This window comes from Pristiophorus japonicus, chromosome 4, assembly GCF_044704955.1.
Source record: "Pristiophorus japonicus isolate sPriJap1 chromosome 4, sPriJap1.hap1, whole genome shotgun sequence".
NCBI lineage: Eukaryota > Metazoa > Chordata > Chondrichthyes > Pristiophoridae > Pristiophorus > Pristiophorus japonicus.
Window position 1 is genome coordinate 84,202,944 of NC_091980.1, and position 72,089 is coordinate 84,275,032.

The 72,089-nt window shown below is 43.7% G+C and overlaps 1 protein-coding gene across 1 annotated transcript; it reads left to right on the plus strand.

Moving 5' to 3' along the window:
* Positions 1–1,629: 1,629 nt before the first annotated feature.
* LOC139262978 (alpha-1A adrenergic receptor-like) lies at positions 1,630–59,198 on the plus strand. Its single transcript, XM_070878386.1, has 2 exons — positions 1,630–2,875; positions 57,812–59,198. Exons 1-2 carry the CDS (start codon positions 1,909–1,911, stop codon positions 58,249–58,251), a joined length of 1,407 nt encoding a protein of 468 aa, XP_070734487.1. The 5' UTR covers positions 1,630–1,908; the 3' UTR covers positions 58,252–59,198.
* The last annotated feature ends 12,891 nt before the right edge of the window (positions 59,199–72,089 follow it).

A 72,089-nucleotide genomic window follows, 5' to 3' on the forward strand; every position in this document is an offset into this window, starting at 1 on the left:
CAATTTCCCCGGAGGTGCTATTGACCCCTTCCTTGGGCGATAACCTTGTTGCGCCCCATTAGCGCCCCCGGAGGCACTAATGGGGCTTTTAAAAAGGGCAGTTTGGCCCCCTTAACGTTTTAGGAGCCAGAACCATAGCTCTGTGCGTCTGTATAAGTACATGTGATGGATTCTCCAATTCCAGTTGGAGCCATGCACTGCAAAGTTATGCTCGACTGGAACTATCGTTCTCAAGACACTGCAAATGACCCCTCGTAGTTTTAACGTGTTAGTTTTAAAGGCTTGTGTGAAAAATTACCCATTGACAGTATCAGTTTTAATTCTGAATGACAATTACTGCTCGCTGTTCCGAGTGCGGAATTAACTATATATACATCGTTGCTGAGGGTGGGGTGCCGCCACAGGTTATTCAGTTCAGGAAGTGACGTGCTGGAGAGGTTTCTCTGAGCTGAACAGTGCTGTCGAACACCCAAAATATAACCACCGCAACAATATGACCCTGTCAATATAAGAGCGTTTGAGCATATTTAAAATTACAGTCCTGCTAATTGATTTTAAGAACCAACTACCACAGCATTAGCGGGTGTGAAGCAACAGGCAGCAAGCAAAGTTTACAGGGATTCGGAAAGATGTTTCGATTTAATTGATTTAATCTCGGGTATAGATACTCTAATTCAACGCTGTTAGAACTGTGTTCGGTATCGTTAACCCTGTTTTTAACAAACATAAATCTCTTTAAATGTAAAGTTTATATTTATTGCAACAAGTTGAAGTGCAGTCAGCACAGGCGAACAGAGGATTCCTCGCCGCGGTGTATCCTGACCAGAATTAAAGCAGTGACAGCCAGCGTCAGAAATCCAATAGAAAGAGATTTCCCTGGAAGTTGTTGTTTGTGCTGTTACTTCCGTTTGTTTTTCTGTCGGGTTCTTGGACCTGTGGTTTTTAAATCCCCCCGTTATCCCACAAAGACAAATTATTAGGACATTAAGACCTTCGCCCTTGCCTTTTAATGAGTGGCTGTAACTTACCTTCACTTGGCTGCTATGTAAAAGTTGCTGAAGTATCTGCAGACCCCTGCTTCCCTCTCCCTCCCCTCACTGACCCCCTGTGGGTGCTGTACATCCCCCTGTCTCTCTCCCCTCCCCTCACCCTGTCGGTGCTGTACATCCCCCTGTCTCTCCCCCCTCACTGACCCCCTGTGGGTGCTGTACATCCCCCCGTCCCCCCCCTCCCCTCACCCTGTTGGTGCTGTACATCCCCCCGTCCCCCCCCCCCCTCCCCTCACCCTGTGGGTGCTGTATATCCCCCTGTCTCTCTCCCCTCCCCTCCCCTCACCCTGTGGGTGCTGTATATCCCCCTGTCTCTCTCCCCTCCCTTCCCCTCCCCTCACTGACACCCTGTGTGTGCTGTACATCCCCTCCGTCTCTCTCCTCCCTCCCCTCACTGAGGCCCTGTGGGTGCTATATATCCCCCTGTCTCTCTCCCCTCCCCCGGGTGCTGACTGGCTCTGATCTTCCACAAAACGTGCAGTGCCACTTCAGACCGGATCCTGACGTCACTGTGATCCAGCACCTTTGACATATATGAGTTTTTTGCTTGAAGCAGATTGTATAAAAAGGGGAGAGCGGACGGGAGGCACCGGCACAGCGGCGCGGAGTTCTCTGCCTCAGATAAGCGCGCCGAGCGAAGCAAGCCCCGCTTTCAGAGGTAAGCTCCACGCTCAGCGTTCATTTAACCCCCCTCCCCTCCCCGTCCCTGCCGGGCTCGGTTGCACGAAGCTCCACCGATGAGAGTGGGGATCGCGGTGAAGAACTCTCCGCCGAACAACTTTGCTGCACTCTCCTGACTTGAGATGTGCACTTGCGATGGGACCTCGCTGCCTGGCCGCCACATGAGCTGATATGGAGAATGTTCCTCAACATGAATTTCGTGCACCCTGATGGAGGTTTAGGTGACAACCGATCATCTCCAGACCTCCTTTCTGACTATGAGAACTTGAAGACCAACAGCTCAAACGGGACCTTCCAAAATAGCACCTCGACGCCGCTAAACCCGACCAGGGGAGCCGTCCTTGGGCTGGTCCTCGCTCTCTTTATTTTATTCGCGCTGGTCGGTAACATTTTAGTCATCCTCTCTGTAGCTTTCAACCGACACTTGCAGACAACCACAAACTACTTTATCATAAACCTGGCGATCGCAGACTTGCTCTTAAGTACAACGGTGCTGCCCTTTTCAGCCACATTTGAGATCGTGGGACACTGGATTTTTGGGAGGGTTTTTTGCGATATTTGGGCGGCAGTTGATGTGCTCTGTTGTACTGCTTCCATCATGAGCCTGTGTGCTATTTCAATAGACCGATATATAGGAGTTCGCTACTCCCTGCGCTACCCCTCCATTGTAACAGAGAAAAAGGCAGTGTTGGTTGTAGTCGGGGTGTGGCTCTTGTCCATAGTCATCTCCATCGGTCCTCTCCTGGGCTGGAAACAGCCAGCTCCACCAGATGAAAAGGAATGCCTGATCACAGAAGACCCTGGTTACGCTCTCTTCTCCTCGCTGGGGTCCTTTTACATCCCCCTAACTGTCATCCTGGTGATGTACTTCAGGGTCTACATTGTGGCCAAAAGGACTACCAAGAACCTGGAGGCTGGGGTGATGAAGGAGACATCGAACTCTAGGGAGCTGACTTTGCGCATCCATTGTAGGAACATTCAGGACGAGTCTCTTGTCTCCAAGTCCAAAGGGCACCATTTAAGAAGTTCACTGTCTGTGCGTCTTCTCAAGTTCTCCCGAGAAAAGAAAGCAGCGAAGACCCTTGGCATCGTCATGGGTATGTTCATCTTTTGCTGGCTGCCATTCTTCATTGCCCTTCCCCTTGGTAAGTAGAAGCTAACGTAAATATTAACATTGTCTGGATTCACCATTTCAAGAAACATCATTGTTTTTCATTGAGTTGTGGGGAAAATGTAATGACCACCGCGTGGACATACTTTGTCACAATGATCACCCTAGGGACAAAAGTGGCATCAAATTTCTTAACATTTAACATTTAAAATAGCACCTTAAAGGTCTTTCAAAGGGACCGTGGTGATGAATTTATATACAGTGCATACATTAATATCGCCCCGAGACGTATGAATTACAATGTATTTGACGTATTAACTTTTGAAGTTTAGTGTAGTCCATGAACCTACCAGACTGGATGCTGCCAATTCAGAGGGGGTTTGCTGAATATGTCAAATTAAACAGCGAAAGTATAAGCCTGTGAATAAGTCTAGTGGTTTCTCTCTATATTGATCCAACTTATGTCCCCAATCTTCCTATTTGCACTTTAAAAAAAAACGTTCAAATTCTGCTATGTGCCCATATCTGGTTCGCTAGTCGGACCAAAATTTTTGAGCACACAGCGATGGCTTATTTCATAGGACAGAGGCAATGTATTCAGAATCTTCACAAAATGGCTACTAGACAGTGAGTAGTGGGATGCCGCAGGGTCCTCAACTATTTACGATCTATATTAATGACTTAGATGAAGGGACCGAGTGTAATGTAGCCAAGTTTGCTGATGATACAAAGATGAGTGGAAAAGCAAATTGTGAGGAGGACACAAAAAAATCTGCAAAGGGACATAGACAGGTTAAGTGAATGGGCAAAAATTTGGCAGATGGAGTATAATGTGGGAAAATGTGAGATTATCCACTTTGGCAGAAATAATAGGAAAGCAAATTATTATTTAAATGGAGAAAAATTGCAAAGTGCTGCAGTACAGAGGGACCTGGGAGTCCTTGTGCATGAAACACAAGAAGTTAGTATACAGGTACAGCAAGTAATCAGGAAGGTAAATGGAATGTTGGCCTTTATTGCAAGGGGGCTAGAGTATAAAAGCAGAGAAGTCATGCTCCAACTGTATAGGGTATTGGTAAGACCACACCTGGAGTACTGCGTACAGTTTTGGTCTCCGTATTTAAGGAAGGATATATTTGCATGGAGGCTATTCAGAAAAGGTTCACTAGGTTGATTCCGGAGATAAGGGGGTTGACTTATAAAGATAGGTTGGGCCTATACACATTGGAGTTCAGAAGAATGAGATGTGATCTTATTGAAACATATAAGATAATGAGGGGGCTTAACAAGATGGATGCAGAGAGGATATTTCCACTCATAGGGGAAAATAAAACTATGGAACATAGTCTCAGAATAAGGGGCCGCCCATTTAAAACTGAGATGAGGAATTTCTTCTTTACAGGTTGTAAATCTGTGGAATTTTCTGCCCCAGAAAGCTGTGGTGGCTGGGCCATTAAATATATTTAAGGCAGAGATAGACAGATTTTTGAACGATAAGGGAGTATAGGGTTATGGGGAGCGGGCAGGGAAGTGGAGCTGAGTCCACGATCAGATCAGCCATGATCTTATTAAATGGTGGAGCAGGCTCAAGGAGCCAGGTGGCCTACTGCTGCTCCTATTTCTTATGTTCTTATCAGTCATTGCGAAAATCTAAAATTTTGCAATGATACCTTTTTTTTCAAATTGGTTGAACTTGGGGGGGGGGGGGGGAGGGGTAGAGTTTTGTGTATTGCTGCACCTCTCCCCTCACAATCCCTTGGTTAGCTCCAGGTTTAAAATAAAGGATGCGTGCATTCTGATGCGAATCAAATATTTCATTTCTTTTTAACGTTTCAAGATAAAAACATGCATTTATATTTCAAAAACAAACGTGTGTACTGTAGGAGCGTAAGAAAGGGACCTGGGTTTTAAGGGTAACATTTTCTGTTTTGCTCGAAACTTGCACCCATACCGAAATCAATGAATGAACCCCCCCTCCCCCCTTTGTGTGTGTAAGGGGCTCCTGGACCTCCCCTTTGTGTATGCAGGGAACATGCTATCTATTGAAGCAGCACTTTCCTTAAGATGTAGTAAGACTGAGTGAGTTGCAGTAACAATTTCTGGAGGAAGGCAAAGTCATTGCAGACTGGTAACGCACTGAAAATAGTTTTCATTGAAAATGTCGATTTCAACAGAACCCATTTCAAACCTGATTAGGAAAATCTTGATTAGCACTAAAAGTACTTCCATTTCATACTCCCCGTCTAAATAATGTTTTAAATATATTAATACGGCGAGAATATATATATTCTTTATACAGTGATAACTAATGCCACTGTGGAGGGAGTTCTAACTTGAAATACTGGCTGAATCAACACAGTGAGGTGGGGCTGAATTAATATTCGCGGTTAATACGGAATTGTAACGGATTTTTATAACTGTTTCGCTGCTATTTATTCATTTAACCATGGCTGAGCACATCCTTGATGATATTGTTTAACCAGAATATATTACAGAAAATGAATAAATAAAACACGACAGAAGTGCGTTAAAGTAATGTATCATTTTATTGATTGCGAAGGGTCGCCAAGAGGGCGCTCCCTCACTTAGATATCTACATAGATGTTTCCAAGCTGTTAAATTACTCACATCAAGAACAAACAGTAAGCACATTTCCAACCGACATTCAGGTAGCTACGTGACTGTGTATTTAGCCAAATGCTGCCATGTTTAGTTTTTGCCCTGTTGCAGGACTGATTCCGATGCCCTTTGAGAAATAAACTCCATCTGCTACAAGGGATGTTTTATTTCCTTCCCTGCTCTTGTTCCTGTTCACTATTAACGCTGGAGCATCACTGCGCTGTGCAGTGTGAGCTGAAATATTTCGCAATCTGATAAAGTTAAGCTGCCTGATTATAACATAACCTATTACGCTGGCAGTTTTGATACAACAATAATTGTCTTGAAATTGGTGACACGCGGTTTGTACCCTATGCTATAAATGACGGGGTACTTTTCCTTTTAGAAAAAATTGGAATTGATAGAGACTTGCAAGGTACATATCGAATATATCTAAACAAAATGTAAAAGAAAACTGCACATGCTGGAAATCTGAAACATATACAGGGAAAAACTCTGCAAGTCAGACAGCATGTGGGGAGAGAACAGAGGAGTTAATATTTTGGGAAGAACTTTGGTAAAAACTGGAGGATATTGGGGATGAACAGCATTTAAAAAGAGAGCAGAGCAAAGGTAAAGGAGGAAGGAAAATACACCCTCGCTGAAAAAAAGCAGAATAACTTGTAAAGGAATTAATTGGAAAAACAGCAGATTGTGAAATGGCAGAACTGATATAAACACAAGACAATCGGAGGCATAATGAGAGAAATCAAAGATATTTACAAGATGGGTAAAGTGTGAATAGCTGAAGGAGGTGGCAGATGAGGTAGGCAACGAAATACTATAAAGCTGAATCTAGGCACTTAGCATCTCAGGATTACAGTATTTAACTGATCCATTACAACTATTTTAAGTTGTACCTGTAAATCAAATATTCAAGTGAATCAAGTGCCCCCTGCACGGAGGCTTTGACCGGCTCCGTTTCTGACCTGGGCCGGTTCACCCCTCTTTATCCGACCTGGTGGTCCCAGGTTCCCCCTGGAGCACCATATAGATACTGAAGTTAATGTGGATGCCTGATCGACATAGTCCGTTGCAGCCCAGAACTCCTGACAAGCAATCCTACAGCCTCAGCCTCCGAGCAGCCGGATCACAAGCGCCCGCCACCGTTCCCGGCAAACGGTGGTATCACTGAGGGACAGTCAAAACTTCCCTACCCGGTAATCGAACTCGGGTGGCTGTAATGATATGAATGGCTTTGTGAATCATTTAAAGGTGCCCCTGATCCATTACATGCTGTATGTTTAATTCCTGATGTAACTAATTAGGATGTGCTACAAGTGTTACTTTCTTGAAACTGACTAATATATAACCATTTTAGAATGTGCTAAAATATTAGTTATCTTCTTAGGCAATCTCTCGGAGTTGAGGATGGCTTGCTTCCACACTAATATGAGTTCTAAGGTGACTGATGAGACCAATGCAAGATCTACAGTCTCTGTCACAGGTGGGGCAGGTGGTGGTTGAAGGGACGGTTGGGTGGGGTGCTTGGTTTGTCGTACGCTCCTTCCGTTGTTTGTGCTTGGCTTCTGCATACTCCCGACGAAGGGACTCGAAGTGCTTGGCACATTCTCGGATGATTCTCCTCCACTTTGAGTGGTCTTGGGCCAGGGATTCTCAAGAGTCAGTGGGGATGTTACATTTTTTCAAGGAGGCTTTGAAGGTGTCCTTGAAGCATTTTCTCTGCCCTCCTGGGACTCGCTTGCTGTGACGTAGCTCAGAGTAGAGTGCTTGGTTCGGGAGTCTAGCATCAGGCATGCGGACAGTGTGGCCCTCCATCAGAGCTGATCAAGCGTGGTCAATGCTTCGATGCTGGGGATGTTGGCCTGAGAGAGAGCACTGGTGTACCTATCCTGCCAGTGGATTTGCAGGATTTTGTGGAGGCAGCATTGATGGTACTCCTCCAGTGCTTTGAGGTGCCTACTGTACATAGTCCATGTCTCTGAAGCATATAGGGGGGCAGGTATCACTACTGCTCTGTAGACCATGAGTTTGGTCCTGGGTTTGAGATCCTAGTCTTTGAACACTCTTTTCCTCAGCTAAAATGTTAATTATATTACAGTAATGTGTACCTGTAAATTGTAACTTCAATCATATTTTTAACTGCTAATAGAGAATAGAATATTGTGCTAAAGTCCAAAGAAAATATTGTTGTCTATGTAGTCTTGCATCGATTAGTAATCTGCTTGAACAATATTAGTAGTGCATGTGAATATTCTAGTGAGGATGTCAACGTCATAGTTAAATAATAAACATGTTTGATAAAAGTGTGTACATTGCTGCGAGCATCATCGGAGCAGGCCGGGGAGTGGAAGGAGCAGCATGGTGGCGTAACACTCCAGGGAGCAGCACGTGCTGGAGCAGGAGAGCAACGGCAGCGAAGAGGGACGTCATCAAGGTCCAGGTCGGTGATTGGAGCATGAGCAGGAGCGGCGAGGATGGGGGGAAGGAGCGGCGAGAGATTGCAGAGCAATGTGATCGGGGCCCAGGAGAGGCGAGAGTTCGGGGCCCAGAAGAGGCGAGGGCCCTGGGGCAGCAGGGGCCAGCCCACACTGCGATTGTGTGTGCGCTAGGTCCGTGCAGCAGAGAAGGTCTCCAGTCATCTTGGTAAATCCTTGCCACTGGACCAAGACCTAGCTCTGTCAAGCCCGTGTGGTGGCTGGTGTGCAACGGCCACCACACGTGAACAAAATCCACACACAGGTAACTTCCACAATTTAAGATTTAGTTCGGGACCTGGAATATTTGGTCCTTCATTAAAACACCTGTGAACTTTTTGGTGTGGAAGGAAGTCATCGTCGACTCGAGGGACTGCCTATGATGATGATGACATTGCTGTGTATTAGCATTTGAAACCAATGGTCCATACCTTTATCTTTAGACTCAATGACTCCAATGCTTTTTGGCTGACGCCCATTCCCCATCCTCCATACATTTGAGCATGTCCAAAACTTTTGTCTTGTATCCAAACCAGCCCAACACTGCTGTTCTTGTTGACCTACATTGGCTGCCCACTCCCCAAAACCTCAGGCTCAAAATTCTACTCTTTGTGTTAACATTCTTCCATGGCCTCACTCCTCCCTATATCTGTAACCTCCTACACTGCTACAAGCTTCCCAAACTCTCTGTTCCTTTCGCTCCTCCTCTTGTGCACTCTTATATATGCAGACTATAGATATACTCTCTGTGTAGTCACTGTATAGTTGCATAAGATGGTGACTTGTTACCTGATGTACTATCAATAAGGTTTACACTGTGTATATACTATGCTGGCACCACTAGTGGGTGCAACTGGTGGAGACCAGGTTTTCCTGCGCCTGTGGCAGGGGCTGTCCACCACAGGGCACTGCAGTGGGAGACCTGAGGGTCACCTGCATAGGTGTGCAGGGCCCAGTATAAAAGGCTGCCCACCATGCTTGTGCCTCACTCTGGAGTTACGAATAAAGGACCAAGGTCACTACAGTTTGAGTACAATACATTGCGTCATGGAGTCATTCATGAAGTTGCATGTTCAGCCATGAGCTCATTAAATGGCAGTGCATGCTCGAAGGGCCGAATGGCCTACTCCTGCACCTATTTTCTATGTTTGTATAAGTGCATTATAGACATAACAACCGGCGACGAGAATACGGACATTCACGCAATTATGGCTTCCTTTGGCACACTAAAAGACTTCACAGAGGGTGATGATTGGGGTGCTTTCACAGAAAGGCTCGAGCAATATTTCGTGGCAAACGACCTGGCAGGGGAGACGGACACATTGGCAGAGAAGCGCAAGGCCATACTGCTGACCAGTTGTGGGCCGAGGTCTACCGCCTCGTCAGGGACTTGCTGGCACCCACAAAGGCCAAGGATAAGACATATGATGAGCTGGCTGAACTAATTTGCGACCAACTAAAACCAAAACAGAGCATCCTCACAGCCAGGCACAGATTCTACACTCACTGCAGACCTGAGGGCTAGGAGATTGCAAAATATGCTGCCGACCTCAGGAGACTTGCAGCACTGTGTGATTTTGGCACGCACCTCAACGAAGCATTGTGAGACATCTTCATTATGGAAATTGGCCACAAGGGCCTCCTTCACAAGCTATTATCTGCTGACACAACAGTCAACCTGCAGAAGGCCATCAGCACCAGTCAGGCGTTCATGACCTTAACCTGCAGTACCAAGCAAATTATTCATCCTGTGGACCCAAACCCAGCAAGTACTGTACACAGAATGGTGCCTTTCACAGGCAAGACTGTAGAACGTGGCTCTGCCCAGGGCAGAGAGCACAGAACTCAGAGTCCGCCGTGGGGTGCTAATCGAGTAACACCATGCTGGCGTTGCGGAGGAAACCATAGGGCTCACCAGTGTCGGTTTGCTGAGTACGTATGCAAAGCTTGTAACACGAAGAGCCACCTCCAGCGCATGTGTAAAAGAAATATGACTCACCGTCTAGCAGAGGAGTTGGTAGATGACTTGGAATCCAGCGGGAATATGATGATTTGGCCAGAGAGGCAGCTCAGCCCCAAGAAGTGTATGGAGTGTATACCTGCACCACTGATTGTCCTCCAGTGAAGATGGAAGTCGAGATAAACAGCGTTCCAGTCTTCATGGAAGTGGACACGGGACCGAGCCAGTCAGTGATGAGCCTGGATGCCTTTGAGAGGCTATGGAATGAAAAACGACCCGAGCTGGTTCCAGTACAGGAAAAGTTGTGCACCTACACCAAGGAACTGATCCCAGTCCTTGGTAGTGAGGATGTAAGTGTAATCCATAATGGCTTGGTGCACAAGTTACCTCTGTGGATTGTTGCAGGTGATGGTCCAACGCTACTCGGAAGAAGGTGGATGGGGAAGATCCAGTGGAAATGGGAAGACTCCTCCAGTCCAGCAATCGATGTCCCCATGCTCAGAGGCAGAACAAAACCTCACCTTCGCTTGGGCCAGGCACCAGAGAACAGACCAGCGCAGCACCTGAGGCACAGACCGTCCATCACAACTGCGTGGCAATGATCTGACCGGAACGACCTAAAAATACCTTCCCGGCTCCAGTGGCAGAACTCCTAGGGAGGAAGATTGAATTCACAGGCACTCTTCCAGCTTTTGTGGCAGAATCGCGGGAGAGAAGGATCAAGGCAGTCGACCTCGAGGACAGAGGCAAGATGGCGTCTCTGCTGCAACGAGCTGAAGCGTGGCTGAAAAAAACGATGGCCACGGCCATATCATGAGGTGCAACGCTGAGGGACCAACACGTGGTGTCTAACAAAGAATTTGATTGGGATAAAGCCAGCAGGGTTCTCTTAAAGGAGACCTGCAACCAACTGAACTTAAAGAGACATTGTATGCATGGCAATGTAATGAACTGATTAAGATTGTGAACAAAATGTTGTTGCAGGATGTCGGTACCAGTCCTAATGTAAAGAACAAAATGTTGTTGCGAGATGTCGGTACCAGTCCTAATGTAAAGAACAAAATGTTGTTGCGAGATGTCGGGAATAGAGTGTCCCCAAAAGTAGAAAGTGAGCGTATTCGGGAGGGTAAAGGCGCTGATCCTGATGCCCTGCCGCAGGTGTCCCCACACGTTTATAGGCCAGTGACCTCAGGAGGGTGAAGGCACTGATCCTGATACCCTGCCCCAGGTCTATCCCACGCTGCAGGCACCCGATGGCACTATTCGGCATGCACCTGGAAACAAAAATGGTGCCAATACGCACAGTTGGCCGCCGTTGCCCACCACCCAGGTGGACACCGCACAGCCCCTAGACCCAGTCACTACCTCGGCCATGTCCGGGATCAATGAATTCCCCAAACGGGACCTGGAACAGCCAGGGTCCCAACGCCGTTAGAGAGCAGGCTAGAGTTTCTGCAATCCCCAAAGGAGGACAGGGAGACCACACACATCTGGGGCAACGGCAAAGGCCCTGAGTCCTGGCAAGGTGAGCGAACCAAGCCCACCCCGCTAGCAGGGGGCGCAGCGCCGCCATCAGACGACTAGGACCCCTTCTGGTTGCTCTGGAACCTGTGTCCTTGCATACCTGTACTGCTACCTCAGTACTTACCATGACTGAACCATGAATGCAATCTACCCAATCCTGGCACACGACCGTAAAACGTAACAAATGTAAGTCACTGAACCAAGGTGTCACGATACAAACTGTAACTTCCTTTCTTTGTACTTGCACTGTGTCTGATCCTGTATGTTAATGTAATGGGCCTGCTGCATGATCTCGCTGAGGGGGGGGGGGGGGTGGTGAATGGATGTATGCAGCCATGGACACACACATGGATCACACCCAGAACCCACTGGAACCTCCACTGCATCATCGAACTATCCAAACTGTTAACCACTACCCAACGTTGTGGCAAAAGGACTTGGAGGTTAACAGGGAGAGAGCCAAGCCAAAGCACAGCCAAGGTGCAAGGACTATTGGCACTTAAGTCTGGGGAGAGCTAAGCCAGAGCACATTGTGCAAAGGTAATCGGCACAAAGGACTTGGGGGAGAGTGATGTTATATATGCAGACTATAGATATACTCTCTGTGTCGTCACTGTATGATTACTTAAGATGGAGGCTTGTTACCTGATGTACTATCAATAAGGTTTACACTGTGTATATACTATGCTGGCACCACTAGAGGATGCAACTGGTGGAGACTGGATTTTCCTGCCCCTGTGGCAGGGGCTGTGCCACCAGAGGGAATTGCGGTGGGAGACCTGAGGGTCACCTGCATAGGTGTGCAGGGCCCAGTATAAAAGGCTTCCCACCGTGCTTGTGCTTCACTCTGGAGTTACGAATAAAGGACCATGGTCACTACAATGTGAGTACAGCACATTGCCTCGTGGAGTCATTCATAAGTGCATTACAGACATAACATGCACCTCTAACACGCTTTCAGCACCATGCTCTAGAATTCCCCTCCTAAACCCTCTGCTTGTCCACCTCCTTTAACATCCTCCTTAAAATACACATCTTTGTGGTGTTTTTCTATATTAAAGTAGCTATATAAATGCAAGTTGTTTTGATCACAGCTACAAGATTTTCCTTTGCATACATGGTGCAGGGCAAGTTATACAAAGGATGTTCTGCTCAATACATACATATTCAATTAAGCATCTTTCTTACCTGCCCACCTCCATGCTTCATAATCTACAAGGATCCCCTGGTATACATTTACATCTACTCTAAGGCCTGTAGCACATCACCCCATCCTTGCCAAGCTCCACTTCAACCCATGCACTAGAGGATTGACTTTAAGATTCATCCTCACTTTTATATCCCTCCCTAGGTCTCACTCCTCCATACCCCTGAAATATCCTCCATCTATCTGGCCCTGTTATCCTCCATTCATGCTGGACTAACCTAAATCTTGTCTCCTGCTCCCTACTCCATTATGAGCAGCCTTTTCTTCACCCAGTATATCCCTGCCCTCCAGAACTTCTTCCCTCAGAATCTTCAATTTGTATCCTTCAAAAACCACCAAAAGAACCTTGTCTTCGACTGCACCGTTGACTCTTCATCAACTCTCCCTTTCTTTCATCTAATGAGTATTAACCTGTTTTCCACCACCCTGTAAGACAAGGTAAATTGTTCAAAATGACAGAGCCTTATTCCATAAACTGTCGGAATTTTGACTGTTTATTTCAAAGCAGTCGTTAGATGGAACACTGAAAGAAATTCTGTAGATCGAGCAGAGTCATAGATTTAGTGAGAAAGCTCCACTAGGATTTCTATGAACACTGCACCGGAGACTAGTCCAGTGCATCAGTCTATGCTATGCTGCATCCATCTGTAAGTTTTTTTTTACAGTCATAGAAATGACATATGTTTTAGCTTTCACGACAGATGATACGTTATTTGATTCACTTCCCAGCAGCGATCTGTTTATTTAGATGTGATTTCAACTATATACAATCTATATTAAAGACTTGGATGAAGAGACTGAGTGCATTGTAGCCAAATTTGCTGACAATATAAAGATAGGTGGGAAAGCAAGTTGTGAGGAGGATACAGAGGCTGCAAAAGGACATAGATAGGTTAAGTGAGTGGGAAAACATTTGGCAGATGGAGTATAATGTGGGAAAATGTGAGATTATCCACTTTGGTAGGAAGAATAGAAAAGCAAAATATTATTTAAATGGAGAGAGACTACAGAATGCTGCAGTACAGAGGGATCTGGGGGTCCTCGAACATGAAACACAAAAAAGTTAGTATGCAGGTACAGCAAATAATCAGGAAGGCAAATGGAATGTTGACCTTTGTTGCAAGGGGGATGGAGTATAAAAGTAGAGAAGTCCTGCTACAACTGTACAGGGTATTGATGAGACCACACCTCGAGTATTTACAGTTTTGGTCTCCATTTTAAGGAGGGATATACTTGCATTGGAGGCAGTTCAGAGAAGATTTACTAGGTTGATTCCTGGGATGAAGGGGTTGTCTTATGAGGAAAGGTTGAGCAGGTTGGACCTGTACTCATTGGGGTTTCGAAGAATGAGAGGAGGTGATCTTATTGAAACATATAAAATTCTGAGAGGGCTTGACAGGATAGATGCTGAGAGGATGTTTTCCCTCTTGGGGGGAACCTAGAACTAGGGGGCATAATTTCGGAATAAGGGCTCACCCATTTAAGATAGAGATGAGGAGAAATTTCTTCTCTCAGAGGGTCATGAATCTTTGGAATTCTCTACCCCAGAGAACTGTGGAGGCTGAGTCATTGAATATGTTCAACGCTGAGATAGACACATTCTTGAACTATAGGGGAGTCAAGGGATATGGGGAACAGGCAGGAAAGTGGAGTTGAGGCCAAGATCAGATCAGCCATGATCTTATTGAATAGGGGAGCAGGCTCAAGGGACCGTATGGCCTACTCCGGCTCCTATTTCTTAAGTTCTCATGTTCTTATCTGGCAATGGTTTATATTACAAACAGGATGGGAATGTTTCCAAGCCTCTTTTTAACTCGTGTGGATAACGGCCAGATATTGAGCAGGGATTTTCGGGGTAAAAATCACAGCGAGGGTTTGGACAGCTCTGTAATATACTAACACAGGACACATTGGTATTTGAGAATATTTTGGCAAAACATTGGACTTGCAAAACTCTTCACGGCTACAGAGCCCTGGTCATTGTGTGAAAACAAGGGAGTAAAATAATAATAAATTAAATGCTAACAATTTCTTTACTAGTGTGCGAGATAGTTGTTGCTGGGATGAACTTCCATCCTGTCATTTTCTTCCCGCTGTAATGTTGTTAAGTGACAGTTTCCATTAGCTGTGCATTTACTAATGTTGTGAAAATGGTTTTCCAAGTTAAAAGTTGGTTCCGGATTTTAAAGAAAACGTCAAAATGATTTGCAGTTGCCTCCGACCTCGAATATTTCTACGAAAGTACCTGGTGGTCCGGGAAGAGCCTACGATTCCGTTGGGGAGGCCTTCTCTTCCCGGGCTGCGAAGCGTGCTCCTGTCCTCAAGGTTCGGATGCAGAAGGTGCAGTCACATGTGACTGCTCAGTCAATGAGGTACTGTATTCCACAGCTTTCTCATTAATAGCAATGAGAACTCCGTATCTACGAGTGGGAACAAAAAACAAAGACACTAAACACATGTAATAAAAAACAAAAAAACGCACCTCACATAATTAAAATTAATTGAAATTAAAGTTAATAAATATCTGAGAAAAAATTTTTCCGAGTTTTTAAAACGATTTTTTTTAACTATGTTTAAAAATATATGTAACGGGTGGGCAGGGTTTTAAAAAATAATCGGTGTTTTTTAAATGTAATTTAATTATATTTTTGTATGTTTTTAAACTCTTACTCCTGTAAAAGTAGGTTATGTGCCTGCTTTTATCAGGCACAAGAATTTTGAGGACATTTGCTGGGCAAGATATGGATAAATCCCACAATTTTGCCCATGCAAATGTCCTCGCTCCCGATATGCGTGAGATCTGTCAAGCTCCAGCTTCGTATGTAGAAACTCCGTACGGAGGTTGACAACTTTCCGTGAAGAATCAACAGAAGATGAAGTTCTGCTTCGTGAGTGTCACTTTAAAAACTGAAAAAGTGAAATAAAATATCGGCACTAAAATAATAAAATGTTACTTTTTAATTCAATCGAAGGATTATACGAGTGAAGAACTATTTCGTTAGTTCTGTACCTTTCAGTTGCGGAAATTTAGAGGCAATGATTTTTGCAGATGTTTCATGTCAGGAAACAGCCCTTCTCCCAATTCCCATACACTGAAGTGTTCAGTCAGTGGATGAGGCTGCAGGCAGTGACCGAGGCAACTTTTATTATGCAATTTGCTGCATCTCTGCAGAGCATGTTTTCACTGACCTCCCACCCATTAAACTAAGAACAAATATTTCAGGCTCGGCCTGCTTATTCTATACTGTTACATATTGTCACGTTGTTCCAAAGCGTGTCGAACGTTTCCATAGCTATTTTAATTGAGCAACATTCGCTCAGTGGTTATTTCCCATTGAATGCGGAAACCCTTTATATCTAATTGTGATGAGCCAAGCTACAAAGCCCATTTGTGTATTAACAGTTCATTTATGGCGTAAGAATATATAAATTGAACATATGGGGATATATCTTTAATCGGAATAAGGAATTCAGGAGAAACTCCTTCATCCAGAGAGAGGTTCATTGGAGCAGTTGAGGTGAATAGCACAGATGCATTTAAGTACAGGAGGGAGAAAGGAATAGAAGGATATGCTGAAATGGTTAGATAAACACCGGCACAGACCATTGAGGCCGAATGGCTTGTTTCTGTACTGCAGGCTCTATGTAATTCTATATAAAACAAGAAACAAGGCTTATGAGCAAGATACTAGCAGACAAACATCCACTAAAAAGCATGATATACTTTAAACAGCTAGGTTTGCGGCAGCTAGATAAACCCCAATAGTTCTTTTTCCTATTCTTGCACGTTCCTGCCTTCCTGTGTATTTCATTTGTAAACTATTAATACACATTGTAAATATTGTATTCACTGTAAAACCACACTCCATACCGTCATTGAATGGCTGCTCTTTTCACGTGCGTTCAACACTTATTTCACAAAACGGTTCAAAAGAAAGCAGTAAACAAACTAGCCTTATAACAGTTATTCTGCAGGTTGGTGTTGCACTGACAAGGTATTTATTTATCCATTCATTCACTAGCTTCATTTATTATTTTTAAGTTTTGTTTTAGTGCATGCAATCCATTTAAGAGCAAGGTCTGTTTGGAATGAGGCTTAAGCGATGACAGTAAATGTTTGAAATGTGTATGGTTACGGTACTGAAATAGCATACAGCTGTTAGAGAGCAATAGGGTGCTGTTCTGTATGAACCATAATTAACTAGGCACTACTTCTAAGCCAATCTGTGTTAATGAGGGGGTGTTATCCTAGATAAAATGTGATCATTTTTGCAAACCTAGGAAGCAACATAAAGATACAGTGTTTACTTTATACAAAATTAAGTCAACTTTGTAATAGTGGACATGTAATTTGCACTGTATACAACCATTGTCTTTTCTTTCCTTCTTTTTGTAGCACTCTATTGAAACCATTTTATGCAGTGTTGTCATTTCGGAAACTATTTAATAGTAACTATCTATGGGATCGCTTTAAAATGAAATCTTGTCCAATAAGCTTAACTTATGATTGTCAGCATTTATATAATCACATTCTAGGCTGCTATTTCATTATTTCCCTAGACTTATGTAGACATCTTTAGCTTCTTTGTATCCCTGTAGTTGGTGGATAATTTAATATAAATAATTTAAATTAAATCATCTTAAGTAACAAACTTGATTGCATTGATATGTTTGGTGCCATACCGGCTGACTGAAAGTTTTTCTTGGAAGAACCCCAAACGAGATCCACTAAAATGGAGGAAGATGAGCATTCACAGAACTAGGTCCAGTAATCAGACTGACATTTACCTACCTAAATATACATCACTGGAAAGGTAATTGTATCTTGGAGTTAGGATGCTGCAACAGTTGTAATACAAGCTGAACATTAGTAAAGCATTTCATGCATCCATTGGAAAAGAGACAATGCAGTATTAGTAATCCCTGATGACAGGTTAACGGGTTGTTTGCCAAATGCCCTCATTTACCCATTGTGTCATAAAAAGAGATGTGTGAGAGCACACATCACCACATTAAATCGCAATAGGGTAAGCATTCCTCTGGCTAGAGTGCATAGCAATATTGTAAATAAGCCAAATATTTCCTTACTTTGGTATTCCTAGCAAAATCATGTGCATGTTTTGAAATAACATATTTACTATTTGCCTACGAATACTCAAGGAAGGAAATCTTTACAAACACATTTACTATTTCACTATGTGTGCAAATATATAACTGTAGAGCAATTTGTGTCATTGTAGAGTTATGTCTGCAGATATGTATTAATATAAGTATAGAGCAATAAATATATTGCTGTCACTATAGAACAGTGTCTGTCAATATATATTACTGTCACTATAGAACATTGTCTGTCAATATACATTACTGTCACTACAGAACATTGTCTGTCAACATACAGTACTGTCATTATAGAACATTGTCAATATACATTACTCTCACTATAGAACACTGTCTGTCAATATACAGTACTGTCACTATAGAACATTGTCAATATACATTTCTCTCACTATAGAACATTGTCTGTCAATATACATTATTATCACTATAGAACACTGTCAATATACATTACTCTCACTAAAGAACATTGTCTGTCAATATACATTACTCTCACTAAAGAACATTGTCTGTCAATATACATTACTCTCACTATAGAACATTGTCTGTCAATATACATGATTATCACTATAGAACACTGTCAATATACATTACTGTCACTATAGAACAATGTCTGTCAATATACATTACTGTCACTATAGAACATTGTCAATATACATTACTCTCACTATAGAACAGTGTCTGTCAATATACATTACTCTCACTATAGAACATTGTCTGTTAATATACAGTACTGTCACTATAGAACAGTGTCTGTCAATATACAGTACTGTCACTATAGAACATTGTCAAAATACATTACTCTCACTATAGAACATTGTCAATATACATTACTGTCACTATAGAACATTGTCTGTCAACATACAGTACTGTCACTATAGAACATTGTCAATATACATTTCTCTCACTATAGAACATTGTCTGTCAATATACATTATTATCACTATAGAACACTGTCTGTCAATATACATTACTCTCACTATAGAACATTGTCAATATACATTACTCTCACTAAAGAACACTGTCTGTCAATATACAGTACTGTCACTATAGAACATTGTCTGTCAATATACATTACTCTCACTATAGAATGTTGTCTGTCAATATACAGTACTCTCACTATAGAACAGTCTCTGTCAACATACAGTACTGTCACTATAGAACAGTGTCTGACAATATACATTACTCTCACTATAGAACATTGTCTGTCAATATACATTATTATCACTATAGAATACTGTCAATATACATTACTCTCACTATAGAACATTGTCTGTCAATATACATTATTATCACTATAGAACACTGTCAATATACATTACTCTCACTATAGAACATTGTCAATATACATTACTGTCACTATGGAACAGTATCTGTCAATATACAGTACTGTCACTATAGAACACTGTCTGTCAATATACATTACTCTCACTATAGAACATTGTCTGTCAATATACATTACTCTCACTATAGAATGTTGTCTGTCAATATACAGTACTGTCACTATAGAACATTGTCAATATACATTACTCTCACTATGGAACAGTATCTGTCAATATACAGTACTCTCACTATAGAACACTGTCTGTCAATATACATTACTCTCACTATAGAATGTTGTCTGTCAATATACAGTACTGTCACTATAGAACATTGTCAATATGCATTACTCTCACTATAGAATATTGTCTGTCAATATACATTACTCTCACTATAGAACATTGTCAATGTACATTACTGTCACTGTGGAACAGTATCTGTCAATATACAGTTCTGTGACTATAGAACACTGTTTGTCAATATACATTACTCTCACTATAGAACATTGTCAATATGCATTACTCTCACTATAGAACACTGTCTGTCAATATACATTACTCTCACTATAGAGCATTGTCTGTCAATATACATTACTCTCACTATAGAACATTGTCTGTCAATATACATTACTCTCACTATAGAACATTGTCTGTCAATATACATTATTATCACTATAGAACACTGTCAATATACATTACTGTCACTATAGAACAATGTCTGTCAATATACATTACTGTCACTATAGAACATTGTCAATATATATTACTCTCACTATAGAACAGTGTCTGTCAATATACATTACTCTCACTATAGAACATTGTCTGTTAATATACAGTACTGTCACTATAGAACAGTGTCTGTCAATATACAGTACTGTCACTATAGAACATTGTCAAAATACATTACTCTCACTATAGAACACTGTCTGTCAATATACAGTACTCTCACTATAGAACATTGTCTGTCAATATACATTACTGTCACTATAGAACATTGTCTGTCAACATACAGTACTGTCACTATAGAACATTGTCAATATACATTACTCTCACTATAGAATGTTGTCTGTCAATATACAGTACTCTCACTATAGAACAGTCTCTGTCAACATACAGTACTGTCACTATAGAACAGTGTCTGACAATATACATTACTCTCACTATAGAACATTGTCTGTCAATATACATTATTATCACTATAGAACACTGTCAATATACATTACTGTCACTATAGAACAATGTCTGTCAATATACAGTACTGTCACTGTAGAACACTGTCAATATACATTACTCTCACTATAGAAAATTGTCAATATACAGTACTGTCACTATAGAACACTGTCTGTCAATATACATTACTCTCACTATAGAACATTGTCTGTCAATATACATTACTCTCACTATAGAACATTGTCTGTCAATATACATTACTCTCACTATAGAATGTTGTCTGTCAATATACAGTACTGTCACTATAGAACATTGTCAATATGCATTACTCTCACTATGGAACAGTATATGTCAATATACATTACTCTCACTATAGAACATTGTCAATGTACATTACTGTCACTGTGGAACAGTATCTGTCAATATACAGTACTGTCACTATAGAACACTGTTTGTCAATATACATTACTGTCACTATAGAACATTGTCAATATACATTATTGTCACTATAGAACATTGTCTGTCAACATACATTACTCTCACTATAAAACAGTGTCTGTCAATATACATTACTCTCACTATAAAACAGTGTCTGTCAATATACAGTCATCATCATCATAGGCAGTCCCTCGAATCAAGGATGACTTGCTTCCACATCAAGAAGTTCGCAGGTGTTTCAATGAAGGACCTAAAATTCCAGGTCCTGAACTAAATCTTGACGGGTGGAAGATGCTTGTGTGTGGAATTTTTTTAATGTGTGATGGCCGTTGCACACCAGCCCACACAGGCTTGACAGAGCTAGGTCTTGGTTTAGTAGCAAGGATTAACCAAGACGACTGGAGACCAGCTCTGCTTCACAGACCTAGGGCGTACACATATCGCAGTATAGACTGGCCCGTGCTGCCTCTGAGCCCTCGCCTTTCCTGGGCCCCGAACTCGCGCCTCTCCTGGGCCCCGATCACATCCCTCTACAATCTCTCACCACTCCTTCACCCTGACCTCGCCGCTCCTGCTGTATCTGCCCAATATACAGTGCTGTCATAATAGAACAGTGTCTGTCAATATACATTACTGTCACTGTAGAACAGTGTCTGTCAATATATATTAATTATTCTCACTATAGAACAGTGTCAATATACATTACTATTACTATAGAACAGTGCTTGTCAATATACATTACTGTTACTATAGAACAATGTCTGTCAATATACAGTACTGTCACAATAGAGCATAGCCTGTCAATATATATAACTGTCACTATAAAGCAGCGTGTATTACAGTATGTAATTGTACAGTAATGTGTATGAATATATATAATGCAGCACATATTTCTCTAACTGTAAATTTGTCACTATTACTAACACTTTAGGGCAATGTATGTGTATTAGTGTAACGTAATGAGTGTATATGTATTCAGTATACTATAAATATTGGATGTGTATAGCTGTGATTATTTAAGTAACTAAAGAGCAGTGTGTGTATCAATATACTGTAGAGTTGTGCCTGTTGATATACATTACTGTCACTATAGAGCAGTGTGTATTACTAAACCGAAAGAGCAGCATGTATTGCTGTAACTACAGATCAGTGTGTGTATGAATGTATAAGTAAATAACAGTGTGTGAATTACTGTAATTGTAGTTGTGTATGTGATGCTATATTAGTTTAGCTATAGAGCAGTGTGTGAATATATGAGTAGTGTATGTATTACTAGAGCTGTGTCTGCCAATATATATTACTGTCACCATAATGCAATGCATCTGTTTTAGTGTAAAGTATTGCATGTGTTATTGTAAATATGTAACAGTATATATCTATGATTATGCATTACTGTAGTTTTAGAGCAGTGTGTGTGTAATTGTAGAGTTGATTCTGCTAATATATATTACTGTTATGATAAAGTAGTATATGTGTGCAACTTAACTCTAGAGTTCTGTGTATGTTACTTTAGTTATAGAACAGTGTGTGTGCCTATGTGAAATAATAAACAAGTTCCAAATATTAAGAAAAGAATCCCCAATTTTGTAGTTGTTGCTAAAATCATTTCCTTTTGGCACTAAATCTTAACACTGACATGTTATAAAGTATTGCATCTTGCAATTATACTGTTTGCTTGTCCTGCTTAAATATACAAAAGCAGCAGCAAGATTTATTGATTAGAAATCCAGTGTGCTCTAACCACAGAGTAGTAGAACTGTCGGTGTGAATGTGGATTGCTGTAACTATGAAACAACATTGTTCTAAATATGTCATAATATTACTACAAATTATTAATTGTGTCAATGTGTGTTATTTCAGAACAATGTATGAGTTTGGATATGCAAATGTGTAGTACTGTATCTCTAGACCAGTTTATAATGAAAGTATTATACATAAACTATGTTCATGCAGTTCCTTTAACTGTAGAATACTATTATGCATTACTATTACTATTATGCATTATTAGATAAATATGTGCCTTTGTTAATGTGTTTACAGTAACAATAGAACAGTGTGCATAAATGTACATTACAGTATGAATTAATGGGGCCAGAAATTACTGTAGCCAATGCTCGAAATTAGATGCCCTTGCTCATTTAATTTTTAAAAAAAATAAAAAAAATGTAATTCAAACATTAATAAAATCTCCAACAACAATTAAAACCTGAAGGGATGAAACTCCAGAGTCATAAGGGTTCATTTTCAGTGCCGGAGAGGTTGTTTGGCAGTAAGTAAGATTTATCACAATGTTAAAAAGCTACTAAGATTGAAATGGACAAATCCTTACTTTCTGTGCTGAGTTTAGTTCATATCTGCAATGGAAGCACAGGAACTTCACAGTGTTCAATGCATTTGAATGGTGAGTCAGACAGTGAAATGCCGTTTTGGGAATCTAATGGTGGAGTGGTGTATCTCGGACAGTAACTTCCTGATTTTCATGTTTAGCCATGCATCTGCCCTCACCTGCAATTTCCACATAAATAACAGTGAGCGTCATCAGCCTCATTTTAATTTTGGCAGTAAATTCTGGCTCAATATATTGTGTTAACTGTAGCATATATTACTGTAAAATTACAGAGGGGTGTAGGTGTCTTAATTATAGACCAGTATGTATCAATGTGTGTGTTCTATTGTAACTGTAAATAGCATGTATGAGTGTGTATAATGGGAACTCTAGACCAATAGGTGTTTATTGATCTGAATATGTATGGCTTTAACCAACCATGACTATAGTTACAACCACGTATGTATATATTTATTATTGAAACTAAAAATATTTGTGAATGTATCAATGTGAGTTGGTGCAGGAGGAAGGGGTTCAGATTCTTGGGGCATTGGGACCAAATCTGGAGGAAGGAGCACCTGTACAAGATGGACAGGTTGCACCTGAACAAAGCCAGGACTAATGTTCTCACTGAAAGGTTAACCTGTACTGTTGGGGACGGTCTCAACTAATTTGGCAGGGGGCTGGGAATCAGAAAATAGAGAGGAGCAGAAATTAGATCAGAGGACAGAGATATAAACAACAATAAAATTAGAAATATCCCAAAAATTGCAGGGACCAGATTGAAGAATTTAGCAAAAGTGATGAAGGAGGCTGTAATTGTATGTACGTCAATGTCAGCAGTGTAACTAATAAGGTTGGTGAGCAGCAGGCACAAGTTGCTGCATGGGATTCTGAGGTCATTGCATTAACAGAGACATGGTCAAACAAGGCCAGGAATGGGTTTTTAATATTTCTGTTTATCAAATATTCAGGAATGATAGAGTAGGAAAATGAGGGCGTGGCAGTATTGGTTAAGGATGGTGTTACAGTTCTAATTAGAAAGGATTTATTAGATGGTTGTAGGACTGAATCTATTTGGCTTGAGCTGAGGAACAGTGGGGGAGCTGTTACATTGTTGGAAGTTTTTTTTATAGAGCTTCAAACAATGAGAAGGAGATAGCTGAGCAAATTTGTCGGCAAATTTCAAAGCCATGTAACAAAAATAGAGTGGTAAACGAGGGGACCCTAATATAGACTGGTAAAAACAGTGCTAAGGGTATAGAAGGAGAAGAATTTATGTTATGTGCACAGGAAAACTTTCTTGATCAATATGTCTCCAGTCCAACAAGGAAGGAAGCAGTGTTGGATCTGGTTCTGGGAAATGAAGTATGGCAAGAGGAGATAAACTTGCATTTCTAAAGTACCTTTCATGACCTCAGGACATCCCAAAGCACTTTATAGCCAATGAAGTACTTTTGAAGGGTCATCACTGTTGTAATGTAGATACAGTAGGAGATCATCTAGCTAACCGTGACCACAACATAATTTGGTTTAAAGTGATTCTGGAAAGAGACCAGAAAATATCGAAGGTAACAATGCTCAACTGGGAAAGAGTTAATATCAGTGATTTAAGCAGAGACCCAGCACAGGTAGACTGGAAAGGTGGTTGAAGGGTAAAGCAGTAACGGAGCAATGGAAGGCATTCAGGGAAGAGATAGTTCAGGTACAAACCATGCATATTCTTTTGAAGGGAACATGTACAAAAAGCTAATGTGCCCTGGATGACAAAGTAAATAAAAGTTAAAATAAAACAAAAAAAGGAGACGTATGATAAATGGCAGTAGCAAGATTCAGTTAATATCTAGGAGGATTATGGAAAATACAGGAGGGAATTAAAAATGTTAATGCGAGAGGCAAAGAGAGGTTATGAGAAAAGATTAGTAGGCAACGTTAAATTGAACCCTAAGACATTTTATAAACTTATAAAATGTAAGCAGTTTGCTAGGGGAAAAGTTGGGCCTAAGAAGGACCCAAAGGAAATTTGCATGTAGAGGCAGAGGACATGGCAAAAGCATTAAATGAATAATTTGCATCTATCTTCACAAACGAAGTGGATGATGTGAAGGTTACACTAAAAGATGACAGGATAATGATAGATAGAGAAGACGTACTAAAAAGAGTATCATTAGTGAAATTTGGTAAGTCACCTGGTCCAGATGGAATGCAACCTAGATTGCTGAAAGAAGCAAAGGTAGAAATAGCAGAGTCATTGGTCACAATCTTTCAATCTTTCAATTGGATACAGGAGCAGTGTTGATGGACTGGAGGGTTGCTAATGTTATACCACTATTCAAGAAAGGGAAGAGGGACAAACCAGGAAACTATAGGTGAGTCAGCCTAACATCAATGGTGGGGAAGTTATTGGAAATCATTATCAGGGACAAAATAAACTTCAATTTGGAAAGGCATGGGTTAATCAAGGACAACCAGCATGGATTTGTTAAAAGTAAAAGTGTCTGACTAATTTGATTGAATTATTTAATAATGTAACAGGGAATATTGATCAAGATAATGCAGTAGATGTTGTATATATGGACTTTCAGAAGGCATTCGACAAAGTGCCACAGAGGAGGTTTATTAAGAGGCTGGAAGCCCATAGAATTAAGGGGAAAGTGGCAGTATGTATACAAAATTGGCTCAGTGACAGGAAGCAAAGAATGGTGGTGGATGGATGTTTTTCAGACTGGTAGGTGGTTAGAAGTGGTGTTCCCCAAGGGTCAGTTTTGGGTCCATTATGCTTTGCAATTTTTATAAATGACCATGGGACTAGATTTTCCACATTTGTTGCATGCTTAACGCCCACTTAACTTCCATTTTACCGCTAAAATGACATATAACGCCCATATATCGCCCATTTAGCCACAAAATGGAAACTGACGGGCATGTTTCGGAAACTTAGCACCGAACGTTACTTTCCCCATGTGCGTAACACCAGGAAAAAATAATACCGCCTGCCCATTTTGTTTGGGTGGAATCATCAGAATGGGCGAAATCAACGGCCATAATATCGCCCAGCATTACTTTCCGCGCAGAATTAACACCGAGATTCAATAATACCGACCGCCCACTTTTTTTTGTTGCAAAAATCATATTTGCCGAAACTAACGGCCAGGAGATCGCCCAGCGTCACTTTCACCACCTCGCACACATATCACCCACAATATCGCTTGCCCAAAAAAACGCCTGGGAAAAATGGAACTAACCAGAACTGATCACAGCTTTATGGACGCCATGTTCTACATCACATGTCGCATTCTTTAAAAGACTGCTCTGGGGGAGTTCGGATGTACTCTGGAGGTCTTTGGAGGTGATGTGAACATCTTTACCATACTGTGAATGATCGGAATTTAATAGATATCTTCATCGGGACATTCATTCTTTGTGACCAATCGGTGGAAAACAGAGAGCTATTGCAATGGGGCCTGTCCTTTCTCACCCTCTCTTGATGACCAATTACATGCTGCAGACTCAAGATGGCCGAAGGTACACTCCACAGCATTATGTGCCCAATGTAAGACATGCCAGACTGATGAGGAGGACCAGATATTACACCCCCCGCAAGTGCAGGGACTAGCGGCCTTACCTCGACTTGCCCGACACCACCTGCCTGCAGAGACTGCGCTTCCACAACGAGGTTATCACTGAGGTATGCCAGCTGATAAGGGGAGATCTGCAGCCTGCTAGCACCATCAGTACTGCACTGTCTGTCGAGGTCAAAGTCACCGCAGCACTGTCGTTCTATGCATCGGGTTCTTTTCAGGCCTCAGCTGGCGACGTTTGCGGTCTGTCTCAACATGCCACACATTGCTGCATTAGACAGGTCACTGAAGCCCTGTGCGCATGCAGGAGGGACGTGATCAGCTTCCCTATGACCAGGGAGGCACAGACTGAGAGAGCTCTAGGATTTTCCAGAGTTGCAAACTTCCCCAAGCGGGCAGCTTTTCAGGAGGCAGAGGTTTTCAGGAACTACAAGCGATTCCATTTCCTGAATGCCCAACTCATTGTTGACCACCAGCAAATTATAATGGCAGTGAATGCTAAATTTCCGGGCAGCAGACACGATGCTTACATACTGCATGAGAGCATTGTATCTGACTTGTTTAATAATCAGCCACACAGTCAACGCTGGATGCTTGCTGACAAAGGATATGGCCTCGCCACCTGGCTGATGACCCCCCTGCATGACACCCACACCAAAACAGAGAGGCGATACAACGAGAGCCACAGAGCCACTCGCAATATGGAGAAAACCATTGGAGTGCTTAAGCAGCACTTTAGATGCCTGGACCACTGTGGAGGCGAGCTCCAATATCGCCCTGAGCAGGTACCTCAATTCGTGGTGGTGTGCTCCATGTTGCACAACTTGGCTATCAGGAGAGGACAAGAATTGCCTGAAGAGTCTGACGGTCCACCTCACCAGAGAGAGGAAGAGGAGGACAAGGAGGCGGCTGCTGACATCGGCCCATACAATCAGGCTGACGCTGAAGCCATGCCCCAACCCCCTTGTAGACTGCATGAAAGGGCCCGTGGTGGCATGATACCTGCAAAAGCCTTATGTCAGGAGCTCATCAATGAGTGCTTTGCCTGAAAGATCATTGGTGGTATTTACAAAGCTGACACACTGCTGGGTGTGCAGGTCATACATCAATGGTGGGCATCACCTTGGTGACAGTGAGAGTTTAAGTTGATTGAAGTTAAATGTAATTATGCCGTTTGATGTTAAGGAATCACCAGCGTGTAACGGTGCAGCTGTCTGAGCCAATATGCAACAAGGTTTTGTTAAATAAAAAACATTTCAACCAAAGATTTGTCTGAAATCATCAGTATTTCTGTAAAAACCAACTCTCCTCCCGCTCCCCTCGCTGCCCACCCCCCCTCCACGCTTCTCCTCCCCACCTCTACCCCTTCCCCTCCCGACTCCAAGCCGCCTGGCTGAGGAGTTCCTCAGGTGATGCTTCATTGGCGGGGGGGGGCGCGGTGGGATGACAGCCGTACCACTGCTTGGACGGATAGGGGAGAGGACGGTCCCGAGGTGGGAATATGCTCCGAGCCAGAGCTCGGAGTGCAATGCCACGCTCCGGGACCATTGGGAGCCCTCTGCTACCAGTGTTCCTGGCTACCAGCTCCAGGGCCTCCATCATCCCTTCCATGTTATTTATTATTTGCTGGACAAAAACTCGGTGCCAACTATGTTCTTGGTGCTGAGTAGGCTTTTTGCTGCTAGTGAATCTCCCTCATGCCTCCTACAACAGCCAAAAAAGCACACATGGCAGCCACACATGCTTTCAGTCCCTCTCAGCTCCCTTTCTCTCTGTCTCCTCTTCTGCCCATGTAATGATGACCCTTGACCTCCTGAATCGTGGGAATCAAGCATTGCCATGCCGTTGCTAAGGACGGCGAAACTTTACGGCAAAAGGTTGGAGAGATTTAACGCTAGCGCTTGTAAAGTCCTTACTCAATGGCACAAAACCCACACGAGGCATATTCTATGGACAAGGTCACTCTATGACCTGAACCTTTATTCACAGGACCAAGAAGTGATGACCCTGCGTGGGACCTCCCTTTATATACCTGGATGACTAGGTAAGGAGTGTCTCACACAAGTTCATGCCAAGTGGTCAAGGTGTGCATTGCTTAAGTATATACAGTATTGCAGTGGTGTTACATAGAGGTTACATACATAGTATTGCAGTGCTGTTACATAGAAGTTACATACATGACATGGTAAGTGGGTGCATTTTAAGGGTTATTCTCTTTAAACCATTTGGAGGCTGGAGTAAATTGTTAGTGGCAATTACTAGTAGCTTCTAAGTAAGTAACAGTTTAATTTAAAGGGGAAAAGTAAAATAGTTGGGAATCTTTCAGGTTTAGGCAGAGAAAAACAAGGTAACTCTCCAGTAGGAGGCAATTAGCAGCTAGTTAAAACCAGTTCTGTAAACAACTGACCAGTAGTGAGTCATCTGACCTAGATACAGTTTAAAAAGAGGCAGCTCATGCAGAGCACGGAGTGCAGCAGCAAAGAGTGGCATTCGTGAGTTTGGTAAGTGGGTGAGTTTTGGAAAGTGGGGGTGGCAGGTGCTGTTTTGTCTTGTTTTTCCTACCAGTGCTGACACTAGAGCAGCTGATAAAGAGTGTGAGAATAGGAGGTGGAGGCCCAGAGACCAGCCCAACTAGCTGCAGACAAAGATAGAGGGGTGCGAAATCGAGAGGTGATGTCACAGCCAAGCTGGTAAGTGGTTGGCTGCTCGACTGGTAAGTATAACTATCTTTTAGACTGACTTTTAGATTGGTTTAATTGGCAGCAAACTACTAAGTAGCTGTTTGGTGTTTAAGTAAATTTTAGTAAGTAAATTAATTTAAGGGTTAAATCATGGCAGGAGAGCTCGGACCCGTGTCATGCTCCTCCTGTGCTATGTGGGAAGTCAGGGACACTTCCAAGATACGGAAAGTGTGTCCAGCTGCAGCTCCTGACAGACCGCATGATGGCACTGGAGCTGCGGATAGACTCACTCTGGAGCATGCACGATGCTGAGAATGTTGTGGATAGCACATTTAGTGAGTTGGTCACACCGCAGGTAAAGGTTAGGACAGATAGTGAATGGGTGACCAAGAGACAAGGCAAGAGCAGGAAGGTAGTGCAGGAGTCCCCTGCGGTCATCTCCCTCCAAAACAGATATACCATTTTGGATACTGTTGGGGGAGATAACTTACCAGGGGAAGGCACCAGCAGCCAGGTTCATGGCACCATGGGTGGCTCTGCTGCACAGAAGGGTGGGAAAAAGAGTGGGAGAGCTATAGTGATAGGGATTCTATTGTAAGGGGAATAGATAGGAGTTTCTGCGGCTGCAACCGAGACTCCAGGATGGTATGTTGCCTCCCTGGTGCAAGGGTCAAGGATGTCTCGGAGCGGCTGCAGAGCATTCTGGAGAGGGAGGGTGAACAGCCAGTTGTCGTGGTACATGTAGGTACCAATGATATAGGTAAGAAGCGGGAAGAGGTCCTACAAGCTGAATTTAGGGAGCTAGGAGTTAAATTAAAAAGTAGGACCTCAAAGGTAGTAATCTCTGGATTGCTACCAGTGCCATGTGCTAATCAGAGTAAATGGAGCAGGAGAGTTAGAATAAATACGTGGCTTGAGCAGTGGTGCAAGAGAGAGGGATTCAAATTCGTGGGACATTTGGAACCAGTTCTGGGGGAAGTGGGACCTGTATAACAGGGACGGTTTGCACTTGGGCAGGACTGGAACTGATGTCCTGCGGGTAACATTTGCTAATGCAGTTCGGGAGTATTTAAACTAATATGGCAGGGGACGGGAACCTATGTAGCGAGACAGGGCGAAGTAATATGGAATCAGAAATAGATGGTAGAAAGGTAAAAAGCAATAGTGGAAGGCCGAGTAAACAAAGGCAAGGAACAAAATGGGCCACACTACATCATAATTCTAAAAGGACAAAGGGTGTTAAAAAAACAAGCCTGAAGGCTTTGTGTCTTAATGCAAGGAATATCCGTAATAAGGTGGATGAATTAACTGTGGAAATAGATGTTAACAGATATGATGTGATTGGGATTACAGAGACGTGGCTCCAGGATGATCAGGGCTGGGAACTCAACATTCAAGGGCATTCAACATTCAGGAAGGATAGAATAAAAGGAACAGGAGGTGGGGTAACATTGCTGGTTAAAGAGGAGATTAATGCAATAGTTAGGAAGGACATTAGCTTGGATGATGTGGAATCTATATGGGTAGAGCTGCAGAACACCAAAGCGCAAAAAACGTTAGTGGGAGGTGTGTACAGACCTCCAAACAGTAGTAGTGATGTTGGGGAGGGCATCAAACAGGAAATTAGGGGTGCATGCAATAAAGGTGCAGCAGTTATCATGGGTGACTTTAATATGCATATAGATTGGGCTAACCAAACTGGAAGCAATACGGTGGAGGAGGATTTCCTGGAGTGCATAAGGGATGGTTTTCTGGACCAATATGTCGAGGAACCAACTAGGGGGGAGGCCATCTTAGACTGGATGTTGTATAAGGAGAGAGGATTAATTAGCAATCTCATTGTGCGAGGCCCCTTGGGGAAGAGTGACCATAATATGGCGGAATTCTACATTAGGATGGAGAATGAAACAGTTAATTCAGAGACCATGGTCCAGAACTTAAAGAAGGGTAATTTTGAAGGTATGAGGCGTGAATTGGCTAGGATAGATTGGCGAATGATGCTTAAGGGGTTGACAGTGGATGGGCAATGGCAGACATTTAGAGACCGCATGGATGAACCACAACAATTGTACATCCCTGTCTGGCGTAAAAATAAAAAAGGGAAGGTGGCTCAACCGTGGCTATCAAGGGAAATCAGGGATAGTATTAAAGCCAAGGAAGTGGCATACAAATTGACCAGAAATAGCAGCGAACCCGGGGACTGGGAGAAATTTAGAACTCAGCAGAGGAGGACAAAGGATTTGATTAAGGCAGAGAAAATGGAGTACGAAAAGAAGCTTGCAGGGAACATTAAGACGGATTGCAAAAGTTTCTATAGATATGTAAAGAGAAAAAGGTTAGTAAAGACAAATGTAGGTCCCCTGCAATCAGAATCAGGGGAAGTCATAACGGGGAACAAAGAGATGGCAGACCAATTGAACAAGTACTTTGGTTCGGTATTCACTGAGGAGGACACAAACAACCTTCCGGATATAAAAGGGGTTGTACGGTCTAGTAAGGAGGAGGAACTGAGGGAAATCCTTATTAGTCGGAAAATTGTGTTGGGGAAATTGATGGGATTGAAGGCCGATAAATCCCCAGGGCCTGATGGACTGCATCCCAGAGTACTTAAGGAGGTGGTCTTGGAAATAGTGGATGCATTGACAGTCATTTTCCAACATTCCATTGACTCTGGATCAGTTCCTATCGAGTGGAGGGTAGCCAATGTAACCCCAATTTTTAAAAAAGGAGGGAGAGCGAAAACAGGGAATTATAGACTGGTCAGCCTGACTTCAGTAGTGGGAAAAATGATGGAATCAATTATTAAGGATGTCATAGCAGCGCATTTGGAAAGAGGTGACATGATAGGTCAAATTCAGCATGGATTTGTGAAAGGGAAATCATGCTTGACAAATCTTCTGGAATTTTTTGAGGATGTTTCCAGTAGAGTGGACAAGGGAGAACCAGTTGATGTGGTATATCTGGACTTTCAGAAGGCTTTCAACAAGGATCCACACAAGAGATTAATGTGCAAAGTTAAAGCACATGGGATTGGAGGTAGTGTGCTGATGTGGATTGAAAACTGGTTGGCAGACAGGAAGCAAAGAGTAAGAGTAAATGGGTACTTTTCAGAATGGCAGGCAGTGACTAGTGGGGTACTGCACGGTTCTGTGCTGGGGCCCCAGCTGTTTACATTGTACATTAATGATTTAGACAAGGGGATTAAATGTAGTATCTCCAAATTTGCGGATGACACTAAATTGGGTGGCAGTGTGAGCTGCGAGGAGGATGTTTTGAGGCTGCAGAGTGATTTGGATAGGTTAGGTGAGTCGGCAAATGCATGGCAGATGAAGTATAATGTGGATAAATGTGAGGTTATCCACTTTGGTGGTAAAAACAGAGAGACAAACTATTATCTGAATGGTGACAGATTAGGAAAAGGGGAGGTGCAACGAGACCTGGGTGTCATGGTACATCAGTCATTGAATGTTGGCATGCAGGTACAGCAGGCGGTTAAGAAAGCAAATGGCATGTTGGCCTTCATAGCGAGGGGATTTGAGTACAGGGACAGGGAGGTGTTGCTACAGTTGTACAGGGCCTTGGTGAGGCCACACCTGGAGTATTGTGTACAGTTTTGGTCTCCTAACTTGAGGAAGGACATTCTTGCTATTGAGGGAGTGCAGCGACGGTTCACCAGACTGATTCCCAGGATGGCGGGACTGACATATCAAGAAAGACTGGATCAACTGGGCTTGTATTCTTGTATTCACTGGAGTTCAGAAGAATGAGAGGGAATCTCATAGAAATGTTTAAAATTCTGACGGGTTTAGACAGGTTAGATGCAGGAAGAATGTCCCCAATGTTGGGGAAGTCCAGAACCAGGGGTCACAGTCTAAGGATAAGGGGTAAGCCATTTAGGACCGAAGAAGAAACTCTTCACCCAGTGAGTGGTGAACCTGTGGAATTCTCGACGATAGAAAGTTGTTGAGGCCAATTCACTAAATATATTCAAAAAGGAGTTAGATGTAGCCCTTACTATTAGGGGGATCAAGGGGTATGGCGAGAAAGCAGGAATGGAGTACTGAAGTTGCATGTTCAGCCATGAACTCATTGAATGGCGGTGCAGGCTCGAAGGGCTGAATGGCCTACTTCTGCACCTATTTTCTATGTTTCTATGTTTCTATGACATCACCCTCCCCCAAAGTCTTATTGGGATCATCGGTTAAGTCTTTCAGGCTCCCTCGTGGAGCGCCACAGTTGGGGCTCTGATTGTTGAGCCTTGGCGTGAGTGTCTGTCACCTGTGGTGATTCTGGCCTGTCCGGGCTGATCGCTGGGACTGTGCATGCTGCTGAATGTTCTTGTTGCTCGTTCACTGGCGGTGGTGTGAGCAGCATCTCATGATCTTCCTCGGATTCCTCAGTGTCTATGCTGAACCTTTTTTTTACTTGATCCAGATGCTTACGGCATATCTGCCCATTGTTAAGTTTAACCACGATGACCCTGTTCCCCTCTTTGTCGATTACAGTACCCTCAAGCCACTTGGGCCCCACGGCATGATTGAGGACAAATACGGGGTCATTTATTTCTATACATCGCCCCCTTGAGTTTCGATCATGGGTCTCATTTTGAGACTGGCGCTTGCCCTCAACTATGTCGGTCAGGACTGGGTGAATGAGGGACAACCGAATTTTGAGTGTTCGTTTCATAAGTAGCTCAGTGGGTGGGACACCCGTGAGCGAGTGCGGTCGGGACCTATAGGCCAGTAGGAGGCGCGATAGGCAGCATTGAAGGGAGGGTCCTTGAATCCTGAGCATGCCTTGTTTAATGATTTAGACAGCACATCCGCCTGGCCATTGACGGCCAGCTTGAACGGTGCTGCCCTGACATGGTTGATGCCATTGCCCGACATGAACTCCCGGAATTCGTAGCTCGTGAAACATGAGCCATTATCTCTAACAAGGATGTCCGGCAAGCCGTGGGTTGCAAAGACCGCACGTAGACACTCCACAGTGGCAGGATGTCGTGCACGAATTCAAAATGATGCACTCGATCCATTTCGAGTACACATCTACCACAATGAGAAACATTTTTCCCATGAACAGGCCCGCATAGTCTACATGAATACGTGACCATGGCCTGGTGGGCCAGGGCCACGGGCTGAGCGGGGCCTCCCTGGGGGCATTACCCAACTGGGCACACGTCGTGCACCTGCGACACAGTGTTCCAGGTCTGAATCAATTTCCGGCCACCAAACATGTTACCGGACAATGGCCTTCATCAGAACGATGTCTGGATGCTCACTTGGAGTTCCCGGATGAATGCCTCCCTACCCCTCTGCGGCACGACTACCCGGCTGCCCCATAGTAGGCAGTCAGCTTGGATAGAGAGCTCATCCATCCGTCTGTGAAACGGTCTGACCTCCTCGGGGCATGCTCCGTGTGCGGGCGCCCAATCCCCAGTCAGGACACATTTCTTAATCAGGGATAGGAGGGGATCTCTGTTTGTCCAGATTTTGATCTGGCGGGCTGTGATGGGGGAACCTGCGCTGTCAAAGGCATCAACGGCAATGACGATCTCAGCGCTTTGTTCCGCTGCTCCCTCGGTGGTGGCCAGTGGAAGCCTGCTGAGCGCGTTAGCGCAATTTTTAGTGCCAGGCCGGTGCCGGCTGGAGTAGTCATAAGCAGCCAGCTTGAGAGCCCATCGCTGTATGCGGGCTGACGCGTTGGCATTGACAGCCTTGATGTCTGACAACAGGGATGTTAGCGGCTTGTGGTCCGTTTCTAATTCGAACCTCCTGCCAAAAAGGTATTGATGCATTTTTTTACACCATAGACACACGCGCGTGCCTCCTTCTCAACCAACATATATCCCCGTTCTGCTTGAGAGAGTGAACTGGAAACATAAGTCACAGGTTGTAGTTGGCCCTCAGCATTACTCTGCTGCAACACGCACCTGACCCCATAGAACGATGGCAGAACCAATTTCTTACAGGGGTCGTACAGGGTCAATAACTTATTTGAACAAAGTAGGTTCCACACCCGATTGAAAGCCCATTCTTGACAGTCCCCCCAAAACCAATCACAACCCTTACGCAGGAGCACGTGAAGCGGCTCCAACAATGTGCTTAAGTTCGGCAGAAAGTTCCCGAAATAGTTCAAGAGTCCCAGAAATGAACGCTACTCCGATGTGTTGCCGGGCCTGGGCGCTCGTCGAATCGTCTCTGTTTTGGATTCGGTGGGCCGAATCCCATCTGCAATAACCCTCCTGCCCAGGAACTCAACCTCAGGAGCCAAAAACACACATTTAGACTTCTTGAGTCGCAGACCTACCCGGTCCAGTCGGCGTAACACCTCCTCCAGGTTGTGGAGATGTTCCTCGGTGTCACGACCCGTGATGAGGATGTCGTCCTGAAATACGATTGTTACAGGAATGGATTTGAGCAGGCTTTCCATGTTTCTTTGAAAAATCGCGGCCGCTGATCGAATGCCAAATGGGCACCTGTTGTAAACAAACAGCCCCTTGTGTGTGGTGATGGTGGTCAGTAGTTTAGATTCGTCGGCCAGTTCTTGGGTCATGTAGGCTGAAGTGAGGTCCAACTTGGCAAACAGCTTGCCGCCTGCCAGCGTGGCGAAAAGATCCTCCACTCTCGGGAGCGGGTATTGGTCTTGTAGGGACACACGATTGATAGTGGCCTTGTAGTCGCTACAGATCCTGACAGAATCATCCGCTTTTAGGACGGGAACGATGGGGTTCGCTCAGTCGCTGAATTCAACGGGCGGGATGATGCCCTCTCTCAGCAAACGGTCCAATTCACTCTCAATTTTCTCCCGCATCACATACGGCACCGCTCTGGCTTTGTGGTGCACTGGTCTGGTGTCTGGGTTGATGCGTATCACTACTTTGGTACCTTTGAATGTCCCGACGCCAGGTTGGAATAGTGACTCAAATTGTTGAAGGACTTGTGAGCACGAACTTCGCTCCACAAATGACATTGCGTGCACATCCCCCCATTTTCAGTTCATCTCAGCTAACCAGCTCCTTCCCAACAGAGCAGGACCATTGCCCAGGACAATCCAGAGCGCAGCTGGTTCACTGATCCATTGTGTATGACCACCAACATTGCACTGCCTAGTACTGAATGATTTCTTTGGTGTTCGTCTGTAGTTGTGTCTCAATACGTTCTAGTTTGGGTCTACTGGCATTGTGTGGCCATAGTTTTTCGAATTGTTGAATGCTCATGAGTGACTGGCTGGCCCCCTGTCCAGCTCCATGCATACAGGGATGCCGTTTAATAAAACATTCATCATCATTGGTGGCGTTTTGGTATATGAACTGTGAATGTTTGCCATATGAACCCACTGAACTTCAGCGTCCATTGATTTGCCCCAAGAGTCATCCTGCATCACAGACCCCCTCTTCTGGTCCATCCGCCTCGTATATTAGCCTGGTTACAGGCTTCCTGCACATTCGAGCTAAATGGCCACTGAGGTTGCAATTTCTGCAGATGAATTGTTGAAACCTGCAAGTCCCTGGCAGAGTGTTTGCCCCCACATCTCCAGCATGAGCTGAGATTCCCATTGTTGTGAACAAAAGAGCTATGACCCGGCATTCCTCACTGATTGTCCCTTTGACTGCCCTTGAGTACCCTGTTAGTGGGTGTCAATGGCCCCATCCCGGGCCGCATTGTCCACCGTGATGGCGTAAATGACCGTTCAGCCTGCCATTGTCTCTGTTGAAAATCTGCTCTGGGGTCTATAGCTGCCTGGGGTGTGTCAAACTGCCCTTGCCTGCTGCGGGGCTCTGAGTCGCGTTTATGATATTGACTCCCTGATCCCCCGCCGCGTTGGAGGCAGAATTGCGCGCGTATATTATTTTGGTTTCCTCCTGCCCTGCCATGAAAGTCTGAGCCATCAACGCCGCCGCTTCCAAAGTCAAGTCCTTGGTCTCAATTAACTTTCAGAAAATCCCTGCATGACTGATGCCCTCAATAAAGAAATCCCTTAACATCTCCCCCCTGCAGGCGTCTGTGAACTTACAGAGGCTGGCCAAACGCCGGAGGTCCGCAACAAAATCCGGTATGCTCTGTCCTTCACGATGTCGGTGGGTATAGAATCTGTGTCGGGCCATGTGTATGCTGCTCGCCGGTTTGAGGTGCTCACCGATTAGTTTGCTGAGCTCTTCAAAGGTTTTGTCCGCCGGCTTCTTGGGTGCTAGTAGGTCCTTCATGAGCGCGTAAGTCTTAGGTCCGCAGCTTGTCAGCAGATGTGCCCTTCGCTTGTCGGCCGCTGCATCTCCCAGCCATTCTTTTGTGACAAAGCTTTGCTGGAGCCTCTCAATGAAATTATCCCAGTCCTCACCAACACAGAACCATTCCTCTGTGCTACCAGTGGCCATTCTCGTGGGTCGTTGATTCCCGTTTCTTGTCGCCAGTGTAAAGTCCTTACTCAATGGCACAAAACCCACATGAGGCACATTCTATGGACAAGGTCACTCTATGACCTGAACCTTTATTCACAGGACCAAGAAGTGATGACCCTGCGTGGCACCTCCCTTTAAATACCTGGGTAACCAGGTGAGGAGTATCTCCCACAAGTTCACCCTCTGTGGTCAAGGTGTGCATTGCTTAAGTATATACAGTATTGCAGCGGTGTTACATAGAGGTTACATACATGACACCGCCCATTTCATATTGCTTGCGGTAATGCCCAATTTAAAAAATGGAGACTAGATGCTTTGAGAATGGGCAAGAAGCCGGCGATCTGAAAACCCATTTTTACTGCTCATACCGGAAATAATGCCCATTTTTGGCCGATCTGCACAAAAGTGTAAAATCTAGCCCCTAGACTCGGGTGTAGGGAGCAGCATTATAAAGTTTGCAGATGATATGAAACTTGGCAACATGGTAGATCATGATGAGGATAGTTATAGACTTCAGGGTAACATAGACAGGATGGTGAAATGGGCATAAGCATAGCAGATGGAGTTCAATGTGGAGAAGTGTAAACTGATGCACTTTGGGAGGACTAATATGGAAAGTCAGTATACTACAAATGGCACATTTATGAAAAGTGTAGATGAGTAGAGAGACCTTGGTGTCCACACACACAAATCCTTAAAGGTGGCAAGGTGAGTTGATAAGGTGGTTAAAAAAGCATATGAGTTACTTTGGTTTATAAATAGAGGAATAGAATATTAAAGTATAGAGATCATGCTAAAACTTTAGGCCTCAGCTAGAGTATTGTGGATGATTCTGAGCACCACACTCCAGGAAAAGTGCAAAGGCATTAGAAAGGGTACAGAGGAGGCTTACCAGGATGTTACCAGGGATGAGAGACTTCAGTTATAAGGAGGGATTGGAAAAGTTAGGGCTATTCTTCTTGGAATAGAGAAGGTTAAGAGATGACCCAATAGAAGTTTTCAAGATGATGAGAGGTTTTGATAGAGCAAATAGCGAACAAATATTCCCCCTGGTGAGTGGGTCAATAACTAGAGGTCATAGATTCAAAATCATTGGAAAAAGATCATAGGGGAGATGAAGAGAATTTTTCACTCCAAGAGTTGTCGGGATCTGGAACACTCTACCTGAAAAGGTGGTGGAAGCTGATTCCAGAAATAATTTTAAATGGGAGTCGGAGAGGTACTTGAGGGTGAGGAACTTACAGACAAAAAATGGGGTGTGGGACTAAGCACAACTGCTCTTTTAAAGAGCCAACACAGGCACGATGGGCCGAATAGTCTCTGTATGATCTGTGATCTATAATCATTGTCATTCCAGGCACTATGTGAATGTTCTTTATTGGAATTGTAGACCAGTGTGAGCTTGCAGTTAATGTAATAAGTGGAAGTTTTAGCTGTTGCCTTAAACATTAAGGGGAAGAAATTGCCCTCGGTGAGATATTGGGGGGAGGGGAGGCACTTCGAATTAGCCAGAAATTTAGCACTCAGCGAGACAGGCTCCTAAATCACCAGCAATTCGGCACTTGGATGAAAAAAAATAGTGGGGACGGTAATCCGGGCATTCCCACGGTGTTTGCGCGGTGCTCACAGGGTGCGATGCTCAGCGCCACGCTCCACACATCAGCTCTGTGCTGCTGATGTCAGCACCTCGCCGATTATGTCAGCACATCACTGATAATGTCAGCACGTCAAGCCCGGAGCGCCAATGATGGGGCGCACACAAAGCCGATTCCGCTGCCGGCACCCTGGGGGCAATTTCAGCCGTGTCGTTCCCACGCCTGATCCCGAGCATAAAACACTTATCGTTCCATTAGCACCGGCTGGAGGTGCTAACGGGCATTTTCAGAAGGGGCAATTTCACCCCCTAAATAATCTAGACTCCACTATTATCCACTATTACCCATTAATTGAGTTTAGCTAATTATATTTTTCACTCACACATACAGCATTACACAACTGAATTCAAGTTGTAAGGTGTCAAATAAGTAATTAATTGTCCAGTGGAGCTGTTAATGTGCACATTGCTTGTCTTTTGCATGAGGTTTTTGATTAATCTTTGTTGCCTTTGTTGTCAACCTTCCACTGTTCTAGATGTTTTATCTGTCCTGCAGTTTTTCTCCCCTCCTCTCCTGAAGGCAGTGACTAATGATGGGGTATGGATGTATGAGTTCTGGCTACATTTCTTCAGTCTTCATGTGTGAGCCTTGGCAATAAGTGTTGTCAGACTATATGGCCATTGGTACATCATTGCTGTGCCTGTCATCACTAGAGGTTGCACTTGCTAGGAAGGGTCACTGAATAACATCAAGGTATAGAACACTTCCCTTGCCCATGGACTCCTCCTGGTGTTCCTGCTGAGATCAGTTAGCTTGGCACAGACTGGGGGCTCATACATGTGACTCTTTATTTTGTATGACTCAGTTCAATATTAAACAATGCAGTTACCCAACAAGCTATCAGAGAAGCACTGACAATTAATTCTTTAACTGTGGTTGTAACCAATTTCTGTATATTGTTGCAGACATCTTTGCACTGGTAATTTCATAGAACCTAATACTTAAATCAAATGAATGGGAGGAAACATGACAGGTCAATGCAATAGCTCCGAAATTTGGGTTGGAACCTGGATCTGCCAGGTTTCTTCCCATTTATGTTCTACCAAAAACTGCACCAGAATTTCCACTGACAGAGGAGACTAGAACTAGGGGGCATAATCTTAGAATAAGGGGCCGCCCATTTAAAACTGAGATGAGGAGGAATTTCTTCTCTGAGGGTTGTAAATCTGTAGAATTCGCTGCCTCAGAGAGCTGTGGAAGCCGGGACATTGAATAAATTTAAGACAGAGATAGACAGCTTCTTAGCCGATAAGGGATTAAGGGGTTATGGGGAGCCGGCAGGGAAGTGGACCTGAGTCCATGATCGGATCAGCCATGATTGTATTAAATAGCGGAGCAGGCTCGAGGGGCCGTATGGTCTACTCCTGCTCCTATTTCTTATGTTCTTATGTTCTTAATTGAGGGCAAGGTGAAGAAATGACATGCCCTCCAATTATTGCAGCCTTGCAAATGACAGATTTAGAATGGGATGAGGTCACCCATTCTAAATTCCATAATTTATTCTAGATAGCACTTACTGTGCCTGAGAAAGTCGCAACAGTAATTCATTTTCTTGCCACCAGATCATTCCAAAGGGACTTCTTACAGGTCAGTCAATTTGCTATCCATTCTTGCATAGGTAGGTAATTAATGCCCTATTTGCCAGGGCAGCTCAGTTCATTTAATTTTACTGCAGAAGCAAGACAATGACTGAATATGCCATTAATTTTTATTAAGTCATTGAGTTTTCTACCAGTGCTGGAAGCAATAGATCTCACTTGAGGCATGTGAGCCCCTATTGTGAACCCAAACTATTTTCTGAACCAAAAGGGATTTCCCACCTTGAATCTAATTAGTGTACAATGAAAGGCAAGATTCCTACATGTTAATGCCCAGTGTATAGGGATCTGCCATGATTCATTCATCCTTCAGCAATCTAGTGTCCCTGCACTCTTTCAGAATCAAGGGCGAAGTGCTGGCTGGTTATCAAGAGATATCCAGTTCTACACTGCTAACACCATTGTGAAAGAACACCAGCGCAGTGGAGGAACTGTGCAACAAGGCTCAAATCCTGACTCAAATTAAAGTTGAACAAACAATAGGAATGCTCTAGGGAAGATTCAGGTGCTTCGATAGGTTGGAAGTTCTCATCAGTATACCCCCCTAGAACTGTGTCATAAATTGCGGAGATGTGCTATCTTCTCTAGAATTTTTCTTTTCCAAAAGGCCTCAAAATTGAAATTGTCGAGGAAGATAGAGTCTGAAGTTGAATACCTTGAGGCCAAGGAGCATGGATTTGATGAGGATACAGGGCTGTGCAAAGAGGCTGTCTTGAGGAAAAGGAGTTTCCTAGGAGCACTATCCTGCAATCTCTCCAGGAATAGGATATTGTTGGATATTGATCTGTAGGAGAACAAACCTTATGGGACTACTTATATGTCTCTAACCCTGAAAGAAGGCACATTTGCTAGCTTCAATGCCCTCCAAGATACAGCCCCAGATATACTGTAACCTGATAAATATCATTTCTCCATTCAGTCACCCAGGGCCTGAAGACCAACAGTCCACTTTGGAGGTGCTTATTACCTGCAGATATCTGTATTATGTAAGATATTTGTGGATATTCTTATACTTGCTACTCTTTCCAGGATGTACTAGGTTGTTGAAAACTCCTCTGTGATATAAAGAATGCACATCTTCTGAGAGCCTTTGCATTGCCTTTATTTGTCTGATGCTCTGCACGCATTAATTTTTCTTTGCAGAACCCCCGAGATCAGCAACCAAATGTTGAATAGTCAGTTGCTGACCTGTCTTAGCCTCCATGCTGGACCATCATTCTCCATTGACAGCACCTCATCCTCTGGTTTCCTTGTGCATTTTGCATCACTCAATTCATCACTTAGACTATCTCACATTGAATGAATCTGCCTGGGCTACTGAGTACAAGTGATAGGGTGGATGACAGGATAGGCAAATTTCTGCTGTCTGTGCCTAAAATAGAAGATCCTGGCATCTATTAATTTTCTATGTCTTCAACTTCTTTCCATCTTCTTGCTTCTGTTGATATTTTAAAAAAAATCAGGTTTGGAATCAGTTTTTTGCTGTCCACTTTTAAGTTACTGTTCAGCTCATGTAAGGGTCCCCTCAGAGTATATGGCTCAAAAAAGAGAAAATTCATTTTTATGGTAATTGAATGCAACTATAGTCCCACTCTGAGTGCAGATCCACCACATCTTCATCGCCTACAATATTAGTTGAATGAGTGCCCAGGATCAGCACGGGCTTGACTGGCTGAATGGCCTTCTTCCATGCTGTAACCATTCTATGATTCTATGATCACAATTGCCTCTTTGCTGGGTCTGCTGTTCCTCCTCCTGTTGCCTGGCATTCTCTTGCAATGGAAGCAATTTTTCCTCATATGATAAAATAATGCATCTTACTGTCAGTCACAGAGCCTAATTCTTTCTTTATATTTGGTTCAGTTTCTCAATTATCATGCCGAGTTATCATGCATGTTGTTAGAGTTCTCACAGGGAAGGTGAATTTTTAATGGCTGTGTACGCATTGCATTATGCTATTGCTATATAATTAGGATGTGAATGAGTAACTATAGTTCAGTTTGTGCTTTGAGATGAGACCTGTTGCGTGCTAGCTGAACTTTTAGGGTAAATATTGGTCAATTATTTCTGAAGTAGAAAATAAGCATTTATGATAGCTAGCAGCCATATCATTTACCTTTGCTGTCCTTGTCAGATCACTGAACTTCATCCTGCATTGTAGGTGGTATTGGCAGCCAGAGCCATGTGTTCCACGTGGTACATTCTGCAGTTTTAGTAGGTTTCTTGTCACCCACACCTACAATGGAATCGCTCCTCTACCTATTTTAATTACCCAAAAATCGATTGAGATAAGGAAAATATTTGTTGTGAGAAAGGAGAGGTACAGGGTTGTTTTCTCAGTCAATATGTTGCTAATCTAACAAGGAAGGAAATACTGCTTGACTTGGTTCTATGTAATGAAGAGGAGCAAGTAGGCAACTTAAAAGTAGGGGACCATTTAAGAAACACTGATCATAATATAGGTTCTGTTAAGAATAGAATAAGAAAGAGAGAAGTCGTGGGCAAGGGTACCTGACTAGTGGGAAAAAACAAATGATGGGATGATTACAAAAAAGACTTTCACAGATTAAATGAAGGGAATGATTGCCAAATGGAGTTGTAGATAAGCACGAGAAAATATTTTGACGGGGGATGGAAAGGATACAAATCAAATACAGTCCAGTAAGGCAAAAGGAAGTGTGTCAAAAGCTAAATAAGTAGGAAGATTAAATCAAATTTTCAACTAAAAAAAGAAGCATTTAGTTCTCAGAGGGAAGTTAAAAATATGAAAGGCAGGATGAAGAATATGGGAAAGTTACAAAAAGAGAGCCTAAAAGGGTTAAGAGGGAGGATGAGTGAAATTAACAAAAGGTGTGAAATGTAATAACAAGTCTTCCTATGGACACGCTGATAGTAATAGGATAGTCAAAGGAGCACTAAAAAATAAAGGAGGTAACCTTGTCGTGGAGACTGAGTACTTTGGCTCAGTCTTCACAGAGGAGATAGATATTGGGTTTGTTGAACCTTCAGAGGTGAGTGTAAAATAGTTAGTGGAGGTTATTAATCAAAAGCAAATGTTATCAAAAATATTACTCCAACTTAAGGGCCCATACGAATTTCTAACCCAGAGGATGTTTTGAAGAAACAGCACGAGTGGATGGATAAAGGAAATCATGTTTTTTATTCTTGGAATATGGACAATGCTGCAATTATTGCCCATCCCTAGTTTTCCTGGAGAAGCTGGTGATGGGATTTCTTCTTGAACCTCTGCAATCCTTGTGATTACTGTGCTTCCACATGGTATCAGGTAGGGAATCAATGTATGAGGTTAATATGTATTTTCAAAAATTATTTGACGAGTTTCTATAATTGAGATCTAAGAACATAAGAACCTAGGGCTAGAAATTCATTGGCTTAGCGCCACTCATTTTCAGCCAAGAGAGACGCTAGCGGGCCGCTAAGCACCTACCACTCGAGCCCTATGACAGCCTGCCGCAAACTTCATTGGTGGTTTAGCGGTGGCACTGTCATTTAGTGCTGCACACTCTAACGCCATCCATTTGGTGATGTCACGCGCGTGCAATACCCTCTTAGCACCACATTCACCAACTTGACCGCTTTCGCCTGCCATAGTGCCTGCCGCTGCAGGGAGGATCCCAGGGCAATATCTGAATGTCTGACCAGGTAAGTGTTCAGATTGCATTTTATTTACAGTTACTTACCTTTCTGACCTCTAAAAGATTGTTGCTAACGTTTCTACCATTTCCTGGCAGTTTTTGCCTGGTCCATCTCACCTCCTCTAGGTGCTAGGATGCCAGTATCCTAGCACCTTAACTTTAGTAGCGCTACTGTCCCACGCTACTGCCCCATTAGCATCCTAAGAGAAATGTGGGATGCTTCAGTTAGTGCTTCACTCCCCTCTTGGGGTGCTAAAAATGAATATCCCGGTTTGAGGCGGTAAACATCACCCGGCGTTAAAGAAAGAAGTAAGAAGAAAGGAAGAAAGACTCGCATTTATATAGCGTCTTTCACGACTGCTGGATGTCTCAAAGTGTTTTACAGCCAATGAAGTACTTTTGGAGTGTGGTCACTGTCGTAATGTGAGAAACGCAGCAGCCAATTTGCGCACAGCAAACTTCCACAAACAGCAATGTAATAATGGCCAGATAATCTGTTTTTGTTATGTTGATTGAGGAATAAATATTGTCCAGGACACCGGGGATAACTCTCCTGCTCTTCTTTGAAATAGTGCCATGGGATCTTTTACATCCACCTGAGGGAGCAGACGGGTTTAACGCCTCATCCGAAAGACAGCAACTTCGACAGTGCAGCACTCCATCAACACTGCACTGGAGTGTCAGCCTAGATTTATGTGCTCAAGTTCATGGTTAGCGACCAATCGCTGTCATGGCCTCAAACCAGGATATACTGAATTTTTACCCATTAGAATTAGGAGCAGGAGTAGGCCTTCGGCCCCTCAAGTCTCCTCTGCCATTCAATATGATCATGGCTGATCTTCTATCTCAACTCCACTTTCCTGCACTTTTTCCCGTATCCCATGATTCTCTTAATATTCAAAAATTGATCTCTGTCTTGAATATACTCAAAGACTGAGCCTCCACAGCCCTCTGGAGTAGAGAATTCCAAAGATTCACCACCCTCTGAGTGAAGAAGTTTCTCCTCATCTCAGTCCTAAATAGCCAACCTCTTATTCTGAGACTGTGACCCGTGGTTCTAGACTCCCCAGCCAGAGGAAACATCCTCCCTGCATCTACCCTGTCTAGCCCTGTTTGAATTTTGTATGTTTCAATGAAATCACCTCTCATTTTTCTAAACTCTAGAGAATATAGGCCTAGTCCACATAGGACAATCCCCCCATCCCAGGTATCAGTCTGGTGAACCTTCGTTGCACTTCCTCTATGGCAAGTATATTCTTCCTTGGGTAAGGAGACCAAAACTGTACACAATGCTCCAGGTGCAGTCTCACCAGGGACCTATATAATTGCAGTAAGATGTCTTTACTCATACTCAAATCCTCTTGTAATAACAGCCAACATATAATTTGCTGTCTTAATTGCTTGCTGTACCTGCATGTTAACTTTCAGTGATTCGTGTACAAAGACACCCAGGTCCCTCTGAGCACCAATGTTTCCCAATCTCACCATTTAAAGCATACTCTGCTTTTCTATGTTTCCTACCAAAGTGGATAACTTCACATTTCTCCATATTATATTCCATTTGCCATGTTCTTGCCCACTCACTTAGCCTGTTTATATCCCCTTGAAACCTCTTTGCATCCTCCTCACAACTTACATTCCCACCTAGCTTTGTATCATTAACAAACTTGGATATATTACATTTGGTCCCCTCATCCAAATCATTGATATAGATTGTGAATAGTTGGGGCCCAAACACCGATCCTTGCGATACCCTACTAGTTACAGCCTGCCAACCCAAAAATGACCCGTTTATTCCTAATCGAGCCCTAATTTTGTTCAATAACCTCATGTGTGGCACCTTATCGAATGCCTTTTGAAAATCCAAATATGCTACATCCACTGCAAAAATAATGGCACATTAAGGGGAGTGTAGCCATATGGATAGAGAGATGGGCAGAGGAAAAAAAGCAAAGGATAAGGGTAAAAGAAAGTTTCTCAAAGTGGAAAGATATAATAAGTGGTGTTCCATGTGGGTCTTTGTTGAGGCTGTTCTTATTTATCATATACAAAAATGATCTGGACTGAGGAATTGAGGGAACAATAATTAAATTTTAGTTTAGTTTAGTTTTTTTCAAAAGGGGGGGGGCGTTACCAGCCACCTATGCCCGTTTTGGCCATTTAGGCCACTTTGGCTGCTAATAGTTACTTCAAACTATCTTAGGCCAGCGTATGTGGTCACTTGTGGCTGCACAGAAAACCCTTAGAAACATAGAAACATAGAAAATAGGAGCAGGAGTAGGCGATCCGGCCCTTCGAGTCTGCACCACCATTCAATATGATCATGGCTGATCATGCAACTTCAGTACCCCATTCTTGCTTTCTCTCCATACCCCTTGATCCCTTTAGCCGCAAGGGCCACATCTAACTCCCTTTTGAATATATCTAACGAACTGGCCTCAACAATTTTCTGTGGTAGAGAATTCCACAGGTTCACAATTCTCTGAGTGGAGAAGTTTCTCCTCATCTCGGTTCTAAATGGCTTACCCCTTATCCTTAGACTGTGACCCCTGGTTCTGGACTTCCCCAACATCGGGAACATTCTTCCTGCATCTAATCTGCCCAATCTCATCAGAATTTTCTACGTTTCTATGAGATCCCTCTCATTCGTCTCAATTCCAGTGAATATAAGCCTAGTTGATCCAGTTTTTCTTCATATGTCAGTCCTGCCATCCTAGGAATCAGTCTGGTGAACCTTCGCTGCACTCCCCCAATAGCAAGAATGTCCTTCCTCAGATTAGGAGACCAAAACTGTACACAATATTCAAGGTGTGGCCTCACCAAGGCCCTATACAACTGCAGTAAGACCTTGCGGAGAGTTAAGAAATCAGCGCAGGTAAGTACAGCGGAGGCCAGCAGAACTTAATGACTTGACTAAAGAATGTGAATAGGATCAAACAGCTATACAGGACATCATATGACAAACTTCGCAAAGTTAATTTACTATACAATAGAAGCATTCATGGAAGCTTAAACTACAAAAATAAAAGAACTAAAGAGACAAAACATATTTACATATTTTTTTCAAAATATCCAAATAAAAAATAGAAGTACCTCCTGCTCATAATTCTTATGTTTTTATGTTCTCCCAGTCGCCTAAGCTCACCCACCATCAGCCTGCCCCTTACAAACAACCGTACTCCCATGGGGTCAGTGATTGAACCCACCCTGTGGTTCAGAAATCCCCCCCACCTCCGGATCAAAACTTCCCCGCGGGATCAAAACACCTCCACCCCCTCCCCCCCCCGGCCCCCACCCCCGCCAGGATCAAAACCTCCCCACTCCCCCAGGATCAAAACTCCCCTCCCCCTATCCCCATCCCCACTGCCCCGGCTTGGGCCCTGCACCAACCTGCTTGCTGTGGCCTTCTAGCCCAGGAAGGCAGCAGGCCGGCCTGTGCAGCAGGCGACTCGGCCTGGGATGGGGCGGGACGCATCAAGTCCCAAGCCGCAGCATGCACACGGAGGCTGGGGGCAGGAGCCACTGCACATGCACGCGCACTCCAACGCGCATGTGCAGAGTTGCCGGCACTGTTTCTCGCGCAGAGCCCTAGCTCCACCCCCAATCGACTGACCACGCCATGCCAAGCCTCGGGAGAGGCAACACAGTGGCCAGAATCGGGGAGATTTTTTTCGCTGCCATTTTCAGCCCACAAAGTTGGCGCATCTCTGGTGAGTGCGCCGAGAAAAGGGATTGGCCAAATTTGAGCCCTTAATTTCCAGTGGTCTTGGGATGGATTAACCAATTTAAATTTTGCTGCAAAAATCCAAATACACACTCTTGAAAGGATGTCAAGGCCTTAGAGAGGGTGCAGAGATTTACTAACATGGTATCAGGGATGAGGGACTTCAGTTATGTGGAGAACTAGAGAAGCTAGGATTGTTCTTCTTAGAGCAGAAAAGATTAAGAGGAGATTTAATAGAGATGTTCAAAATTATGAAGGGTTTTGATAGTGTGGATAGGGAGAAACTGTTTCCACTGGCAAGAAGGTCGATAGCCAGAGAACACAGGCTTAAAATAATGGCTAAAAAAAGCAACAAACCTGAGGACTGGGAGAAATTTAGAATTCAACAGAGAAGGACTAAGGGTTTAATTAAGAGGGGGAAAATAGAGTACGAGAGGAAGCTAGCAGAGAACATAAAAATTGACGGCAAAAGCTTCTATAAATATGTGAAGAGAAAAAGATTAGTGAAGACAAATGTAGATCCCTTGCAGTCGGATTCAGGTAAATTTATAATGGAGAACAAAGAAATGGCAGACCAATTGAACCAATACTTCGGTTCTGTCTTCATGAAGGAAGACACAAATAACCTTCCCAATGTACTAGGGGACAGTGGGTCTTGTGAGAAGGAGGAACTGAAGGATTTCCTTTATTAGGCGGGAAATTGTGTTAGGGAAATTGATGGGATTGAAGGCCGATAAATCCACGGGGCCTGATAGTCTGCATCCCAGAGTACTTAAGGAAGTGGCCCTAGAAATAGTGGATGCATTGGTGATCATTTTCCAACAGTTTATCGACTCTGGATCAGTTCCTATAGACTGGACGGTAGCTAATGTAACACCACTTTTTTTAAAAGGAGGGAGAGAGAAAACCTATAGACCGGTTAACCTGACATCAGTAGTGGAGAAAATGTTGGAATCAATCATAAAGATGAAATAGCAGCACATTTGGAAAGCAGTGACAGGATCGGACCAAGTCAGCATGGATTTATGAAAGGGAAATCACGCTTGACGAATCTTCTGGAATTTTTTGAGGATGTAACTAGCAGAGTGGACAAGGGAGAACCAGTGGATGTGGTGTATTTGGACTTTCAAAAGGCTTTTCACAAGGTCCCGCACAGGAGATTGGTGTGCAAAATCAAAGTGCATAGTATTGGAGATAATGTACTGATGTGGATAGAGAACTGGTTGGCAGACAGGAAGCAAAGAGTCAGGATAAACGGGTCCTTTGCAGAATGGCAGGCAGTGACTAGTGGAGTGACGCAGGGCTCAGTGCTGGGACCCCATCTCTTTACAATATACATTAACGATTTAGATGAAGGAATTGAGTGTAATATCTCCAAGTTTGCGGATGACATTAAACTGGGTGGTGGTGTGAGCTGTGAGGAGGACGCTAAGAGGCTGCAGGGTGTCTTGGACAGGTTAGGTGAGTGGGTAAATGCATGGCAGATGCAATATAATGTGGATAAATGTGAGGTTATCCATCTTGGGGGCAAAAACACAAAGGCAGAATATTATCTGAATGGCGGCAGATTAGGAAAAGGGGCAGTGCAACGAGACCTGGGTGTCATGGTTCATCAGTCACTGAAAGTAGGCATGCAGATACAGCAGGCGGTAAAGAAGGCAACTGGTTTCTTGACCTTCATAGCTAGGGGATTTGAGTATAAGAGCAGGGCAGTCTTACTGCAGTTGTACAGGGCCTTAGTGAGGCCTCACCTGAAATATTGTGTTCAGTTTTGATCTCCTAATCTGAGGAAGGACGTTCTTGCTATTGAGGGAGTGCAGCGAAGGTTCACCAGACTGATTCCAGGGATGGCTGGACTGTCATATGAGGAGAGACTGGATCAATTGGGCCTTTATTCACTGGAGTTTAGAAGGATGAGAAGGGATCTCATAGAAACGTATAAGATTCTGACGGGACTGGACAGGTTAGATGCGGGAAGAATGTTCCCGATGTTGGACAAGTCCAGAACCAGGGGACATAGTCTTAGGATAAGGGGTAGGCCATTTAGGACTGAGATGAGGAGAAACTTCTTCACTCAGAGAGTTGTTAACCTGTGGAATTCCCTACCGCAGAGAGTAGTTGATGCCAGTTCATTGGATATATTTAAGAGGGAGTTCGATATGGCCCTTATGGCTAAGGGGATCAAGGGGTATGGAGAAAAAGCAGGAAAGGGGTACTGAAGGAATGATCAGCCACGATATTGAATGGCGGTGCAGGCTCGAAGGGCCGAATGGCCTACTCCTGCACCTATTTTCTATGTTTCTATGGAAAAAGAACCGGAGGGGAGATGAGGAAAAAACAATTATGCAGCAAGTTGTTATGATCTGGAATGGATTACCTGAAAGGATTGTGGAAACAGATTCAATAGTAACTTTCAAAAGGAAATTGGATATATATTTGAAAAGGAAAAAAAAAATCAGGGTTGTGGGGAAAGAGGAGAGGAGTGGGATTAATTGGATGGCTCTTTCAAAGATTCAGCACAGGCACTCTAGGCTGAATAAACTCATTCTGTGCTGTACGATTTGATGATTTTATGATTATTCCTCAACGGGTTCCCTGTTTGGTTGGCGTTGTGTTTATAAATTAGACCTTTAAGTTGATAAATAAATTTGTAGCAAAAGAGTATTGCAGTTTTAATGTAACATCAAAGCTCTTGCTGATAGAACAAGTTTAAAATCAATAGCTCAGATCAACCCTAATTCAAACACCAGCTTTCTAAGTTTTATTGGGAAATCTCAAGTTGTTAAGACATTAAGTACATGAGCCAGGAATGTAAATAGCTCTTCGCTGCCTATGATATAGGTTACTGCATTTTAAAATAAGGAAGGACTATTACTTTAAGTAACCTAACTACAAAATCAATGTTAATTGTATATCTAAACTAATGAAATCAGAAAGGAGGAAAGCAATCACATTATTTCATGGCCAAGCACATTCAGTGCTCCCTCGTTGAATGAAAACACGTTCCCCACATATCTCAGATACACAGACCATTTGTGTATGAAGCGCATTGTTTTGCCAGTTGTGTGATATCCACCAATTCCCCCTATATTACATTTTTAAAATCCTAATGTAGAATATTAGAGAAAAAAATAATCTAGCTCCAGTCAGAATCATCTTCTTCCCCACCGAGGACAAATTAATGTCCTCCCCTTCCCCCTCCCTCTCCCCAGGCCAGATTCCTGCCTCAGAATAGTCTTTCTGCTGTCTTCCTGCTCTCAACAGCCATAAAATTGCATATTTTATCCATTTCTACAGTATTGTTTTAATCTTTTATTTCTAACTTTAATTGCAAAAATTAACAGAAGACTTATCTTCTCTTAGTATGTAATGTACTCACTAAAAAAAAAAATCCTGGCTGTATTAATAACATTGGCATATGTGTTTAAGTGGCAATTGGTAACGTTACCATAATGCTGTAGATGGCACGGATGCAGTACTGTAGGCAGTGGCATTAACCCAACAAAAAACAAGAGCTTGAGCCCCTTAAGGCAATAGCACCCTCCACTGGAAATCTATGTTTAACACATACTGCATCAATTATTTTCTTGCTTTGAGCAAACAGGCCAGCATAATATAATTGAGCATACAACATCATTTAGTTGTCTATCCACCGATGAACATGTATTATAATTTATTATTACAGTCGTGTATTGAGCCATACAGAAGCAGAACTGTGAACTATGGTTGGCCATTAATTAATCATGATAGAAGATTTGATTTTCTTCTTCCCCTTTATTTTTGGTATTATCTTCAAATATCTTGGCCCGGAATTTGCGGTCAGTGGCAATGCAAAGGCGTTCACTGCTGGCCCCAAAATAATCTTGGCACAAAGATCTCGTGATCTCTGTGTCGAGAAGTTCGGGTTTTCTGACGTTCAATTCAAATTAAATCAGCAGAGGTTAGTGGGGACCCCCTTGTGTGAGTTGCTGTGACGTCAACAAGCTAATAAATTGAAACGCAGAATTCTCACACAGCAAACAAGAAAGTCAAACGTCAAAAGTCAAACGATTAAAACTTGTTAGAGGGAGCAAAACAAAGATTGCAGCTCTCACATGGGGAAATGGAAAACCTGGAATAAAGATGAACAAACTTTTAAAAAAATGTTAAAGTTTCTTAAAAATTTAAATTTTTATTAAAATGGATAAATTTCACACTGCACAAAATTAAAATTAGTTTTTCAGGCCCATAAATTTCTTTAGAAATCAATAAGCTGTTAAAACCCCAGCTACACCTAATCCCTTTGGCTCTAATTTTCAGTGGGGAATTTAACAGCATACTTACTGCGGAACAAACAATCGTCAGTTTCCCTGATTTGAGAGATTACACTGATTGCCAGCTCTGCGCTGGGGTGGGGGGGAGGGGTGGCGTTGGCACAGCACAGCCTGTGTTGGAGCCGTGAATGACAGACTGCAAATTCAGGATTTCTGCATGCGGCTGCACATGCGCCAAATCCCAAAGTTACGGTCAGTTTCAAAGGCGGAATGACGGCGAACGCTACCAGTTCACTGTCATCCAGACTGCAAATTCCGGGTCTGATGTTCTACTCACATTTAAATTGGCTGAGAAGCAAAAATTTTAACTACATTGTACAACAGTTTCCATCGTTCTCTTGCAGTGGGCTGCCTGCTTGTGTTTGTACTGCTGTCTACGATATTATTTAGAAACATTGTGACTGTAAACAGCTGCTCCACATTCCAGTAGAATATGCCAGCCAGCTGTTGGCATAACACGAAGCCTTTATTGTAAACTCAAGGACAAATCAGTGGGCTTCACACAAACCTTACATACTTCAGCATATTTCATCAAAACCAATGTACAGTATAAATGTCAGCTTCAATTTGTGGCTTACTTAGCTCTTCTCATGCTGCACACACAGACAGCAGGTCTAATTGCCTTTCTCAGCACATGTAGGAGGCAGAGGAGAAGAGCATCAGAAGCACTACATATTTTGCTAAATCCTGTTTTAGTATTACATTGGCAGCATGAAAGTCAGTGGGTTATATTAACGCTGATGCCATCACATGACTTCATGTATCAAGTACCCGTATTATTAAATGGAAATTATTTGATTTTATTATTGGACCACAGCCTTTGTTATAGATTTAACAGTGAGTGTGGTGGGATGTGGAAAGTAATGAGCCTATGAACACCATGAAGCATGTGATCCTTAGGCCTCCGGGTTACGTTTTCCATATCATTGGGCGAGTTATTTTGCATATCCAACCTCCATTAGTTACAGAGATATAACTTTTTATATACACTAGCAGATTTCACATTAAGTCAGAAGATATATTATTTTATAAGGTCAGGAGCATTATACGACATCATGCATAATAGATTATTCTGGTTCTAAAGATAGAGTTGTGTGCAATTGCCCTGTCCCTTTAATGCTACAGATATATTCTAAGATCGATTAGAGGATAATTGTTTTGGTCAATTAGAGACTAATCGCTCCAAATATTTTATGCTTGTAAATCCTATCTGCTCCATGTGGCCCAAAGAAACCAGCAAGAAAAGACTGATAAATGACTTTTTTTTTTAATACTGCACCCACACCGGACGCAAGTATCCCTGTTGAACGTCAATCCAGTATTCAGAGCCGACGTTCCAGTCTACACTTGCTGGAATAGGGCCCAAAGCCAAACCTTCTAATTCAGAGTTGGGAATATTGACACTGAACCAGTCGTCTCTCCATCTAAATGTGATTACCCCACTGGATGTCAACCCACTAGGGCTGTCTGAAGTGGGACTTGAACCTTTTACCTCGTGACTCAGAAGCAGAATTGCTACCACTAAGTCCAAGGCTCACACCTCTTATGGAGTTTCACATGATAAATCAGAAGATATATTGTTTTATATGAGCTGGAATATTACACAAGGTAAACCATAATGTATTATTCTGCTGCTAATGGGTTGGTTTTTGACCCATTAATGCTACAAGGTAGAATTGCTCTGCATTCTTGAAATGAATGTTCAGATTAATTACAGATCAGTGTGCAAATTAGAACCATGGCTTTGTTCATGTGAAAACCAATTATGAATCTATTGACATTCTGGCACCAGTATTAACTGTGATGCAGAAATTTGCATTAGGACAGTGTGTGACATAATATATATATATCTTAAATTTTTGAGACTAACTGTTGATTACATTTATTTCCTGTTAATAATGATTTTATGACATGGGAAATGTCTAGAGGTGATGGCTGAAATTTAATGACAATGACTACTTGAATTACTTTTAAAAGGTTTGCTATTCTTCCTAGCCCTAGTGATACACTGCCATTCATCACCCAGATCTGTCCACCATTTTGACCTGTTACAACAAACATAGCTACATCTCCTGGAGTCAAGACCAAATGCAATATTCAGGTCAGGCAAGCTTAGAGATCAGGAAGATAACTAGACCCAGGTGATCGAGGAAGAGGAGGCAGGAAAGGGTAGGGGAGGGATAGAATGGAGGGGAAGGGAAAAGGGGAAATGAGGAGAGTAGGGGAGGTACCGGAGGAAGGGAGATGGGGAGAGATGGTAGGGGAGTAGGGGGCCAGAGAAGAAGACGTGGAGGAGACAGAAGAAATGTGGGTGAGGTGGGAGTAGGAAAGGCAAGGAAGCTACCTCAGCAGAAGGGGGGTGCAGCAAACCAGTGGGCAATGTGGGAGGGGGGGAACCAGTGGGGGGGGGGGAACCAGTGGGCAGTGAGGGAGGGGGGGAACCAGTGGGGGGGGGGAACCAGTGGGCAGTGTGGGAGGGGGGGAACCAGTGGGCTGTGTGGGAGGGAGGGAACCAGTGGGCAGTATGGGAGGGGGAAGCAAACCAGTGGGCAGTGTGGGAGGGGGGAACCAGTGGGCAGTGGGAGGGGGAACCAGTGGGGCGGGAAACCAGTGGGCAGTGTGGGGGGGGAAACCAGTGGGCAGTGGGGAGGAACCAGTGGGCAGTGGGGGGGGGAAACCAGTGGGGGGGGGGAACCAGTGGGCAGGAGGGGGGGAGGGGAACCAATGGGCAGTGTGGGGGGGAACCAGTGGACCGTGGGGGGGGGGGTAGACCAGTGGGCAGTGGGGGGGACCAGTGGGCAGTGGGGGGGAACCAGTGGGCAGTTGGGGGGGGGACACCAGTGGGCAGGGGAACCAGTGGGCAGTTGGGGGGGGACCAGTGGGCAGTGGGGGCGGGAACCAATGGGCAGTTGGGGGGGGGAACCAGTGGGCAGTGGGGAGGGGGAACCAATGGGCAGTGGCAGGAGGGGAGCAAACCAGTGGGCAGTGGGGGGGGGGGGAGGAGGACATTCTGGAAAGCTACTCTTCTTCTAGGGCAGGATTATCAGTTTAAGAAAGAAAGACTTGTATTTATATAGCGCCTTTCACAATCTAGTGATTTACAGCCAATGAAGTACTTCTGAAGTGTAGTCACTGTTGTAATGTGGGAACATAAGGTCGTAACTTCCCCTTCATTCTCCCAGACCTTGATTTTCATCTCAAGGTTGTGGGAGGTGGTGAGTGAGAAGTTGGGGGGGAAACCAGAATACATGAGAATGTGTGGTGACGTGCTCAGAAAGTATGTGATTCTTAGGCTCCTGGGTTACATTTTCCAGGGATGCAATATTAAAAGCAGATAACAATTTCAGGTTGCATAGCAGCTGCTAACAAGGGAACAGTAGCGGGGGAAGGGGGAGTGGACTAAGTATCAAGATCCCACATGAGGGGTGGGAGAGGAAACAACAAACTGTTATGGTGAAAGAAAATCATGGCCCGAGACCATCTTTTGGGGAATGAGTAGAGAGAGAGAACTTCAATCAATGGTGTCCATAGCAAATCTATCCTTCAGCTCCAGGAAAATTAATCAGCTAGATCAGGACAGTTATCTACTATAGGAGAAATCGGTGGATATCACATGACTGGTAAAACTACACTTCATACACAAATGGTCAGTGTGTCTGAGATATATAGGGAATATGTTTACATTCAAAGACAGCCGAGCTGCAGATCGAACAACTGTGGAGAATGTGGCAGTAAGGGTAACATTTTCACTAAGCTGATTGAGAGGTGGATCAGTTTGTTTATAATTCTAGCAAAATTGAGTCCCATTTCAGTACGTAATACATATTAAGATTTCAGGGGGTTTTATTGCATGAAATTATTATCTTTCAGCCACATGTTGATGTCCTGTGTTAATCACAATCACGTTTATGTACTGACACCCAGTGGCTTTGCTGTGGAATTGCAAGATGACTCTCAAACCCAAAATACAATACCAGTGATGAGCTCTGCACCTACCATTACCGTGATAGGTATTTAACACTGTAAGGGGGAGAAATTGGCCTTCTTTGTGCCTCCCGGGGAGGGGGTGGCAATAACGGGGCGCTGCCAAGTTTCTGACCGAGCGCAGCGAGAGTACCGATGCCTGCGAACTTCCTTTGCAAGTTAGCGGTGACGGTAACTCAGAACGCCACAATCTCCTGCACCCCAAAAATCATGATGTCATCTGGTGTGCAGGACCCCAGTACCTCCCCGGATGCTAACCTGACATCCGCCCCCTGCAGCATCGCCGGGCGTCAACACTGGCAGCTGCAGGAGGCATTGTGAGGTCGTCCGGCCGCTTGGGGAGTGGTAGTTAAAGGGATTGCCGGTGAGGTAGGCAAAAAAGTTTTCATCAAACCTCTGTGCACTTTTTAAAATTTTGTACTGCGGCGATTGAAGAGCCCTGCACTCTGTTGGAGTGCTTGGGGTTGATCATCACAGATAGCAGGTGCTGTCGCCGAGTAGTGCATCCGTTTTCTTGCAGAACCCGCAGCAATGACCATTGCCTTTAACGGAGGGAAAAAACCTGTGATCCCGGCAGCACTGCACTGGACGTTGTGCAGCACTCTGCTGCTACCACCCTTCTTGCCAGGTTTAGTACTCCAAGGGAAGTGGTAGTGCTTGATTTAACGTTCCACTTCTGTCCTGGAGCGCTAAACCGGAAGTTTGCGTCCGCTAGAATTGGGTAGCACCGCCGATACTTTTGCGGTATCGCCCCAAATGGGGTGCTACTCAATTTCTATCCCGAAAGGTCCGTTGCAGTGCCACCTGCAGCGTTACAGGTAGTACATGTTAACACTATTAAAATGGGTTTTCACATTGGCAAAAGTCTGATATTGGAGTTTTCAACGCATTTAAGTTGATATACATATATAAAGAGATTTGCAAGTTCCACCCCAAGAAAACACAAAAAACAGTGGAAAGCTTTAGACTCTCTCAGCAAATGGGAGCCAAAAGTGAATAAATGTAATAGCTATCAACAAAAAATGCACCACATTTAAAATAAAAACAAATTATAGCATTAGACTGAAAGGGGATGCAATATTAAAGTGGATAACAATTTCAGGTTGTACAGCAGCTGCTGTACCACTGTACTCTAAATATTAAGATTTGAGTAAACCATATTTTTTATTAATCGGTTTATTTACAAATATGGGAACATGACTTCTATGAACTTTTTCCTTTGCAGGTTCGTGCTTTCCCTCTTTGAGACCAACAGACACTGTCTTCAAAGTAATATTTTGGATGGGTTACTCGAACAGTTGTGTAAACCCCATTATTTACTCTTGCTCCAGTAAGGAATTCAAAAGAGCCTTTATCCGGATTCTGAAATGCCAGTGTCACCGCAGAAAGCGACCGGTCTGGCGGGTTTACAATTACAACTGGAAAATGAATTCTCTCGATCAACAGAGAAAAGATTCAGTGGATGGTGGCTCCGTTATTTTCAACGGCAATTACAGGAGGTCGTCATTGAGCCCCAATCCCTGTCTCAGCGACAATAATAGGCCGCAGAGCATGGAAATGTGCAGCCTGCGGGGCTGGAGGCTGTTCCCTTCCTTTCGTCGCTCTTCCTTCCAGGCCAGTGGACCAAAAGAAAAATGCGAGTTTCCCAGAAAGGTCATCAACTGAGAGTTCGGAATTTGACCTAGTTCCACCATCCATCCAAAGAGAACCATGACTTTTGGATGTCAAGCAATGTCTGAGGAATTTCAATAGAATGTTCACATGAAAATAACTCATAATATACCAGAAACAAATATTTAAACAAGAACCAAGATTTCCAATTGTAAAGACTTGTGAAAATGCTGTGTTGCTGTATGCTATATTGTTTACAAAAGTATAAATGCACATAATATTATAATTGCTACATAAACGTGTTACTCTCATTTCTGTATGTGTAATAATTTATTGTTTCAGATGTATATTATGTTACTATGAAAACCTCATATCCTCAGGAAGATGTCTACTGGCTACAATGCACAGTTCACACTTCAACTAAAATGTTTTGTTTTCATTTAAAGGGTCAGTGATTTGAGAATGATTTCACTCCATGTTAAATAAAACAGTGTCTCACATAAAATAATTGTTTCCTTAAAAATCAAAAAAAAAACCTAGCCATTTGGGAATGGATGCTTTTGCAGAATTGGGATGAAACTTTTGAAGAGAGGTGACAATACAGTGTTGTACTTTAAAAGAAAATACTTCTGGTATTGGACCATGACGTGGAATGGACTGTTTCATTTTCACAAGTCCTCCTTCCACCAAATCAGTTTGAATGTCTCAAGAAGTAGCAATGTATTATGGCAGATGGTGGTGAATGGAGACCAGGCTAGAAAGGAGGGAAAGTCACTGGATCACCTCCAGCCACAGTTCCCTGCAGCTGGTTGCTGATTGTTCATCGCAGAGGCTGGAGAGAGGAGACAGCTTACCTGTCCCATCGTTTTGATCAGGGAGTGGAGAACCAAGGAAAGGGAGGATTCAAAATAACTTAAAAATGAGAACAATACAAATAATGTTTTTTTTAACGTTAATTATACAGAAGACTCTTCATCATAATAAAATATGGCAAACTGTGTTTATGATGCATCACTTTTTGTCCGTGAAAATCCTTAAAGAAATACTTAATTAATTTTGGAGGATGCTATTTATTAATCAACTTCATTTGATTTAGCTGTCACCCAATTACGTTAGACTTGCTATGTCAACTATTACTATCCAGTTATCAAGACAAGATGATCAATGGAGAAAGAAATAAGTTGGCAAGGAGACTTTTATAACCACAAATTGCTTGGCAAATCCCCATATAGCTTGTAAAAGTGAAAGGACTTGGTAAAATAATGGGACTAAAGGCAGACAAGTTCCCTGGATCTGATGGCTTACATCCTAGGGTCTTAAAAGAAGTGGCTGCAGAAATAGTGAATGCATTGGTTGTAATCTACTAAAATTCCCTGGATCTGCGGCAGTCCCAGCGGATTGGAAAACCGCAAATATAAGGCCCCTTTTTAAAAAAGGAGACAGACAAAAAGCAGCTATAGACCAGTTAGCCTAACATCTGTTGGTAAAATACTGGAGTCCATTATTAAGGAAGCAGTAGCGAGACATTTGGAAAAGCATAATTCAATCAAGCAGAGTCAACATGGATTTATGAGAGGGAAATCATGTTTGCCAAATTGCTGGAGTTCTTTGAGGATGTAACGAGCAGGGTGGATAAGGGGGAACCAGTGGATGTGGTGTATTTGGATTTCAAGAAGGCATTCGCTAAGGTGCCACATAAGAGGTTACTGCACAAGATAAAAGCTTACGGGGTTGGAGGTAATATATTAGCATGGATAGAGGATTGGCTAACAAACAGAAAACAGAGTCGGGATAAATGGATCATTTTCCGGTTGGCAAACAGTGACTAGTGGGGTGCCGCAGGGATTTGTGCTGGGTCCTCAACTATTTACAATCTATATTAATGACTTGGATGAAGGGACTGAGTGTAATGTAGCTAAGGTTGCTGATGATACAAAGATGGGTGTGAAAGCAAATTGTGAGGAGGACACAAAAAATCTGCAAAGGGATATAGACAGGCTAAGTGAGTGAGCAAAAATTTGGCAGATGGAGTATAATATGAGAAAATGTGAGGTTATTCACTTTGGCAGAAATAATAGAAAAGCAAATTATAATTTAAATGGAGAAAAATTGCAAAGTGCTGCAGCACAGAGGGACCTGGGGGTCCTTGTGCATGAAACACAAAAAGTTAGTATGCAGGTAGAGCAATTAATTAGGAAGGCAAATGGCATGTTGGCCTTTATTGCAAGGGGGATAGATTATAAAAGCAGAGAAGTCCTGCTATAACTGTATAGGGTATTGGTAAGGCCATACCTAGAGTACTGCGTACAGTTTTGGTCTCTGTATTTAAGGAAGGATATACTTGCATGGAAGCTGTTCAGAGAAGGTTCACTAGGTTGATTCCGGAGATGAGGGGGTTGACTTATGAAGATAGGTTGAGTAGGTTGGGCCGATACACATTGGAGTTGAGAAGAATGAGAGGTGATCTTATTGAAACATATAAGATAATGAGGGGGCTCAACAAGGTGGAAGCGGTGAGGAAATTTCCACTCATAGGGGAATCTAAAACTAGGGGACATAGTCTCAAAATAAGGGGCCACCCATTTAAAACTGAGATGAGGAGGAATTTCTTCTCTCAGAAGGTTGTAAATCTATGGAATTCTCGGCCTCAGAGAGCTGTGGAGGCTGGGTCATTGAATATATTTAAGGCAGAGATAGACAGATTTTTGGGCGATAAAGGAATAAAGGGTTATGGGGAGCGGGCAGGGAAGTGGAGTTGAGTCCATGATCAGATCAGCCATGATCTTATTAAATGGCAGAGTAGGCTCGAAAGGCCAGGTGGCCTACACCTGCTCCTATTTCTTATGTTCTTATGATTTGCTTGTATATGTAGGTAAAGTTTATAGTGTTACGTCCTTACTACACAGCATAAATGCACACGAGGCCCATGCTTGAGAGAAGGTCAGTCTGTGACCTGTCCTTTATTCCTTAGCACTCAAGTGATGAAGGTGGGTGGAGCTTCCCCTTTTATACCTGAAGGTCCAGGTTAGAAGTGTCTCCCACCTAGTGGTCAGTGTTCTCACGGTGTACAACTTAGGTCAGTTTATACATGGGTTACAATGCTGGTTGAATACATGACATCACCTCCCCCCCCAAAGTCTTATTGGGATCACAGGTTGAGTCTCTCTGGTGGTTTACGCTCCCTTGTAGAGCGCCTGAGTTGGGGCTCCGGTTGTTGGACGCTGGCCTGAGTGCCTCAGGCCTGTCCGGACTGCCCACAGTGACTGGCCTCTCCTCCCTTTGGTTCCGGTGTTCGGTCACCTGTGGTGGAGTGAACTCTATATCGTGTTCTTCCTCTGCTTCTTCTATGGGGTTGCTGAACCTCCTTTTTGTTTGATCCACATGTTTGCGGCAGATTTGTCCATTGGTAAGTTTAACTACCAGAATCCTATTTCCCTCTTTGGCAACCATAGTGCCTGCGAGCCATTTGGGCCCTGCAGCGTAGTTGAGGACAAAAACAGGATCATTTACATCAGTACATCGCACCATCGCATTCCTGTCATGGTAGTGATATTGTGACTGGCGCCTGCTCTCGACAATTTCTTTCATGGTGGGGTGTATAAGGGATAATCGGGTTTTGAGCGTCCTTTTCATTAGTAGCTCTGTGGGTGGATCCCCTATGAGCGAGTGTGGTCGGGATCTATAGGCCAACAGGAGGCGTGATAAGCGGGTTTGTAGGGAACCCCCTTGGAATCTGAGCATCCCCTGTTTGATTATCTGCACTGCTCGTTCTGCCTGGCCGTTTGAGGCTGGCTTGAAAGGTGCTGTTCTAACATGGTTAATTACATTGCCTGCCATGAAGTCCTGGAATTCAGTGCTTGTGAAGCATGGGCCATTGTCGCTGACCAAGATGTCCGGTAGACCGTGGGTGGCGAACATTGCGCGTAGACTTTCTACCGTGGCAGAGGATGTGCTTGAATTTAAAATGTCACACTCGATCCATTTGGAGTAGGCGTCTACTACAACCAAAAACATTTTCCCCATGAACGGACCTGCATAGTCCACATGGATGCATGACCAAGGCTTGGCGGGCCATGGCCAGGGGCTAAGGGGGGCTTCCCTGGGCGTATGGCCCAGCTGGGCACACGTTTTGCACCTGCGAACACAAAGTTCCAGATCTGCGTCTATCCCTGGCCACCAAACGTGTGACCTGGCAATTGCCTTCATCGTGACAATGCCCGGGTGCCCATTGTGGAGTTCTCTGATGAACACCTCTCTGCCCATCTGGGGCATGACTACGCGGTTTCCCCACAGTAGACAATCGGCCTGAATCGAGAGTTCATCCTTGCGCCTGTGAAATGGTTTAAATTTCTCAGGGCATGCCCTGTACGTGGCTGTCCAGTCCCCATTCAGGACACATTTCTTGACTAGAGACAATAGCGGGTCTCTATTTGTCCAGACTTTAATCTGACGGGCTGTCACGGGTGAGCCTTCGCTTCCGAAAGCTTCAACAGCCATGACCATCTCAGCACCATGCTCGGTAGCCCTCTCAGTGGTGGCTAGTGGGAGCCTGCTGAGTGCATCGGCGCAGTTTTCGGTGCCCGGTCTGTGCCGAATTGTGTAGTCATAGGCAGCTAACGTGAGTGCCCACCTCTGTATGCGGGCCGATGCGTTTGCATTTATGGCCTTGTTGTCGGCCAAAAGGGACGTTAGGGGTTTGTGATCTGTTTCCAGCTCAAATTTCCTGCCAAAACTGGCGCATTTTCTTTACCGCATATACACATGCGAGCGCCTCCTTTTCTACCATTCCGTAGCCCCTTTCTGCCTGGGACAGACTCCTGGAGGCATAAGCTACCGGCTGTAACTGACCCTTGGCATTGACATGCTGCAACACACACCCGACACCATAGGACGACACATCACACGTTAACACAAGTTTCTTACATGGGTCATATAGCGTTAACAGATTGTTGGAACATAACAACTTGCGTGCTCTATTAAAAGCCCTTTGCTGGCTGTCCCCCCAGACCCATTCGCGACCTTTGCATAGGAGCACGTATAACGGCTCTAGCAGCGTGCTCAATTTGGGAAGAAAGTTACCAAAATAGTTCAGGAGCCCCAGGAATGAACGCAGCTCCGTCGTGTTACAGGGTCTGGGTGCTCTCTGGATCGCTTCCATCTTGGATGCAGTAGGGCTGATCCCGTCTGCTGCTACCCTCATCCCCAGGAATTCTACCTCTGGAGCTAGGAAGATGCACTTCGCCTTTTTCAGTCGCAGACCTACCCGGTCCAGTCTGCGTAGCACCTCCTCCAGATTGTGGAGGTGTTCTTCAGTATCGTAACCCATAATGAGGATGTCGTCCTGAAAAACCACCGTCCCTGGAATCGACTTGAGGAGGCTTTCCATATTTCGTTGGAAGATCACGGCGGCCGAGCGAATCCCGAATGGACATCTGTTGTACTCAAACAACCCTTGTGTGTCGTGATGGTGGTCAGTTTCTTCGACTCACTCGCCAGCTCCTGGGTCATGTAAGCTGAGGTCAGGTCCAATTTTGAAAAAGGTTTGCCACCGGATAGCGTCGCAAAGAGGTCCTCCGCTCTCGGTAGTGGGTACTGGTCTTGGAGTGACACCCAATTGATGGTGGCCTTGTAATCGCCACATATCCTGATCGACCCATCCGCCTTGAGCACCGGCACAATCGGGCTCACCCAGTCACTGAATTCGACTGGCGAGATGATGCCTTCCCTCAACAGGCGGTCCAATTCGCCTTCTATCTTTTCCCGCATCACGTACGGCACCGCTCTGGCCTTGTGGTGTACTGGTCTGGCATCCGGGTTTATGTGAATCACTACCTTGGCCCCCATGAAAGTGCCAATGCCGGGTTGAAATAATGAGTCAAATTTGTCCAGGACCTGTGAGCATGATACTCGCTCCACAGAGGAAATTGCATTGACATCGCCCCATTTCCAGTTCATGACAGCAAGCCAACTCCTCCCCAGTAGTGCGGGACCATCCCCTGGGATAATCCAGAGTGGCAACCTGTTCTCCGAATCTTTGTGGGTCACGACTACCGTGGCGCTGCCTAGCACCAGAATGATCTGCTTTGTGTAAGTCCGTAGCTGTGCGTCAATCGGCGATAATTTTGGCCTCCTGGCCTTGGATGCCCACAACTTTTCGAACTGTTTGATACCCATCAGGGACTGGCTGGCACCCGTGTCTAACTCCATTGATACTGGGATGCCATTGAGGAGCACTTTCATCATTATCGGTGGCGTCCTGGTGTATGAACTGTATACGTGCTCCACATGAACTCGCTGAACTTCAGCTTCCAGCGATTTCCCCCAGTGTCCATTTCTGCAATTTCTGCAGGTATTTTGCTCATCTCTGCAAACTCCGGCTGAATGTATGCCTCCACGCCTCCAGCATGAGTTGTGGTTTGAAACAAAAGGTCCCTTGCCAGTCGATCGTCCCTGACTGCCCCTGTTATTGTCCTTGAGTGCACCATTAACAGGTGTTGATGGCCCCATTACTGGCTGCATTGTCCCTTGCAATGGCGTGAATCGCTGTTCAGCTTGCCATTGTCTCTGTCGAACTCCCCCTCTGGGTTCGACTACATGTTGGGGCATGCCTGACTGCCCTTGTCTGCCTGGAGAACTGTGTGCTGCTTTAACAATGTTGAATCTCAGTCCCAACCATTCCTTAACACAGTACCTCTCGTCTGTTCTGCTAGTGGCCATGCTCGCGTGGTTTAAATCCCAGTTTCTTGTCGCCATTGTTACGTCCTTACTACACAGTATAAATGCACACGAGGCCCATGCTTGAGAGAAGGTCAGTCTGTGACCTGTCCTTTATTCCTTAGCACTCAAGTGATGAAGGTGGCTGGAGCTTCCCCTTTTATACCTGAAGGTCCAGATTAGGAGTGTCTCCCACCTAGTGGTCAGTGTTCTCACGGTGTACAACTTAGGTCAGTTTATACATGGGTTACAATGCTGGTTGAATACATGACATATAGTATGAGCACATCTGGGAGCAATGCTGCATGTAAAGTATCCCTCTGTGTGACAGTGTGCTCATTAACTCAAATGCTACAGGCTGAGGTACAAATGAGCTATGAGGGCAATCAAATCAGAAGCGGTGCACTGTTCCATGTAGCTCTACTCCTCATTTCATTCATACACATGCTTTATTTTTGGCTGAGGTTATACCAGTCGGAGTCCAATAGCTACAGAGTGCAAAGCACAGCCAGCAAGATCTTTCTTATATCATAAGTTCAATATTCCCAACATATGCCAAAGTATAGAGTAGCTTATCATTTATTCCTGGGTTTCATTTTTGGATGATTTTTTTCTACTAATCAAGATGAAGAATACCAGGAAAAACAACGGAAAATTTTGGCAGCACACAAGTCAATCGATATCTGTGGAGTGAACAGACAAATGACAGTGAATCGGTAGTCCATTTTACACTCCACCTGAGTTTCTTTTACATGAAAAGTTATATTTTCGTGTTTAAATTAATGGCAGTTTCTGATCTCTTAATTGCAGGGAGCAACCCAAAGATCATGCACCATATGGAAAAATAGGCTACTTGGCCAGCTATTTTCCAAAGGAGCTAACTGACTTAGCATTGGCTGCCTCTCCTGTGACTATTTCTCATATCTGATACTCATATGATAATTTTTATCTCTCATTTAACTTGAGACTTGTTCAGATTGTACTTGTGTTGTCCACTTCTACAATCATCATCTTACTGAAACAGCTAATCTACATCTATATTGTAAATAGTTTTCAGAATTTTAAAGACCTGGATCATGTCACATCTCAATTTTCTTCTTCCAACAACAGCGAGTACAATTCTGTGAGTAACTTAAGCCCTAGGATCATTCATATAGCTATTCTCTAATGCTTTTCAACAACAACAATTTGCATTTAAACAGCGCTTTTAATTTGGTAAGATGTTCCAAGGCACTTTACAGAGGTGAAAACCAATGCCAATAATTAGTGGGAGAAGAGTTGGCAAGAGTGGCTGAAGGTATGGTGAAAGAGAGAGGTTTTTGAAGGAGGGAAAGGTAGCAAGGCATAGGGTTTATGGAGAACATTGGACAGACCAACATGACTGAGTGCTCTGTCACTGAAGAGGATGGGTGGAGGGGGAGCAGAAATGCTAAGGAGACCAGAGTCAAAAGAGCAGAAGCCTTGTACAGGATTGCAGAGGTTGGGAAGGTAAGACCTTGGAGGGATTTTAAATGAGGATAAGGACCTTGAATGAATTGTGTTGGGGACAGGGAGCCAATAGAGGTTGGCGAGAATGGAACCAGTCTAGGGCAGAATGCAGGCAGCAGAGTTTTGGATGAGTTGTAGTTTATTTGGACATAACTCATGGGGCCAGTGAAGAGAGGATTGCAGAAGGCAAGTATGGAGGTGACAAAAGTCTGGATGAAGGTTCCAGTGGCTGTGGTGTAAGGGTGACAGCAGGCAATGCTGTGGAGGTGGAAGTAAGGGATCTTGGTGATGGATAAGATATAGGATTTGACGCTCAGCTCAGCTCAAACAGCATACCATTAGGTTCAGTTAGAGTGAGCAGCTGGAGAGAGGAATTATATTAAGGGCATTTTGACAGGGTCAAATAGGTTGACTTCAATATGCCAAAGTCATTGTAAGGGTAAGGAACCCAAAATTTTACACATAACTTCACTGATAAATTGTTAAAAGAACTGGTTTTGATTTGTAGTCAAATGCTTTTGAGATGCATTAGAGTACTAGATTAATCTTGTTCTGACAAGCTTCACATGCACTAGATACTTTTACACTGGCCGCCAGTCTTAGCTACAACACTTATGAACTGGATAATTAAAAAAAGGCACCCAGTGTGTAAAGGGATCTGAGAAGCTATTAGATATATCTAATAGGATGGGCTGCAAGCCAGCCGTCAACGGGGTCATGAAAAGATATAGATGAATGTTTTACATCTAAATCTGATTTGGGTTTTTTGTGGTTATAAAACCTGGTTACATATTTAAAAACAAGGTAATAATGTTGGTAACTTTAATGAAAGAATGATGCATTACAACCCATTTATAATCTTATAGTGTTACTGGAACAAATCTTTCATTTACATCGCACAACTAAAGATATTTAGTATCAGAACAAAAACGTGATACAAATGTTTGTGAGAGCTTGCTGTGCGCAAATTGGCTGCCATATTTCCTACATTATAACAGTGACTACACTTCAAAAGTACTTCATTGGCTGTAAATCACTTTGGGGCGTCCTAGATTGTGAAAGGCGCTATATAAATACAAGTCTTTCATTTCTTTCTATTGTGAAAATACAAGTGCAAATAACATGATTAAAGTTCAAAATTTCATATTTATAGTATTTATTTTAAACCATCTCATCAATGGGCTCTGTATTACAAGTAATTAATAAGCTTTACAATTATTAAATGTATTACTGACAGAAATTTAGTAAGTTACAAAAATGACAGAAGTTCAACAATTCAAATTATTAAGTACTGAACTGACATAAAAAACATCACTGTTGGTGCTGAAAATCTAGCTGCTAAAAATAATTGAGGAATACTGCAATATTTATTGTGCATCCCTAGACGCCCTGAACAAATTAACACCCTGATATTTACAGGAAGGTGCATTCAAAGCAAAGGATTGGGGTTCTGGATGAGAATCCCGGAAGTACAGATTTTCCGGACATCCTGCAGATATTAACTGCAGGATGGCTTTTAATTTTTTCTGAAGGTTTCCAGCCTGATTGACAGGGGGCAGTCTTGTGGTTGGGGGAAGCAGAGATCACATGGAGGGGGGTTCGATCGCAAGGGGGAGAAGAGCATGGGGGGAGGCGGGGAGTCAGTGATTGTAAAGCTGGAAGCAGATAAGCTAGTTAGGCTGGGAGGAAACAGTCCTGCTTCTCCTGGCCCACAAGCAGTGATGTAATTGAATTTATCTTATGTATCCGACTCTTCTTGTCCCTTATTACCTGCCGGTTTCCAGCCCCACCCTATCCCACCTCCGTTAAAATTGGGTGGGTTAGAGGCAGGTTGGGATCATGTTAGAAATTTAAAACATTTTAAACTTCTCACCCAACCCAAGCCCACCTATTCTTGGGGGTTAAAATGACCGCCTGTGTGTCAACCATGCAGTGTGGAACTGGAGTCACATATAAAGCAGGTTGGTTACAACATACAGGCTCCCTTCCATAAAGTACATCAGTGAACCAGTTGGGTTTTTACAGCAGTCCAATTGCTTCCACGTGCTAGTCAGAGTAGGAATCGCAGGATAGCGCAGATGAATACGTGGCTTGAGCAGTGGTGCAGCAGGGAGGGATTCAAATTCCTGGGGCATTGGAACCGGTTCTGGGGGAGGTGGGACCAGTACAAACCGGACGGTCTGCATCTGGGCAGGACCGGAACCAATGTCCTAGGGGGAGTGTTTGCAAGTGCTGTTGGGGAGGAGTTAAACTAATATGGCAGGGGGATGGGAACCAATGCAGGGAGACAGAGGGAAACAAAAAGGAGACAAAGCAAAAGACAGAAAGGAGATGAGGAAAAGTGGAGGGCAGAGAAACCCAAGGCAAAGAACAAAAAGGGCCACTGTACAGCAAAATTCTAAAAGGACGAAGGGTGTTAAAAAAACAAGCCTGAAGGCTTTGTGTCTTAATGCAAGGAGTATCCGTAATAAAGTGGATGAATTAACTGTGCAAATAGATGTTAACAAATATGATGTGATCGGGATCACGGAGACGTGGCTCCAGGATGATCAGGGCTGGGAACTCAACATCCAGGGATATTCAACATTCAGGAAGGATAGAATAAAAGGAAAAGGAGGTGGGGTAGCATTGCTGGTTAAAGAGGAGATTAATGCAATAGTTAGGAAGGACATTAGCTTGGATGATGTGGAATCTATATGGGTAGAGCTACAGAACACCAAAGGGCAAAAAACATTAGTGGGAGTTGTGTACAGACCTCCAAACAGTAGTAGTGATGTTGGGGAGGGCATCAAACAGGAAATTAGGGGTGCATGCAATAAAGGTGCAGCAGTTATAATGGGTGACTTTAATATGCACATAGATTGGGCTAGCCAAACTGGAAGCAATACGGTAGAGGAGGATTTCCTGGAGTGCATAAGGGATGGTTTTCTAGACCAATATGTCGAGGAACCAACTAGGGGGGAGACCATCTTAGACTGGGTGTTGTGTAATGAGAGAGGATTAATTAGCAATCTCGTTGTGCGAGGCCCCTTGAGGAAGAGTGACCATAATATGGTGGAATTCTGCATTAGGATGGAGAATGAAACAGTTAATTCAGAGACCATGGTCCAGAACTTAAAGAAGGGTAACTTTGAAGGTATGAGGCGTGAATTGGCTAGGATAGATTGGCGAATGATACTTAAGGGGTTGACTGTGGATGGGCAATGGCAGACATTTAGAGACCGCATGGATGAACCACAACAATTGTACATCCCTGTCTGGCGTAAAAATAAAAAAGGGAAGGTGGCTCAACCGTGGCTATCAAGGGGAATCAGGGATAGTATTAAAGTCAAGGAAGTGGCATACAAATTGGCCAGAAATAGCAGCGAACCCGGGGACTGGGAGAAATTTAGAACTTAGCAGAGGAGGACAAAGGGTTTGATTAGGGCAGGGAAAATGGAGTACGAGAAGAAGCTTGCAAGGAACATTAAGACGGATTGCAAAAGTTTCTATAGATATGTAAAGAGAAAAAGGTTAGTAAAGACAAATGTAGGTCCCCTGCAGTCAGAATCAGGGGAAGTCATAACGGGGAACAAAGAAATGGCAGACCAATTGAACAAGTACTTTGGTTCGGTATTCACTAAGGAGGACACAAACAACCTTCCGGATATAAAAAGGGTCAGAGGGTCTAGTAAGGAGGAGGAACTGAGGGAAATCCTTATTAGTCGGGAAATTGTGTTGGGGAAATTGATGGGATTGAAGGCCGATAAATCCCCAGGGCCTGATGGACTGCATCCCAGAGTACTTAAGGAGGTGGCCTTGGAAATAGTGGATGCATTGACAGTCATTTTCCAACATTCCATTGACTCTGGATCAGTTCCTATGGAGTGGAGGGTAGCCAATGTAACCCCACTTTTTAAAAAAGAAGGGAGAGAGAAAACAGGGAATTATAGACTGGTCAGCCTGATTTCAGTAGTGGGTAAAATGATGGAATCAATTATTAAGGATGTCATAGCAGCGCATATGGAAAGAGGTGACATGATAGGTCAAAGTCAGCATGGATTTGTGAAAGGGAAATCATGCTTGACAAATCTTCTGGAATTTTTTGAGGATGTTTCCAGTAGAGTGGACAAGGGAGAACCAGTTGATGTGGTATATTTGGACTTTCAGAAGGCGTTTGACAAGGTCCCACACAAAAGATTAATGTGCAAAGTTAAAGCACATGGGATTGGGGGTAGTGTGCTGACATGGATTGAGAACTGGTTATCAGACAGGAAGCAATGAGTAGGAGTAAATGGGTACTCTTCAGAATGGCAGGCAGTGACTAGTGGGGTACCGCAGTGTTCTGTGCTGGGGCCTCAGCTGTTTACACTGTACATTAATGATTTAGACGAGGGGATTAAATGCAGTATCTCCAAATTTGCGGATGACACTAAGTTGGGTGGCAGTGTGAGCTGCGAGGAGGATGCTATGAGGCTGCAGAGTGACTTGAATAGGTTAGGTGAGTGGGCAAATGCATGGCAGATGAAGTATAATGTGGATAAATGTGAGGTTATCCACTTTGGTGGTAAAAACAGAGAGACAGACTATTATCTGAATGGTGACAGATTAGGAAAAGGAGAGGTGCAACGAGACCTGGGTGTCATGGTACATCAGTCATTGAAGGTTGGCATGCAGGTACAGCAGGCGGTTAAGAAAGCAAATGGCATGTTGGCCTTCATAGGGAGGAGATTTGAGTACAGGGGCAGGGAGGTGTTTCTACAGTTGTACAGGGCCTTGGTGAGGCCACACCTGGAGTATTGTGTACAGTTTTGGTCTCCTAACTTGAGGAAGGACATTCTTGCTATTGAGGGAGTGCAGCGAAGGTTCACCAGACTGGTCCCCGGGATGGTGGGACTAACCTATCAAGAAAGACTGGATCAACTGGGCTTGTATTCACTGGAGTTCAGAAGAATGAGAGGGGACCTCATAGAAACGTTTAAAATTCTGACGGGTTTAGACAGGTTGGATGCAGGAAGAATGTTCCCAATGTTGGGGAAGTCCAGAACCAGGGGTCACAGTCTAAGGATAAGGGGTAAGCCATTTAGGACCAAGATGAGGAGAAACTTCTTCACCCAGAGAGTGGTGAAGCTGTGGAATTCTCTACCACAGAAAGTAGTTGAGGCCAATTCACTAAATATATTCAAAAGGGAGTTAGATGAAGTCCTTACTACTAGGGGGATCAAGGGGTATGGCGAGAAAGCAGGAATGGGGTACTGAAGTTGCATGTTCAGCCATGAACTCATTGAATGGCGGTGCAGGCTAGAAGGGCCGAATGGCCTACTCCTGCACCTATTTTCTATGTTTCTATGTTTCATGGTAATTTTAGAAAATAAGTACATAAACAATAGGACCACGAGAAGAACACCTGGCCCCTTGAGTCTGTTCCACTATTTAATAAGATCATGGCTGATCTGATCATGGACTCAGCTCCACTTCCCTGCCCGCTCCCCATAACCCTTTACTCCCTTATCACTCAAAAATCTGTCTATCTCCACCTTAAGTATATTCAATGACCTAGCCACCACAGCTCTCTGGGGCAGAGAATTCTTGGATTTGCAACTCTCCTAGAGAAGAAATTCCTCCTCATCTCAGTTTTAAATGGGCGGCCCCTTACTCTGGGACTATGTTCCCTAGTTTTAGTTTCCCCTATGAGTGGAAATATCCTTTCT

What these genes read in the sequence shown, in the direction of transcription:
- LOC139262978 (XM_070878386.1), top strand. Translation starts at nt 1,909, where the DNA reads ATGTTCCTCAACATGAATTTCGTGCACCCTGATGGAGGTTTAGGTGAC. An exon ending in CTTCATTGCCCTTCCCCTTG is followed by an intron (nt 2,876 to 57,811) that starts GTAAGTAGAAGC and finishes TTTCCTTTGCAG; the next exon opens with GTTCGTGCTTTCCCTCTTTG.